The sequence below is a fragment of the Ostrea edulis genome, chromosome 9, assembly GCF_947568905.1.
Source record: "Ostrea edulis chromosome 9, xbOstEdul1.1, whole genome shotgun sequence".
NCBI classification, from domain to species: domain Eukaryota; kingdom Metazoa; phylum Mollusca; class Bivalvia; order Ostreida; family Ostreidae; genus Ostrea; species Ostrea edulis.
Genome location: NC_079172.1, coordinates 2600962 through 2673050, shown reverse-complemented (window position 1 = coordinate 2673050; position 72089 = coordinate 2600962). Strand labels below are relative to the sequence as shown.

At 38.0% G+C, this 72089-nt stretch overlaps 1 long non-coding RNA gene across 1 annotated transcript; it reads left to right on the top strand.

The window, feature by feature from the left end:
* The first annotated feature begins 27569 nt into the window (after nucleotides 1-27569).
* Nucleotides 27570-57926, top strand: LOC130049995 (uncharacterized). Its single transcript, XR_008798340.1, has 11 exons — nucleotides 27570-28041; nucleotides 35381-35531; nucleotides 38686-38836; nucleotides 40736-40886; nucleotides 44085-44235; nucleotides 46133-46283; nucleotides 49481-49631; nucleotides 51534-51684; nucleotides 53582-53732; nucleotides 55634-55784; nucleotides 57685-57926. It is a non-coding gene; the product is annotated as an uncharacterized LOC130049995 (long non-coding RNA).
* The last annotated feature ends 14163 nt before the right edge of the window (nucleotides 57927-72089 follow it).

The following is a 72089-nucleotide window of genomic DNA, read 5'->3' as shown; positions in this document are numbered from 1 at the left end:
TTGTCGAGATCGGTCCATTTCGGCCTATTTTTTCAATATACCTCATTAATTTCTTTCCAATCTCTTTATATATTTTAAAAGCCCTGGTTTCATAGATGTGCGGAAACATTACCGAATGAAAATACACAAAATATTTCAGGAGATAGTGCCAGTTCAACGAGTCTATTCCATCAGTTTTAGAGAAGTAGTTTTGTCGAGATCGGTCCATTGCGGCCAAGTTTTTCAATATACCTCATTAATTTATTACAAATATTTTTATACTTTCCAATAGCCCTGGTTTTACAGATGTGCGTAAACTTTACCGAATGAAAATACTCAAAGTATTTTAGGATATAATGCCAGTTCAACGAGTCTATTCCATCAGTTTTAGAGTAGTATTTTTGTCGAGATCGGTCCATGTCGGCCAGGTTTTTCAATATACCTCATTAATTTATTCCCAATCTTTTTAAAGATTCTAATAGCCCTGGTTTCATAGATGTGTGGAAACATTACCGATTGAAAATACTCAAAATATTTCAGGAGATAGTGCCAGTTCAATGAGTCTATTCCATCAGTTTTAGAGTAGTATTTTTGTCGAGATCGGTCCATTTCGGCCAAGTTTTTCAAATTACCTCATTAATTTATTACAAATATGTTTATGCATTCTAATAGCCCTTGTTTTACAGATGTGCGTAAACTTTACCGAATGAAAATAGTCAAAGAATTTTAGGAGATAGTGCCAGTTCAACGAGTCTATTCCATCAGTTTTAGAGTAGTATTTTTGTCGAGATCGGTCCATTTCGGCCTGGTTTTTCAATATACCTCATTAATTTATTTCCAATCTTTTTATATATTTTAATAGCCCTGGTTTCATAGATGTGCGGAAACATTACCGAATGAAAATACTCAAAATATTTCAGGAGATAGTGCCAGTTCAACGAGTCTATTCCATCAGTTTTAGAGTAGTATTTTTGTCGAGATCGGTCCATTTCGGCCTGGTTTTTCAATATACCTCATTAATTTCTTTCCAATCTTTTTATATATTTTAATAGCCCTGGTTTCATAGATGTGCGGAAACATTACCGAATGAAAATACACAAAATATTTCAGGAGATAGTGCCAGTTCAACGAGTCTATTCCATCAGTTTTAGAGAAGTAGTTTTGTCGAGATCGGTCCATTGCGGCCAAGTTTTTCAATATACCTCATTAATTTATTACAAATATTTTTATACATTCTCATAGCCCTGGTTTTACAGATGTGCGTAAACTTTACCGAATGAAAATACTCAAAGTATTTTAGGATATAATGCCAGTTCAACGAGTCTATTCCATCAGTTTTAGAGTAGTATTTTTGTCGAGATCGGTCCATTTCGGCCAGGTTTTTCAATATACCTCATTAATTTATTTCCAATCTTTTTATATATTTTAATAGACCTGGTTTCATAGATGTGCGGAAACATTACCGAATGAAAATACTCAAAATATTTCAGGAGATAGTGCCAGTTCAACGAGTCTATTCCATCAGTTTTAGAGCAGTATTTTTGTCGAGAACGGTCCATTTCGGCCAGGTTTTTCAATATACCTCATTAACTTATTTCCAATCTTTTTATATATTCTAATAGCCGTTGTTTCATAGACGTGCGGAAACAATACCGAATTAAAATACTGAAAGTATTGTAGGAGATAGTGCCAGTTCAACGAGTCTATTCCATCAGTTTTAGAGCAGTATTTTTGTCGAGATCTGTCCATTTCGGCCAGGTTTTTCAATATACCTCATTAACTTATTTCCAATCTTTTCATATATTCTAATAGCCCTGGTTTCATAGATGTGCGGAAATGGTACCGAATGAAAATACTGAAAGTATTCTAGGAGATAGTGCCAGTTCAACGAGTCTATTGCATCAGTTTTAGAGTAGTATTTTTTTCAAGAGCTGTCCATTTCGGCCAGGTTTTTCAATATACCTCATTAATTTATTTCCAATCTTTTTATATATTCTAATAACCCTGGTTTCATAGATGTGCGGAAACAATACCGAATGAAAATGCTGAAAGTTTTTTAGGAGATAGTGCCAGTTCAACGAGTCTATTCCATCAGATTTAGAGCAGTACTTTTGTCGAGAACGGTCCATTTCGGCCAGGTTTTTCAATATACCTCATTAACTTATTTCCAATCTTTTTATATATTCTAATAACCCTGGTTTCATAGATGTGTGGAAACATTACCGAATGAAAATACTCAAAGTATTTTAGGGGATACTGCCAGTTCAACGAGTCTATTCCATCATTTTTGGAGTAGTGTTTTTTTCGAGATCGTTCAATTTCGGCCAGGTTTTTCAATATACCTTATTTCTTTATTTCCAATCTTTTTATATATTCTAATAACCCTGGTTTCATAGATGTGCGGAAACAATACCGAATGAAAATACTCAAAGTAATTTAGGGGATAGTGCCAGTTCAACGAGTCTATTCCATCAGTTTTATAGTAGTATTTTTGTCGAGATCGGTCCATTTCGACCAGGTTTTTCAATATACCTCATTAATTTATTTCCAATCTTTTTATGTATTCCAATAGAACTGGTTTTAGAGATGTGAGGAAACAGTACCGAATGAAAATACTGAAAGTATTCTAGTTGATAGTGCCAGTTCAAAGAGTCTATTTCATCAGTTTTAGAGCAGTATTTTTGTCGAGAACGGTCCATTTCGATCAGGTTTTTTAATATACCTCATTAACTTATTTCCAATCTTTTTATATATTCTAATAGCCCTGGTTTCATAGATGTGCGGAATCATTAACGAATGAAAATACTCAAAGTATTGTAGGAGATATTGCCAGTTCAACAAGTTTATTCCATCAGTTTTAGAGTAGTATTTTTGTCGAGATCGGTCCATTTCAGCCTGGTTTTTCAATGTACCTTATTCATTTATTACAAATATTTTTATACATTCTAATAGTCCTGGTTTTACAGATGTGCGTAAACTTTACCGAATGAAAATACTTAAAGAATTTTAGGAGATAGTGCCAGTTCAACGAGTCTATTCCATCAGTTTTAGAGTAGTATTTTTGTCGAGATCGGTCCATTTCGGGCAAGTTTTTCAAATTACCTCATTAATTTATTACAAATATTTTTATACATTATAATAGCCCTGGTTTTACAAATGTGTGTTTACTTTACCGAATGAAAATACTCAAAGAGTTTTAGGAGATAGTACCAGTTCAACAAGTCTATTCCATCAGTTTTAGAGTAGTATTTTTGTCGAGATCGGTCCATTTCGGCCTATTTTTTCAATATACCTCATTAATTTCTTTCCAATCTCTTTATATATTTTAAAAGCCCTGGTTTCATAGATGTGCGGAAACATTACCGAATGAAAATACACAAAATATTTCAGGAGATAGTGCCAGTTCAACGAGTCTATTCCATCAGTTTTAGAGAAGTAGTTTTGTCGAGATCGGTCCATTGCGGCCAAGTTTTTCAATATACCTCATTAATTTATTACAAATATTTTTATACTTTCCAATAGCCCTGGTTTTACAGATGTGCGTAAACTTTACCGAATGAAAATACTCAAAGTATTTTAGGATATAATGCCAGTTCAACGAGTCTATTCCATCAGTTTTAGAGTAGTATTTTTGTCGAGATCGGTCCATTTCGGCCAGGTTTTTCAATATACCTCATTAATTTATTCCCAATCTTTTTAAAGATTCTAATAGCCCTGGTTTCATAGATGTGTGGAAACATTACCGATTGAAAATACTCAAAATATTTCAGGAGATAGTGCCAGTTCAATGAGTCTATTCCATCAGTTTTAGAGTAGTATTTTTGTCGAGATCGGTCCATTTCGGCCAAGTTTTTCAAATTACCTCATTAATTTATTACAAATATGTTTATGCATTCTAATAGCCCTTGTTTTACAGATGTGCGTAAACTTTACCGAATGAAAATAGTCAAAGAATTTTAGGAGATAGTGCCAGTTCAACGAGTCTATTCCATCAGTTTTAGAGTAGTATTTTTGTCGAGATCGGTCCATTTCGGCCTGGTTTTTCAATATACCTCATTAATTTATTTCCAATCTTTTTATATATTTTAATAGCCCTGGTTTCATAGATGTGCGGAAACATTACCGAATGAAAATACTCAAAATATTTCAGGAGATAGTGCCAGTTCAACGAGTCTATTCCATCAGTTTTAGAGTAGTATTTTTGTCGAGATCGGTCCATTTCGGCCTGGTTTTTCAATATACCTCATTAATTTCTTTCCAATCTTTTTATATATTTTAATAGCCCTGGTTTCATAGATGTGCGGAAACATTACCGAATGAAAATACACAAAATATTTCAGGAGATAGTGCCAGTTCAACGAGTCTATTCCATCAGTTTTAGAGAAGTAGTTTTGTCGAGATCGGTCCATTGCGGCCAAGTTTTTCAATATACCTCATTAATTTATTACAAATATTTTTATACATTCTCATAGCCCTGGTTTTACAGATGTGCGTAAACTTTACCGAATGAAAATACTCAAAGTATTTTAGGATATAATGCCAGTTCAACGAGTCTATTCCATCAGTTTTAGAGTAGTATTTTTGTCGAGATCGGTCCATTTCGGCCAGGTTTTTCAATATACCTCATTAATTTATTTCCAATCTTTTTATATATTTTAATAGACCTGGTTTCATAGATGTGCGGAAACATTACCGAATGAAAATACTCAAAATATTTCAGGAGATAGTGCCAGTTCAACGAGTCTATTCCATCAGTTTTAGAGAAGTAGTTTTGTCGAGATCGGTCCATTGCGGCCAAGTTTTCAATATACCTCATTAATTTATTACAAATATTTTTATGCATTTTAATAGCCCTGCCTTAACAGATGTGCGTAAACTTTACCGAATGAAAATACTCAAAGTATTTTAGGATATAATGCCAGTTCAACGAGTCTATTCCATCAGTTTTAGAGTAGTATTTTTGTCGAGATCGGTCCATTTCGGCCTGGTTTTTCAATATACCTCATTAATTTATTCCCAATCTTTTTATATATTCTAGTAGTCCTGGTTTCATAGATGTGCGGAATCATTACCGAATAAAAATACTCAAAGTATTGTAGGAGATATTGCCAGTTCAACGAGTTTATTCCATCAGTTTTAGAGTAGTATTTTTGTCGAGATCGGTCCATTTCGGCCAGGTTTTTCAATATACCTCATTAATTTATTCCCAATCTTTTTAAAGATTCTAATAGCCCTGGTTTCATAGATGTGTGGAAACATTACCGATTGAAAATACTCAAAATATTTCAGGAGATAGTGCCAGTTCAATGAGTCTATTCCATCAGTTTTAGAGTAGTAATTTTGTCGAGATCGGTCCATTTCGGCCAAGTTTTTCAAATTACCTCATTAATTTATTACAAATATTTTTATGCATTCTAATAGCCCTTGTTTTACAGATGTGCGTAAACTTTACCGAATGAAAATACTCAAAATATTTCAGGAGATAGTGCCAGTTCAACGAGTCTATTCCATCAGTTTTAGAGTAGTATTTTTGTCGAGATCGGTCCATTTCGGCCTGGTTTTTCAATATACCTCATTAATTTCTTTCCAATCTTTTTATATATTTTAATAGCCCTGGTTTCATAGATGTGCAGAAACATTACCGAATGAAAATACACAAAATATTTCAGGAGATAGTGCCAGTTCAACGAGTCTATTCCATCAGTTTTAGAGAAGTAGTTTTGTCGAGATCGGTCCATTGCGGCCAAGTTTTTCAATATACCTCATTAATTTATTACAAATATTTTTATACATTCTAATAGCCCTGGTTTTACAGATGTGCGTAAACTTTACCGAATGAAAATACTCAAAGTATTGTAGGAGATATTGCCAGTTCAACGAGTTTATTCCATCAGTTTTAGAGTAGTATTTTTGTCAAGATCGGTCCATTTCGGCCAGGTTTTTCAATGTACCTTATTAAATTATTACAAATATTTTTATACATTCTAATAACCCTGGTTTTACAGATGTGCGTAAATTTTACCGAATGAAAATACTTAAAGAATTTTAGTTTATAATGCCAGTTCAACGAGTCTATTCCATCAGTTTTAGAGTAGTATTTTTGTCGAGATCGGTCCATTTCGGCCAGGTTTTTCAATATACCTCATTAATTTATTTCCAATCTCTTTAAATATTCTAATAGCCCTGGTTTCACAGATGTGTGGAAATATTACCAAATGAAAATACTCAAAGTATTTGAGGAGATAGTGCCAGTTCAACGAGTTTATTCCATCAGTTTTAGAGTAGTAGTTTTGACGAGATCTGTCCATTTCGGGCAAGTTTTTCAAATTACCTCATTAATTTATTACAAATATTTTTATACATTATAATAGCCCTGGTTTTACAAATGTGTGTTTACTTTACCGAATGAAAATACTCAAAGAATTTTAGGAGATAGTACCAGTTCAACGAGTCTATTCCATCAGTTTTAGAGTAGTATTTTTGTCGAGATCGGTCCATTTCGGCCTGGTTTTTCAATATACCTCATTAATTTATTCCCAATCTTTTTATATATTCTAATAGCCCTGGTTTCATAGATGTGCGGAATCATTAACGAATGAAAATACTCAAAGTATTGTAGGAGATATTGCCAGTTCAACAAGTTTATTCCATCAGTTTTAGAGTAGTATTTTTGTCGAGATCGGTCCATTTCGGACAAGTTTTTCAATATACCTCATTAATTTATTACAAATATTTTGATGCATTCTAATCGCCCTGGTTTTACAGATGTGCGTAAACTTTACCGAATGAAAATACTCAAAGTTTTTGAGGAGATAGTGCCAGTTCAACGAGTCTATTCCATCAGTTTTAGAGTAGTATTTTTGTCGAGATCGGTCCATTTCGGACTGGTTTTTCAATATACCTCATTAATTTATTTCCAATCTTTTTATATATTTTAATAGACCTGGTTTCTTAGATGTGCGGAAACATTACCGAATGAAAATACACAAAATATTTCAGGAGATAGTGCCAGTTCAACGAGTCTATTCCACAAGTTTTAGAGAAGTAGTTTTGTCGAGATCGGTCCATTGCGGCCAAGTTTTTCAATATACCTCATTAATTTATTACAAATATTTTTATACTTTCCAATAGCCCTGGTTTTACAGATGTGCGTAAACTTTACCGAATGAAAATACTCAAAGTATTTTAGGATATAATGCCAGTTCAACGAGTCTATTCCATCAGTTTTAGAGTAGTATTTTTGTCGAGATCGGTCCATTTCGGCCAGGTTTTTCAATATACCTCATTAATTTATTCCCAATCTTTTTAAAGATTCTAATAGCCCTGGTTTCATAGATGTCTGGAAACATTACCGATTGAAAATACTCAAAATATTTCAGGAGATAGTGCCAGTTCAATGAGTCTATTCCATCAGTTTTAGAGTAGTATTTTTGTCGAGATCGGTCCATTTCAGCCAAGTTTTTCAAATTACCTCATTAATTTATTACAAATATTTTATTGCATTCTAATAGCCTTTGTTTTACAGATGTGCGTAAACTTTACCGAATGAAAATAGTCAAAGAATTTTAGGAGATAGTGCCAGTTCATCGAGTCTATTCCATCAGTTTTAGAGTAGTATTTTTGTCGAGATCGGTCCATTTCGGCCAAGTTTTTCAAATTACCTCATTAATTTATTACAAATATTTTTATGCATTTTAATAGCCCTGGTTTTACAGATGTGCGTAAACTTTACCGAATGAAAATACTCAAAGTATTTTAGGATATAATGCCAGTTCAACGAGTCTATTCCATCAGTTTTAGAGTAGTCTTTTTGTAGAAATCGGTCCATTTCGGCCAAGTTTTTCAAATTACCTCATTAATTTATTACAAATATTTTTATGCATTTTAATAGCCCTGGTTTTACAGATGTGCATAAACTTTACCGAATGGTAATACTCAAAGAATTTTAGGAGATAGTGCCAGTTCAACGAGTCTATTCCAACAGTTTTAGAGTAGTATTTTTGTCGAGATCGGTCCATTTCGGCCTGGTTTTTCAATATACCTCATTAATTTATTCCCAATCTTTTTATATATTCTAATAGCCCTGGTATCATAGATGTGCGGAAACATTACCGATTGAAAAAACTCAAAATATTTCAGGAGATAGTGCCAGTTCAATGAGTCTATTCCATCAGTTTTAGAGTAGTATTTTTGTCGAGATCGGTCCATTTCGGGCAAGTTTTTCAAATTACCTCATTAATTTATTTCAAATATTTTTATACATTTTAATAGCCCTGGTTTTACAGATGTGCGTAAACTTTATCGAATGAAAATACTCAAAGTATTTTAGGATATTAAGCCAGTTCAATGAGTCTATACCATCAGTTTTAGAGTAGTATTTTTGTCGAGATCGGTCCATTTCGGCCAGGTTTTTCAATATACTTCATTAATTTATTTCTAATCTGTTTAAATATTCTAATAGCCTTTGTTTCACAGATGTGCGGAAACATTACCGAATGAAAATACTCAAAGTATTTGAGGAGATAGTGCCAGTTCCACGAGTCTATTCCATCAGTTTTAGAGTAGTATTTTTGTTGAGATCGGACCATTTCGGCCAGGTTTTTCAATATACCTCATTAATTTATTCCCAATCTTTTTATATATTCTAATAGCCCTGGTTTCACAGATGTGCGGAAACATTACCGAATGAAAATACTCAAAGTATTTGAGGAGATAGTGCCAGTTCAACGAGTCTATTCCATCAGTTTTAGAGTAGTATTTTTGTCGATATCGGTCCATTTCGGCCAAGTTTTTCAATGTACCTTATTAATTTATTCCCAATCTTTTTATATATTCTAATAGCCCTGATTTTATAGATGTGGAGAAACATTACCGAATGAATATACTCAAAGTATTTGAGGAGATAGTGCCAGTTCAACGAGTCCATTCCATCACTTTTAGAGTAGTAGTTTTGACGAGAGCGGTCCATTTCGGGCAAGTTTTTCAATATACCTCATTAATTTATTCCCAATCTTTTTATAAATTCTAATAGCCCTGGTTTCATAGATGTGCGGAATCATTACCGAATGAAAATACTCAAAGTATTGTAGGAGATAGTACCAGTTCAACGAGTCTATTCCATCACTTTTAGCGTAGTATTTTTGTCGAGATCGGTCCATTTCGGCCTGGTTTTTCAATATACTTCATTAATTTATTTCTAATCTGTTTAAATATTCTAACAGCCTTGGTTTCACAGATGTGCGGAAACATTACCGAATGAAAATACACAAAATATATCAGGAGATAGTGCCAGTTCAACGAGTCTATTCCACAGTTTTAGAGAAGTAGTTTTGTCGAGATCGGTCCATTGCGGCCAAGTTTTTCAATATACCTCATTAATTTATTACAAATATTTTTATGCATTCTAATAGCCCTGGTTTTACAGATGTGCATAAACTTTACCGAATGGTAATACTCAAAGAATTTTAGGAGACAGTGCGAGTTCAACGAGTCTATTCCATCAGTTTTAGAGTAGTATTTTTGTTGAGATCGGTCCATTTCGGCCAGGTTTTTCAATATACCTCATTAATTTATTCCCAATCTTTTTATATATTCTAATAGCCCTGGTTTCATAGATGAGCGGAAACATTACCGAATGAAAATACTCAAAATATTTCAGGAGATAGTGCCAGTTCAACGAGTCTATTCCATCAGTTTTAGAGAAGTAGTTTTGTCGAGATCGGTCCATTGCGGCCAAGTTTTCAATATACCTCATTAATTTATAACAAATATTTTTAGACATTCTAATAGCCCTGGTTTTACAGATGTGCGTAAACTTTACCGAATGAAAATACTTAAAGAATTTTAGGAGATAGTGCCAGTTCAAGGAGTCTATTCCATCAGTTTTAGAGTAGTATTTTTGTCGAGATCGGTCCATTTCGGCCTGGTTTTTCAATATACCTCATTAATTTCTTTCCAATCTTTTTATATATTTTGATAGCCCTGGTTTCATAGATGTGCGGAAACATTACCGAATGAAAATACACAAAATATTTCAGGAGATAGTGCCAGTTCAACGAGTCTATTCCATCAGTTTTAGAGAAGTAGTTTTGTCGAGATCGGTCCATTGCGGCCAAGTTTTTCAATATACCTCATTAATTTATTACAAATATTTTTATACATTCTAATAGCCTTGGTTTTACAGATGTGCGTAAACTTTACAGAATGAAAATACTCAAAGTATTTTAGGATATAATGCCAGTTCAACGAGTCTATTCCATCAGTTTTAGAGTAGTATTTTTGTCGAGATCGGTCCATTTCGGCCAGGTTTTTCAATATACCTCATTAATTTATTCCCAATCTTTTTAGAGATTCTAATAGCCCTGGTTTCATAGATGTGTGGAAAGATTACCGATTGAAAATACTCAAAATATTTCAGGAGATAGTGCCAGTTCAATGAGTCTATTCCATCAGTTTTAGAGTAGTATTTTTGTCGAGATCGGTCCATTTCGGACAAGTTTTTCAATATACCTCATTAATTTATTACAAATATTTTGATGCATTCTAATAGCCCTGGTTTTACAGATGTGCATAAACTTTACCGAATGGTAATACTCAAAGAATTTTAGGAGACAGTGCCAGTTCAACGAGTCTATTCCATCAGTTTTAGAGTAGTATTTTTGTTGAGATCGGTCCATTTCGGCCAGGTTTTTCAATATACCTCATTGATTTATTCCCAATCTTTTTATATATTCTAATAGCCCTGGTTTCATAGATGAGCGGAAACATTACCGAATGAAAATACTCAAAATATTTCAGGAGATAGTGCCAGTTCAACGAGTCTATTCCATCAGTTTTAGAGAAGTAGTTTTGTCGAGATCGGTCCATTGCGGCCAAGTTTTCAATATACCTCATTAATTTATTACAAATATTTTTAGACATTCTAATAGCCCTGGTTTCACAGATGTGCGGAAACATTACAGAATGAAAATACTCAAAGTATTTCAGGAGATAGTGCCAGTTCAACGAGTCTATTCCATCAGTTTTAGAGTAGTATTTTTGTCGAGATCGATCCATTTCGGCCAAGTTTTTCAATGTACCTTATTAATTTATTCCCAATCTTTTTATATATTCTAATAGCCCTGATTTTATAGATGTGCAGAAACATTACCGAATGAATATACTCAAAGTATTTGAGGAGATAGTGCCAGTTCAACGAGTCCATTCCATCACTTTTAGAGTAGTAGTTTTGACGAGAGCGGTCCATTTCGGGCAAGTTTTTCAATATACCTCATTAATTTATTCCCAATCTTTTTATATATTCTAATAGCCCTGGTTTCATAGATGTGCGGAATCATTACCGAATGAAAATACTCAAAGTATTGTAGGAGATAGTACCAGTTCAACGAGTTTATTCCATCAGTTTTAGCGTAGTATTTTTGTCGAGATCGGTCCATTTCGGCCTGGTTTTTCAATATACTTCATTAATTTATTTCTAATCTGTTTAAATATTCTAACAGCCTTGGTTTCACAGATGTGCGGAAACATTACCGAATGAAAATACACAAAATATATCAGGAGATAGTGCCAGTTCAACGAGTCTATTCCACAGTTTTAGAGAAGTAGTTTTGTCGAGATCGGTCCATTGCGGCCAAGTTTTTCAATATACCTCATTAATTTATTACAAATATTTTTATGCATTCTAATAGCCTTGGTTTTACAGATGTGCGTAAACTTTACCGAATGAAAATACTCAAAGTAATTTAGGATATAATGCCAGTTCAACGAGTCTATTCCATCAGTTTTAGAGTAGTATTTTTGTCGAGATCGGTCCATTTCGGCCTGGTTTTTCAATATACTTCATTAATTTATTTCTAATCTGTTTAAATATTCTAACAGCCTTGGTTTCACAGATGTGCGGAAACATTACCGAATGAAAATACTCAAAGTATTTGAGGAGATAGTGCCAGTTCAACGAGTCTATTTTATGCATTCTAATAGCCCTGGTTTTACAGATGTGCATAAACTTTACCGAATGGTAATACTCAAAGAATTTTAGGAGACAGTGCCAGTTCAACGAGTCTATTCCATCAGTTTTAGAGTAGTATTTTTGTCGAGATCGGTCCATTTCGGCCAGGTTTTTCAAATTACCTCATTAATTTATTACAAATATTTTTATGCATTTTAATAGCCCTGGTTTTACAGATGTGCTTAAACTTTACCGAATGAAAATACTCAAAGTATTTTAGGATATACTGCCAGTTCAACGAGTCTATTCCATAAGTTTTAGAGTAGTATTTTTGTCGAAATCGGTCCATTTCGGCCAAGTTTTTCAAATTACCTCATTAATTTATTACAAATATTTTTATGCATTTTAATAGCCCTGGTTTTACAGATGTGCGTAAACTTTACCGAATGAAAATATTCAAAGTATTTTAGGATATAATGCCAGTTCAACGAGTCTATTCCATCAGTTTTAGAGTAGTATTTTTGTCGAGATCGGTCCATTTCGGCCAGGTTTTTCAATATACCTCATTAATTTATTTCCAATCTCTTTAAATATTCTAATAGCCCTGGTTTCACAGATGTGTGGAAACATTACCGAATGAAAATACTCAAAGTATTTGAGGAGATAGTGCCAGTTCAACTGGTCTATTCCATCACTTTTAGAGTAGTATTTTTGTTGAGATCGGTCCATTTCAGCCAAGTTTTTCAATGGACCTCATTAATTTATTACAATAATTTTTATGCATTCTAATAGCCCTGGTTTTACAGATGTGCATAAACTTTACCGAATGGTAATACTCAAAGAATTTTAGGAGACAGTGCCAGTTCAACGAGTCTATTCCATCAGTTTTAGAGTAGTATTTTTGTCGAGATCGGTCCATTTCGGCCAGGTTTTTCAAATTACCTCATTAATTTATTACAAATATTTTTATGCATTTTAATAGCCCTGGTTTTACAGATGTGCGTAAACTTTACCGAATGAAAATATTCAAAGTATTTTAGGATATAATGCCAGTTCAACGAGTCTATTCCATCAGTTTTAGAGTAGTATTTTTGTCGAGATCGGTCCATTTCGGCCAGGTTTTTCAATATACCTCATTAATTTATTTCCAATCTCTTTAAATATTCTAATAGCCCTGGTTTCACAGATGTGTGGAAACATTACCGAATGAAAATACTCAAAGTATTTGAGGAGATACTGCCAGTTCAACTGGTCTATTCCATCACTTTTAGAGTAGTATTTTTGTTGAGATCGGTCCATTTCGGCCAAGTTTTTCAATGGACCTCATTAATTTATTACAAATATTTTTATGCATTCTAATAGCCCTGGTTTTACAGATGTGCGTAAACTTTACCGAATGAAAATACTCAAAGTATTTTAGGATATAATGCCAGTTCAACGAGTCTATTCCATCAGTTTTAGAGTAGTATTTTTGTCGAGATCGGTCCATTTCGGCCAGGTTTTTCAATATACCTCATTAATTTATTTCTAATCTGTTTAAATATTCTAATAGCCTTTGTTTCACAGATGTGCGGAAACATTACCGAATGAAAATACTCAAAGTATTTGAGGAGATAGTGCCAGTTCAACGAATCTATTCCATCAGTTTTAGCGTAGTATTTTTGTCGAGATCGGTCCATTTCGGCCAGGTTTTTCAATGTACCTTATTAATTTATTACAAATATTTTTATGCATTTTAATAGCCCTGGTTTTACAGATGTGCGTAAACTTTACCGAATGGTAATACTCAAAGAATTTTAGGAGACAGTGCCAGTTCAACGAGTCTATTCCATCAGTTTTAGAGTAGTATTTTTGTCGAGATCGGTCCATTTCGGCCAAGTTTTTCAAATTACCTCATTAATTTATTACAAATATTTTTATGCATTTTAATAGCCCTGGTTTTACAGATGTGCGTAAACTTTACCGAATGAAAATACTCAAAGTATTTTAGGATATAATGCCAGTTCAACGAGTCTATTCCATCAGTTTTAGAGTAGTATTTTTGTCGAAATCGGTCCATTTCGGCCAAGTTTTTCAAATTACCTCATTAATTTATTACAAATATTTTTATGCATTTTAATAGCCCTGGTTTTACAGATGTGCATAAACTTTACCGAATGAAAATACTCAAAGTATTTTAGGATATAATGCCAGTTCAACGAGTCTATTCCATCAGTTTTAGAGTAGTATTTTTGTCGAGATCGGTCCATTTCGGCCAGGTTTTTCAATATACCTCATTAATTTATTTCTAATCTCTTTAAATATTCTAATAGCCTTGGTTTCACAGATGTGCGGACACATTACCGAATGAAAATACTCAAAGTATTTGAGGAGATAGTGCCAGTTCAACGTGTCTATTCCATCAGTTTTAGAGTAGTATTTTTGTCGAGATCGGTCCATTTCGGCCAGGTTTTTCAATGTACCTTATTAATATATTACAAATATTTGTATGCATTCTAATAGCCCTGGTTTTACAGATGTGCATAAACTTTACCGAATGGTAATACTCAAAGAATTTTAGGAGACAGTGCCAGTTCAACGAGTCTATTCCATCAGTTTTAGAGTAGTATTTTTGTCGAGATCGGTCCATTTCGGCCAAGTTTTTCAAATTACCTCATTAATTTATTACAAATATTTTTATGCATTTTAATAGCCCTGGTTTTACAGATGTGCGTAAACTTTACCGAATGGTAATACTCATAGAATTTTAGGAGACAGTGCCAGTTCAACGAGTCTATTCCATCAGTTTTAGAGTAGTATTTTTGTCGAGATCGGTCCATTTCGGCCAAGTTTTTCAAATTATCTCATTAATTTATTACAAATATTTTTATGCATTTTAATACCCCTGGTTTTACAGATGTGTGTAAACTTTACCGAATGAAAATACTCAAAGTATTTTAGGATATAATGCCAGTTCAATGAGTCTATTCCATCAGTTTTAGAGTAGTATTTTTGTCGAGATCGGTCCATTTCGGCCAGGTTTATCAATATACCTCATTAATTTATTTCCAATCTCTTTAAATATTCTAATAGCCCTGGTTTGAGAGATGTGCAGAAACATTACCGAATGAAAATACTCAAAGTATTTGAGGAGATAGTGCCGGTTCAACGAAAGAGAGTATAAAAAGTGCCATTTTCTGGTCTTTTGGGATGACCTTGACCTTTGACCTTGACCTGATTTTCAAGGTCAAAGGTCAAGTATTCCATTCCAGTTGGTTCCGTCTTTCTACGACTTCTATTTTAGGAGTTTTGAATTTTTCCGTAAAAATCGTAAACTTTCGGGGCCATTAACTCCCTTTAGGGATCACCGAAAACTTAAAAGTAAACACTGCAACGCTTCAGCTTGATGGACTAAAGAATTTAGTGAAAGTTTCATGCTCTTATCATTTGCGGTTATCGAGGTGATCCGATAACAAGGGTTTTTTGCGTAAAGTCCCATAAGTTCGTTAGGGGTCAAAGATCAAATACGCAGGGTGAGATCTGAGCATGTTTCGAGATGTCAAATATGATGGTCTACATTGTTTTTCGATAAGTCTTAAAACGTCAAGAGCTTCTCGCGGCGGAAAGAAAAGAAGACAAATAATAATAATAACTAGTAATCCTAATTGTTCGCGAACAATTAGAGGTCTTTCCACCTTTTCAGACATTCAAACAATGTCTTTGAATACAAAAAAATGTGTACTTTATATGCTTTAGACGGTATAAAAATTGCTTATTTTCAAATTTTCTAGATGACCTTGACCTTTGACCTTGACCTAATTTTCAAGGTCAAAGGTCAGGGATGTCACTTCAGTTGGTCCTGTCTTCCTACAACAAATACTTTAGTTGTAAATTTCTACGCTAAATTTAAAATTTTTAAGGGCATTAATTCCCGTTAGGGATCAACCAATCATCAAAAACAGGAAGTCATCTTTTACAATTGATCAGGCAATAAGTGTAGTGAACATTTCGTGTTCGTCCCATTTACGGTTTCAATACTGTAGTGATAACAATGGTTTTTACGCAAGTCGCTGTAAATCGAAGAAAGGTCAAAGTTCAGAGTCGTAATGCAATGCATTGACTTAAGTTGGTTCTTGACTTATTGTGCATATTTTACCTAATCTGTACTTTATATGCTTTAGACGGTGTGAAAATTGCTTATTTTCAAAGTTTCTAGATGACCTTGACCTTTGACCTTGACCTAATTTTCAAGGTCAAAGGTCAGGGATGTCACTTCAGTTGGTCCTGTCTTCCTACGACAAATACTTTAGGAGTTGTAAATTTCTACGCTAAATTTAAAATTTTTAAGGGCATTAATTCCCGTTAGGGATCAACCAATCATCAAAAACAGGAAGTCATCTTTTACAATTGGTCAGGCAATAAGTGTAGTGAAAATTTCGTGTTCGTCCCATTTACGGTTTCAATACTGTAGTGATAACAATGGTGTTTACGCAAGTCGCTGTAAATCGAAGAATGGTCAAAGTTCAGAGTCGTAATGCAATGGATTGACTTAAGTTGGTTCTTGACTTATTGTGCATATTATACCTAATCTGTACTTTATATGCTTTAGACGGTGTGAAAATTGCTTATTTTCAAAGTTTCTAGATGACCTTGACCTTTGACCTTGACCTAATTTTCAAGGTCAAAGGTCAGGGATGTCACTTCAGTTGGTCCTGTCTTCCTACGACAAATACTTTAGGAGTTGTAAATTTCTACGCGAAATCGAAAACTTTCAAGGGCATTAATTCCCGTTACGGATTGAGAAACCATCAAAAACAGGAAGTCATCTTTTACAATTGATCAGGCAATAAGTTTAGTGAACATTTCGTGTTCGTACAATTTACGGTTTCCATACTGTAGTGATAACAATGGTGTTTACGCAAGTCGCTGTAAATTGAAGAAAGGTCAAAGTTCAGAGTCGTAATGCAATGCGTTGGAATAAGTTGGTTTGTGACTACTTGTGCATACAACACTTTATCTGTACTATCTATGCTTTAGACTGTATGAAAAGTGCTTATTTTTAAAGTTTCCAGATGACCTTGACCTTTGACCTTGACCTGATTTTCAAGGTCAAAGGTCAAGTATTCCATTCCAGTTGGTTCCGTCATTATACGACTTATATTTTAGGAGTTTTGAATTTTTCGTAAAAATCGTAAACTTTCGGGGCCATTAACTCCCTTTAGGGATCACCGAAAACTTAAAAGTAAACACTACAACGCTTCAACTTGATGGACTAAAGAATTTAGTGAAAGTTTCATGCTCTTATCATTTGCGGTTATCGAGGTGATCCGATAACAAGGGTTTTTTTGTGTAAAGTCCCATAAGTTCGTTAGGTGTCAAAGATCAAATACGCAGGGTGAGATCTGAGCATGTTTCGAGATGTCAAATATGATGGTCTACATTGTTTTTCGATAAGTCTTAAAACGTCAAGAGCTTCTCGCGGCGGAAAGAAAAGAAGACAAATAATAATAATAACTAGTAATCCTAATTGTTCGCGAACAATTAGAGGTCTTTCCACCTTTTCAGACATTCAAACAATGTCTCTGAATACAAAAAAATGTGTACTTTATATGCTTTAGACGGTATAGAAATTGCTTATTTTCAAAATTTCTAGATGACCTTGACCTTTGACCTTGACCTAATTTTCAAGGTCAAAGGTCAGGGATGTCACTTCAGTTGGTCCTGTCTTCCTACGACAAATACTTTAGGAGTTGTAAATTTCTACGTGAAATAGAAAACTTTCAAGGGCATTAATTCCAGTTACGGATCGAGAAACCATCAAAAACGGAAGTCATCTTTTACAATTGGTCAGGCAATGAGTTTAGTGAACATTTCGTGTTCGTCCCATTTACGGTTTCCATACTGTAGTGATAACAATGGTTTTTACGCAAGTCACTGTAAATCGAACAAAGGTCAAAGTTCAGAATGGTAATGATATGCGTTGACTTAAGTTGGTTCTTGACTACTTGTGCATAGTATACCTTATCTGTACTTTATATGCTTTAGACGGTATGAAAATTGCTTATTTTCAAAGTTTCTAGATGACCTTGACCTTTGACCTTGACCTAATTTTCAAGGTCAAAAGTCAGGGATGTCACTTCAGTTGGTCCTGTCTTCCTACGACAAATACTGTAGGAGTTGTAAATTTCTACGCGAAAGCGAAAACTTTCAAGGGCATTAATTCCCGTTACGGATCGAGAAACCATCAAAAACGGAAGTCATCTTTTACAATTGGTCAGGCAAAAAGTTTAGTGAACATTTCGTGTTCGTACCATTTACGGTTTCCATACTGTAGTGATAACAATGGTTTTTACGCAAGTCGCTGTAAATTGAAGAAAGGTCAAAGTTCAGAGTCGTAATGCAATGCGTTGGAATAAGTTGGTTTGTGACTACTTGTGCACGCAACACTTTTTCTGTACTTTCTATGCTTTTAACTGTATGAAAAGTGCTTATTTTTAAAGTTTCCAGATGACCTTGACCTTTGACCTTGACCTGATTTTCAAGGTCAAAGGTCAAGTATTCCATTCCAGTTGGTTCCGTCTTTCTACGACTAATATTTTAGGAGTTTTGAATTTTTCCGTAAAAATCGTAAACTTTCAGGGCCATTAACTCCCTTTAGGGATCACCGAAAACTTAAAAGTAAACATTACGACACTTCAGCTTGATGGACTAAAGAATTTAGTGAAAGTTTCATGCTCTTATCATTTACGGTTTTCGAGGTGATCCGATAACAAGGGTTTTTTGCGTAAAGTCCCATAACTTCGTTAGGGGTCAAAGATCAAATACGCAGGGTGAGATCTGAGCATGTTTCGAGATTTCAAATATGATGGTCTAAATTGTTTTTCGATAAGTCTTAAAACGTCAAATGCTTCTCGCGGCGGAAAGAAAAGAAGACAAATAATAATAATAATAATAATAATAATAATAATAATAAACAGAACAATAACAAAAGGTCTTTCCACAGAAGGGTGGAAAGACCTAATAATAACTAGTAATCCTAATTGTTCGCGAACAATTAGAGGACTTTCCACCTTTTCAGTGCTTTTTCTTGAAAATTAATTTTCAAATCATTTTCAACTTCAATACTTTTTCACTTTTATCGCCTAACCGTACAACGCCTAAATCCTAAAAAAAAAAAACCAAAAAAAAAACCACTTCCGACGGTCACCCATCCAACTACTCGTCGCGATGAATGTTGCTTAACTTCCATCATGGCGACAGACTCTCTACCACTACACCAGACTGACTTGCTTAATGACAAAGAAGTCCAAGTGACTTATAAAGTGTTTAGGGCCACGAAAGCCATTGTTTAAAGGCCGTAACATCCAAAGACCATAAACAAAGGAATTTTAAGGGTTTTCTTGTTGTTTTGATGTGTGTTTGAACGTAGGACAGGCGTCAATGTGCATGGATATAGTGTGCTTTTAGGAGGACGTGCCGAGAGACCGCAAGTCCTGTTGTGTTGTATTGTGGACCACCACGGACGCGCACCGGGAGGTGTGTGACCTTGACCTTTGACCTTGACCTCCTTTTGAAGGTCAAGGTCATCGGTCTTCTGGAAAGTGCTCCCGTGTCTCTAGGTCTATTCCTGTCCAAGTTAGAAGCTGAAATAACGATATCGGAGATTTGCAGGGGCAATAACTCTGCTCAAGGGGTTCCGGTTCCCTTCGGTTGACTTCTCACTGCAAGGGAGTTTCACTGGGAACTCCTCAGCGAAAGTTTCGTGTCTCTACGACTTTCGGTTCTGGAGGAGTAGCGATAACAAGGTTTTCAACGCGCGTCGCCACGGTTCGCAGAGGGGTCCAAATTGAGAGTTGTCATTCATGAAACGGAGACCCGTCCAGAATTCCATGCTGACCCCTATGGTATTTCACTGCTATCTGAAGCGGGAAAGAGAGTATAAAAAGTGCCATTTTCTGGTCTTTGGGGATGACCTTGACCTTTGACCTTGACCTGATTTTCAAGGTCAAAGGTCAAGTATTCCATTCCAGTTGGTTCCGTCTTTCTACGACTTATATTTTAGGAGTTTTGAATTTTTCCGTAAAAATCGGAAACTTTCAGGGCCATTAACTCCCTTTAGGGATCACCGAAAACTTAAAAGTAAACACTACAACGCTTCAGCTTGATTGACTAAAGAATTTAGTGAAAGTTTCATGCTCTTATCATTTACGGTTTTCGAGGTGATCCGATAACAAGGGTTTTTTGCGTAAAGTCCCATAAGTTCGTTAGGGGTCAAAGATCAAATACGCAGGGTGAGATCTGAGCATGTTTCGAGATTTCAATTATGATGGTCTAAATTGTTTTTCGATAAGTCTCAAAACGTCAAGAGCTTCTCGCGGCGGAAAGAAAAGAAGACAAATAATAATAATAAGAATAACTAGTAATCCTAATTGTTCGCGAACAATTAGAGGTCTTTCCACCTTTTCAGACATTCAAACAATGGCTCTGAATACAAAAAAATGTGTACTTTATATGCTTTAGATGGTATAAAAATTGCTTATTTTCAAAGTTTCTAGATGACCTTGACCTTTGACCTTGACCTAATCTTCAAGGTCAAAGGTCAGGGATGTCACTCCAGTTTGTCCTGTCTTCCTACAACAAATACTTTAGGAGTTGTAAATTTCTACGCTAAATTTAAAATTTTTAAGGGTATTAATTCCCGTTATCGATCAACGAATCATCAAAAACAGGAAGTCATCTTTTACAATTGATCAGGCAATAAGTTTAGTGAACATTTCGTGTTTGTCCCATTTACGGTTTCCATACTGTAGTGATAACAATGGTTTTTACGCAAGTCGCTGTAAATCGAAGAAAGGTCAAAGTTCAGAGTCGTAATGCAATGCATTGACTTAAGTTGGTTCTTGACTTATTGTGCATATTATACCTAATCTGTACTTTATATGCTTTAGACGGTGTGAAAATTGCTTATTTTCAAAGTTTCCAGATGACCTTGACCTTTGACCTTGACCTAATTTTCAAGGTCAAAGGTCAGGGCTGTCACTTCAGTTGGTCCTGTCTTCTTACAACAAATACTTTAGGAGTTGTAAATTTCTACGCGAAAGCGAAAACTTTCAAGGGCATTAATTCCCGTTACGGATCGAGAAACCATCAAAAACGGAAGTCATCTTTTACAATTGATCAGGCAATAAGTTTAGTGAACATTTCGTGTTCGTACCATTTACGGTTTCCATACTGTAGTGATAACAATGGTTTTTACGCAAGTCGCTGTAAATCGAACAAAGGTCAAAGTTCAGAATGGTAATGATATGCGTTGACTTCAGTTGGTTCTTGACTACTTGTGCATAGTATACCTTATCTGTACTTTATATGCTTTAGACGGTGTGAAAATTGCTTATTTTCAAAGTTTCTAGATGACCTTGACCTTTGACCTTGACCTAATTTTCAAGGTCAAAGGTCAGGGATATCACTTCAGTTGGTCCTGTCTTCCTACGACAAATACTTTAGGAGTTGTAAATTTCTACGCGAAAGCGAAAACTTTCAAGGGCATTAATTCCCGTTACGGATCGAGAAACCATCAAAAACCGGAAGTCATCTTTTACAATTGATCAGGCAATAAGTTTAGTGAACATTTCGTGTTTGTACAATTTACGGTTTCCATACTGTAGTGATAACAATGGTTTTTACGCAAGTCGCTGTAAATTGAAGAAAGTTCAAAGTTCAGAGTCGTAATGCAATGCGTTGGAATAAGTTGGTTTGTGACTACTTGTGCATACAACACTTTTTCTGTACTTTCAATGCTTTTAACTGTATGAAAAGTGCTTATTTTTAAAGTTTCCAGATGACCTTGACCTTTGACCTTGACCTGATTTTCAAGGTCAAAGGTCAAGTATTCCATTCCAGTTGGTTCCGTCTTTCTACGACTTATATTTTAGGAGTTTTGAATTTTTCCGTAAAAATCGTAAACTTTCGGGGCCATTAACTCCCTTTAGGGATCACCGAAAACTTAAAAGTAAACACTACAACGCTTCAGCTTGATGGACTAAAGAATTTAGTGAAAGTTTCATGCTTTTATCATTTACGGTTTTCGAGGTGATCCGATAACAAGGGTTTTTTGCGTAAAGTCCCATAAGTTCGTTAGGGGTCAAAGATCAAATACGCAGGGTGAGATCTGAGCATGTTTTGAGATGTCAAATATGATGGTCTACATTGTTTTTCGATAAGTCTTAAAACGTCAAAAGCTTCTCGCGGCGGAAAGAAAAGAAGACAAATAATAATAATAATAATAATAATAACTAGTAATCCTAATTGTTCGCGAACAATTAGAGGTCTTTCCACCTTTTCAGACATTCAAACAATGTCTCTGAATACAAAAAAATGTGTACTTTATATGCTTTAGACGGTATAAAAATTGCTTATTTTCAAAGTTTCTAGATGACCTTGACCTTTGACCTTGACCTAATTTTCAAGGTCAAAGGTCAGGAATGTCACTTCAGTTGGTCCTGTCTTCCTACAACAAATACTTTAGGAGTTGTAAATTTCTACGCTAAATTTAAAATTTTTAAGGGCATTAATTCCCGTTAGGGATCAACGAATCATCAAAAACAGGAAGTCATCTTTTACAATTGATCAGGCAATGAGTTTAGTGAACATTTCGTGTTCATCCCATTTACGGTTTCCATACTGTAGTGATAACAATGGTTTTTACGCAAGTCGCTGTAAATCGAACAAAGGTCAAAGTTCAGAATGGTAATGATATGCGTTGACTTAAGTTAGTTCTTGACTACTTCTGTATAATATACCTTATCTGTACTTTATATGCTTTAAACGGTGTGAAAATTGCTTATTTTCAAAGTTTCTAAATGACCTTGACCTTTGACCTTGACCTAATTTTCAAGGTCAAAGGTCAGGGATGTCACTTCAGTTGGTCCTATCTTCCTACGACAAATACTTTAGGAGTTGTAAATTTCTACGTGAAATCGAAAACTTTCAAGGGCATTAATTCCCGTTACGGATCGAGAAACCATCAAAAACGGAAGTCATCTTTTACAATTGGTCAGGCAATAAGTTTAGTGAACATTTCATGTTCGTCCCATTTACGGTTTCCATACTGTAGTGATAACAATGGTTTTTACGCAAGTCACTGTAAATCGAACAAAGGTCAAAGATCAGAATGGTAATGATATGCGTTGACTTAAGTTGGTTCTTGACTACTTGTGCATAGTATACCTTATCTGTACTTTATATGCTTTAGACGGTATGAAAATTGCTAATTTTCAAAGTTTCTAGATGACCTTGACCTTTGACCTTGACCTGATTTTCAAGGTCAAAGGTCAGGGATGTCACTTCAGTTGGTCCTGTCTTCCTACGACATATACTTTAGGAGTTGTATATTTCTACGCGAAAACGAAAACTTTCAAGGGCATTAATTCCTGTTACGGATCGAGAAACCATCAAAAACGGAAGTCATCTTTTACAATTGGTCAGGCAATAAGTTTAGTGAACATTTCGTGTTCGTACCATTTACGGTTTCCATACTGTAGTGATAACAATGGTTTTTACGCAAGTCGCTATAAATCGAAGAAAGGTCAAAGTTCAGAATGGTAATGCAATGCATTGACTTAAGTTGGTTCTTGGCTTATTGTGCATATTATACCTAATCTGTACTTTATATGCTTTAGATGGTATGAAAATTGCTTATTTTCAAAGTTTCTAGATGACCTTGACCTTTGACCTTGACCTAATTTTCAAGGTCAAAAGTCAGGGATGTCACTTCAGTTGGTCCTGTCTTCCTACGACAAATACTGTAGGAGTTGTAAATTTCTACGCGAAAGCGAAAACTTTCAAGGGCATTAATTCCCGTTACGGATCGAGAAACCATCAAAAACGGAAGTCATCTTTTACAATTGGTCAGGCAAAAAGTTTAGTGAACATTTCGTGTTCGTACCATTTACGGTTTCCATACTGTAGTGATAACAATGGTTTTTACGCAAGTCGCTGTAAATTGAAGAAAGGTCAAAGTTCAGAGTCGTAATGCAATGCGTTGGAATAAGTTGGTTTGTGACTACTTGTGCACACAACACTTTTTCTGTACTTTCTATGCTTTTAACTGTATGAAAAGTGCTTATTTTTAAAGTTTCTAGATGACCTTGACCTTTGACCTTGACCTAATTTTCAAGGTCAAAAGTCAGGGATGTCACTTCAGTTGGTCCTGTCTTCCTACGACAAATACTTTAGGAGTTGTAAATTTCTACGCGAAAGCGAAAACTTTCAAGGGCATTAATTCCCGTTACGGATCGAGAAACCATCAAAAACCGGAAGTCATCTTTTACAATTGATCAGGCAATAAGTTTAGTGAACATTTCGTGTTTGTACAATTTACGGTTTCCATACTGTAGTGATAACAATGGTTTTTACGCAAGTCGCTGTAAATTGAAGAAAGGTCAAAGTTCAGAGTCGTAATGCAATGCGTTGGAATAAGTTGGTTTGTGACTACTTGTGCATACAACACTTTTTCTGTACTTTCAATGCTTTTAACTGTATGAAAAGTGCTTATTTTTAAAGTTTCCAGATGACCTTGACCTTTGACCTTGACCTGATTTTCAAGGTCAAAGGTCAAGTATTCCATTCCAGTTGGTTCCGTCTTTCTACGACTTATATTTTAGGAGTTTTGAATTTTTCCGTAAAAATCGTAAACTTTCGGGGCCATTAACTCCCTTTAGGGATCACCGAAAACTTAAAAGTAAACACTACAACGCTTCAGCTTGATGGACTAAAGAATTTAGTGAAAGTTTCATGCTTTTATCATTTACGGTTTTCGAGGTGATCCGATAACAAGGGTTTTTTGCGTAAAGTCCCATAAGTTCGTTAGGGGTCAAAGATCAAATACGCAGGGTGAGATCTGAGCATGTTTTGAGATGTCAAATATGATGGTCTACATTGTTTTTCGATAAGTCTTAAAACGTCAAAAGCTTCTCGCGGCGGAAAGAAAAGAAGACAAATAATAATAATAACAATAATAATAACTAGTAATCCTAATTGTTCGCGAACAATTAGAGGTCTTTCCACCTTTTCAGACATTCAAACAATGTCTCTGAATACAAAAAAATGTGTACTTTATATGCTTTAGACGGTATAAAAATTGCTTATTTTCAAAGTTTCTAGATGACCTTGACCTTTGACCTTGACCTAATTTTCAAGGTCAAAGGTCAGGAATGTCACTTCAGTTGGTCCTGTCTTCCTACAACAAATACTTTAGGAGTTGTAAATTTCTACGCTAAATTTAAAATTTTTAAGGGCATTAATTCCCGTTAGGGATCAACGAATCATCAAAAACAGGAAGTCATCTTTTACAATTGATCAGGCAATGAGTTTAGTGAACATTTCGTGTTCATCCCATTTACGGTTTCCATACTGTAGTGATAACAATGGTTTTTACGCAAGTCGCTGTAAATCGAACAAAGGTCAAAGTTCAGAATGGTAATGATATGCGTTGACTTAAGTTAGTTCTTGACTACTTCTGTATAATATACCTTATCTGTACTTTATATGCTTTAAACGGTGTGAAAATTGCTTATTTTCAAAGTTTCTAAATGACCTTGACCTTTGACCTTGACCTAATTTTCAAGGTCAAAGGTCAGGGATGTCACTTCAGTTGGTCCTATCTTCCTACGACAAATACTTTAGGAGTTGTAAATTTCTACGTGAAATCGAAAACTTTCAAGGGCATTAATTCCCGTTACGGATCGAGAAACCATCAAAAACGGAAGTCATCTTTTACAATTGGTCAGGCAATAAGTTTAGTGAACATTTCATGTTCGTCCCATTTACGGTTTCCATACTGTAGTGATAACAATGGTTTTTACGCAAGTCACTGTAAATCGAACAAAGGTCAAAGATCAGAATGGTAATGATATGCGTTGACTTAAGTTGGTTCTTGACTACTTGTGCATAGTATACCTTATCTGTACTTTATATGCTTTAGACGGTATGAAAATTGCTAATTTTCAAAGTTTCTAGATGACCTTGACCTTTGACCTTGACCTGATTTTCAAGGTCAAAGGTCAGGGATGTCACTTCAGTTGGTCCTGTCTTCCTACGACATATACTTTAGGAGTTGTATATTTCTACGCGAAAACGAAAACTTTCAAGGGCATTAATTCCTGTTACGGATCGAGAAACCATCAAAAACGGAAGTCATCTTTTACAATTGGTCAGGCAATAAGTTTAGTGAACATTTCGTGTTCGTACCATTTACGGTTTCCATACTGTAGTGATAACAATGGTTTTTACGCAAGTCGCTATAAATCGAAGAAAGGTCAAAGTTCAGAATGGTAATGCAATGCATTGACTTAAGTTGGTTCTTGGCTTATTGTGCATATTATACCTAATCTGTACTTTATATGCTTTAGATGGTATGAAAATTGCTTATTTTCAAAGTTTCTAGATGACCTTGACCTTTGACCTTGACCTAATTTTCAAGGTCAAAAGTCAGGGATGTCACTTCAGTTGGTCCTGTCTTCCTACGACAAATACTGTAGGAGTTGTAAATTTCTACGCGAAAGCGAAAACTTTCAAGGGCATTAATTCCCGTTACGGATCGAGAAACCATCAAAAACGGAAGTCATCTTTTACAATTGGTCAGGCAAAAAGTTTAGTGAACATTTCGTGTTCGTACCATTTACGGTTTCCATACTGTAGTGATAACAATGGTTTTTACGCAAGTCGCTGTAAATTGAAGAAAGGTCAAAGTTCAGAGTCGTAATGCAATGCGTTGGAATAAGTTGGTTTGTGACTACTTGTGCACACAACACTTTTTCTGTACTTTCTATGCTTTTAACTGTATGAAAAGTGCTTATTTTTAAAGTTTCTAGATGACCTTGACCTTTGACCTTGACCTAATTTTCAAGGTCAAAAGTCAGGGATGTCACTTCAGTTGGTCCTGTCTTCCTACGACAAATACTTTAGGAGTTGTAAATTTCTACGCGAAAGCGAAAACTTTCAAGGGCATTAACTCCCTTTAGGGATCACCGAAAACTTAAAAGTAAACATTACGACACTTCAGCTTGATGGACTAAAGAATTTAGTGAAAGTTTCATGCTCTTATCATTTACGGTTTTCGAGGTGATCCGATAACAAGGGTTTTTTGCGTAAAGTCCCATAAGTTCGTTAGGGGTCAAAGATCAAATACGCAGGGTGAGATCTGAGCATGTTTCGAGATGTCAAATATGATGGTCTAAATTGTTTTTCGATAAGTCTTAAAACGTCAAGAGCTTCTCGCGGCGGAAAGAAAAGAAGACAAATAATAATAATAATAATAATAATAATAATAATAATAAAAAACAGAACAATAACAAAAGGTCTTTCCACAGAAAGGTGGAAAGACCTAATAATAATAAAAAACAGAACAATAACAAAAGGTCTTTCCACAGAAAGGTGGAAAGACCTAATAATAATAATAACTAGTAATCCTAATTGTTCGCGAACAATTAGAGGTCTTTCCACCTTTTCTGGATTTGTTTCTTGACCTTTGATCTTGATCCATTCTTCGATAAGGTCAAATGACCACCCCCCCCCCAAAAAAAATAATTGATATGGCTAGAAAAGAAATTCAAATTTGCCGCCTTGAGTGTTGTAGTGTTGGAGATTAAGGCCTTGGTTTCGCACGATAGTACCGGTCAAATATTTGAAAAAAAGGGGTGCGAGTGTTTCATAACCGGCACATATCAGGTAAAAGTGTAATGGGACTTGTGCAGGTGTTTGGGGTGACTTTGGGCCTGTTAGATATGATATTTGGAGGTGCAAAGAAACCGGATGTAACATTTTCCTAGATTGTAACTGCTCGTGCATGCTGGGAGTCTACAAGCCTCATGTTGATGTTGTGAAGATGCACTGGATTTGACCGTGTGTGTTGTGGATTGTGGAATTGAATATACAGTTTGTAATTGCTCATCCTATGTGTTCTAATTACGGAGACAATGTCTTTCAGTCATTTCACCCAAGGAGGCATGCATATACGGATTTATAGGCTTTGATAACAAACAACCAAAATGGCGGCCGGACTGAATTAGAAAGTGTCTGAGTGCATGTAGGATATCTGAACGGAGAATAGGAGTACTGCATCCCATCTGATCCTGCAGGTAAGTGTTTATTTGTTTACAATGACAGTCGGGATGGAATGTCAATGAGTTCAACTGTCAAGTAAAGTTGCATCATCATTATCAAAAAAAAAACCTTAGTCTTTATGTTAATGCAGGCAGACAATTGAATCTGGCCTATGTCTTTTCATGAATGTAAATGGAATTCATGTTTGATTGACAAGACAGTCAAGAAATGGAAGAAATTGGTGTAGGTCAGATGTGTAGGTGTAGGTCAGATATAAGCTAGAATCCTGTAATTGTTGCATGGCATGAGACCGGTCAAAATAGTGTATTTAAACAGCTGATCACAGACAGATCACTTGAAGGGTGGGGGATTTCTTCCTTGGGGACGACAGGCGTGATGGGTGAGTTGGCCTTACTCATGGAGACTGGCCCCTGGATGCGTGACCTTGACCTTTGACCTTGACCCACTTTCAAGGTCAAACTTAAAAAAACTATGGGAGAGAAAGTGTGACCTTTACCTTTGACCTTGACCCCATTTTGAAGGTCAGAGAGGTCACGGGGCTTCGTTTAAGTGGTCTTGCGTCTCTATCTACATCCGTGAAGAAGTTGTGGGCTCGAACGACGACGTCGGTGACTTTCGGGGGCGAGAACCGTGCTTCAGGGTTCTCGGTTTCCCTCGGTCAACTTCTCTGTGCGAGAGTGTTTTATCTTGAATTCGTCGGTCAAGGTCTCGGGTCTCCACGACTTGCGGTCTAGCAGGAGTAGCGATAACGGGGTTTTCGACCTTAAGTTGCCGCCATTCGCAGAGTGGTCAAAGTTCAGAGTTGACATTCATGATACCGAGACCAGTCTAGAATTCCATGCTGACCCATGTGATATTTCGATGCTATCTGAAGCGTGAAAGAGCGTATAAAAAGTGCCATTTTCTGGCCTTTCTGGATGACCTTGACCTTTGACCTTGACCTATTTTTCAAGGTCTAGGTCACCCAACCCGTTCCAGTGGGTTCGGTGTCTCTACGACGAATACTTTAGGAGTCGACAATTTCTTACGCAGAAACCGTAAAACACGAGGGGTACTAACTTCCTGAAAGGGTCCTCGAATCCTTTGGTTGAATTCCCATGTCAATTGGACCAAGTCACCTCTATGTTCTGGAAAAGGTCGGATGCTCCTATCATTCACGGTTTTCGAGAAGAACCGATAACAAGGGTTTTTCGCGTAAAGTCCTCCAAGTTCGTTAAAGGTCAAAGTTCAGTTACGCAGGGTCAAATCTGAGCATGTTTTGAGATGTCGAAAAGGATGGTCTACATTGATTTTCGATAAGTCTTAAGACGTCAAAAGCTTCTCGCGGCGGAAAGAAAAGAAGACAAATAATAATAATAACTAGTAATCCTAATTGTTCGCGAACAATTAGAGGACTTTCCACCTTTTCAGTGCTTTTTCTTGAAAATTAATCTTCAAATCATTTTCAACTTCAATACTTCTTCACTTTTATCGCCTAACCGGACAACGCCTAAATCCTATATTAAAAAAAAACAAAAAACAAACCACTTCCGACGGTCACCCATCCAACTACTCGTCGCGATGAATGTTGCTTAACTTCCATCATGGCGACAGACTCTCTACCACTACACCAGACTGACTTGCTTAATGACAAAGAAGTCCAAGTGAATTATAAACTGTTTAGGGCCACGAAAGCCATTGTTTAAAGGCCGTAACATCCAAAGACCATAAATAAAGGAATTTTAAGGGTTTTCTTGTTGTTTTGATGTGTGTTTGAACGTAGGACAGGCGTCAATGTGCATGGATATAGTGTGCTTTTAGGAGGACGTGCCGAGAGACCGCAAGTCCTGTTGTGTTGTATTGTGGACCACCACGGACGCGCACCGGGAGGTGTGTGACCTTGACCTTTGACCTTGACCTCATTTTGAAGGTCAAGGTCATCGGTCTTCTGGCAAGTGCTCCCGTGTCTCTAGGTCTATTCCTGTCCAAGTTAGAAGCTGAAATAACGATATCGGAGATTTGCAGGGACAATAACTCTGCTCAAGGGGTTCCGGTTCCCTTCGGTTGACTTCTCACTGCAAGGGAGTTTCACTGGGAACTCCTCAGCGAAAGTTTCGTGTCTCTACGACTTTCGGTTCTGGAGGAGTAGCGATAACAAGGTTTTCAACGCGCGTCGCCACGGTTCGCAGAGGGGTCCAAATTGAGAGTTGTCATTCATGATACGGAGACCCATCCAGAATTCCATGCTGACCCCTATGGTATTTCACTGCTATCTGAAGCGGGAAAGAGGGTATAAAAAGTGCCATTTTCTGGTCTTTTGGGATGACCTTGACCTTTGACCTTGACCTGATTTTCAAGGTCAAAGGTCAAGTATTCCATTCCAGTTGGTTTCGTCTTTCTACGACTTATATTTTAGGAATTTTGAATTTTTCCGTAAAAATCGTAAACTTTCAGGACCATTAACTCCCTTTAGGGATCACCGAAAACTTAAAAGTAAACACTACCACGTTTCAGCTTGATCGACTAAACAATTTAGTGAAAGTTTCATGCTCTTATCATTTACGGTTTTCGAGGTGAACCGATAACAAGGGTTTTTTGCGTAAAGTCCCATAAGTTCGTTAGGGGTCAAAGATCAAATACGCAGGGTGAGATCTGAGCATGTTTCGAGATGTCAAATATGATGGTCTAAATTGTTTTTCGATAAGTCTTAAAACGTCAAGAGCTTCTCGCGGCGGAAAGAAAAGAAGACAAATAATAATAATAATAATAATAATAATAATAAACAGAACAATAACAAAAGGTCTTTCCACAGAAAGGTGGAAAGCCCTAATAATAATAAAAAACAGAACAATATCAAAAGGTCTTTCCACAGAAAGGTGGAACGACCTAATAATAATAACTAGTAATCCTAATTGTTCGTGAACAATTAGAGGTCTTTCCACCTTTTCTGGATTTGTTTCTTGACCTTCAATCTTGATCCATTCTTCAGTAGGTCAAATGAGGCCAAAAATCTTTCAAGTCAATGTAAACTTGGAAAACTTTCAGGGGCCATAACTATTTAAAGGGGTTGGTGAATCTTTTCGCACTGGATAGATTGAAGAGTCTACTAAATCAGTACAAAACATTAATGATTAAGGTTTGGTATCTCCAGGGTTAACGGTTTCGAAGGACTAGTGACAACAAGCTTTATTTGTAAGATGGGCAATAATTTTTAAAGGAGCCCGGCTTAAGGGCCAAGAAAGATGTTTTAATTGGTTTTAAAAGAACATACTAATGATGCAATGAAAAATGATGTATGTCGAAAGACAAAAGAGATATAAAAAGAGCTAAATTCTCAATATTTGAAGTAACTTTGACCTTTGACCTTTACCTAATATTCAGGGTGAAAGGTCAATGATCATATTGCAGTTGGTCCCATGTTTCTATGATTATCCGTTTAAAGGTTAACGATTAGCACAAACACATAAAAGGGCAATAACTCATATAAGGGGTCAGCGGATCATTTCACACTGAATATGTTGAAGTTGTGCTTTGAGAAACCGGAGACATTGGTGAAGGTTTGGTGTCTCTATGGTCTATGGTTTCAAAGGGGTAGCGATAACAAGGTTAATAATGTAAGGGGCAATAACTTTTAAAGGGGTCAGTCTTAGGGTACAGGTATCAAATCTTTAAAATGGATTTAAAAGGACATACTAAAGATTCAATTATATGTAGTATATGTTGAAAGACAAAAGAGATCTAAAAAGAGCTAAATTTCTCATATTTTGAATGACCTTGACCTTTGACCTTGACATAAATTAAAAGGTCAAAGAATGGAGAGTATAATGCAGTTGGTCCCATGTTTCTAGGATAAATTGTTTTATTTTTTTTTAATTATTTGTAAAAATCAAAAACTTTCAGGGGCAATAACTCATAAAAGGGGTCGAAGAATATTTTCGCAATGAATAGATTGAAGAGTTTCCTTGAATAGTTGAAGACATTGGTGAAGGTTTGTTGTGTCTACGGTGTATGGTTTCAGAGGAGTAGCGATAACAAGGTTAATACTGTAAAGGGCAATGACTTTTAAAGGGGTCAATCTTAGGGTACAGGAATTAAATCTTTAAAATAGATTTAAAAGGACATACTAAAGATGCAATGATATGTAGTATATGTTGAAAGACAAAAGAGATATAAAAAGAGCTAAATTTCTCATATTTTGAATGACCTTGACCTTTGACCTTGACATAAATCAAAAGGTCAAACGATGAAGATTCTAATGCAGTTGGTCCCATGTCTCTAGGATAAATGGTTTTAAATTTTTTCAATTATTTGTAAAAATCAAAAACTTTCAGGGGCAATAACTCATAAAAGGGGTCGAAGAATCATTTCGCAATGAATAGATTGAAGAGTCTCCTTGACTAGTCGGAGACATTGGTGAAGGTTTGGTATCTTTACGGTGTACGGTTTCGGAGGAGTAGCGATAACAAGCTTTTATTGCAAAAGGGGCAATAACTCCTTGAGGGGTCAAAGTTCATATACGCAGGGTGAACTGCCAAAATCTTTTAAGGAGTACATTCTTATGGACTATAAATCTTTTCGATAAATCTTGAAACTCAAAATCACGGGGAGGAAAAATAATAATAATAATAATAATAATAATAAACAGAAGAATATCAATAGGTCTTTCCACAGAAAGGTGGAAAGACCTAATAACTAGTAATCCTAATTGTTCGCGAACAATTAGAGGTCTTTCCACCTTTACTGGATTTGTTTCTTGACCTTCAATCTTGATCCATTCTTCAGTAGGTCAAATGAGGCCAAAAAACTTTCAAGTTAATGTAAACTTTCAGGGGCCATAACTATTTAAAGGGGTTGGTGAATCTTTTCACACTGAATAGATTGAAGAGTCTACTAAATCAGTACAAAACGTTAATGATTAAGGTTTGGTATTTCCAGGGTTAACGGTTTCGAAGGACTAATGATAACAAGCTTTATTTGTAAGATGGGCAATAATTTTTAAAGGAGACCGGCTTAAGGGCCAAGAAAGAAGTTTTAATTGGTTTTAAAAGAACATACTAATGATGTAATGGAAAATGATGTATGTTGACAGACAAAAGAGATATAAAAAGAGCTAAATTCTCAATATTTGAAGTGACCATGACCTTTGACCTTTACCTAATATTCAAGGTCAAAGGTCAATGATCACATTGCAGTTGGTCCCATGTTTCTATGATTATCCATTTAAAAGTTAACGATTAGCACAAACACATAAAAGGGCAATAACTCACATAAGGGGTCAGCGGATCCTTTCACACTGAATAGGTTGAAGTTCTGCTTTGAGAAACCGAAGACATTGGTGAAGGTTTGGTGTCTCTATGGTCTATGGTTTCAAAGGAGTAGCGATAACATGGTTAATACTGTAAGGGGCAATAACTTTTAAAGGGGTCAGTTTTAAGGTACAGGTATTAAATCTTTAAAATGCATTTAAAAGGACATACTAAAGATGCAATTATATGTAGTATATGTTGAAAGACAAAAGAGATATTAAAAAAAAGCTAAAATTCTCATATTTTGAATGACCTTGACCTTTGACCTTGACATAAATTAAAAGGTCAAAGGATGAAGATTATATTGCAGTTAGTCCCATGTCTCTAGGATAAATGGTTTTAAAAAAATTTAATTATTTGTAAAAATCAAAAATTTTCAGGGGCAATAACTCATAAAAGGGGTCGAAGAATCTTTTCGCAATGAATAAATTGAAGAGTCTCCTTGACTAGTCGAAAACATTGGTGAAGGTTTGGTGTCTCTACGGTCTATGGTTTCAGAGGAGTAGCGATAACAAGGTTAATTCTGTAAGGGGCAATAACTTTTAAAGGGGTCAGTCTTAAGGTACAGGAATTTAATCTTTATAATGGATTTAAAAGGACATACTAAAGATGCAATTATATTTAGTATATGTTGAAAGACAAAAGAGATATAAAAAGAGCTAAATTTCTCATATTTTGAATGACCTTGACCTTTGACCTTGACATAAATTAAAAGGTCAAAGGATGAAGATTCTAATGCAGTTAGTCCCATGTCTCTAGGATAAATGGTTTTAATTTTTTTCAATTATTTGCAAAAATCAAAAATTTTCAGGGGCAATAACTCATAAAAGGGGTCGAAGAATCTTTTTGCAATGAATAGATTGAAGAGTCTCCTTGAATAGTTGAAGACATTGGTGAAGGTTTGGTGTCTCTACGGTCTATGGTTTCAGAGGAGTAGCGATAACAAGGTTAATACTGTAAAGGGCAATAACTTTTAAAAGGGTCAATCTTAGGGTACCGGAATTAAATCTTTATAATAGATTTAAAAGGACATACTAAAGATGCAATGATATGTAGTATATGTTGAAAGACAAAAGAGATATAAAAAGAGCTAAATTTCTCATATTTTGAATGACCTTGACCTTTGACCTTGACATAAATTAAAAGGTCAAAGGATGAAGATTCTAATGCAGTTGGTCTCATGTCTCTAAGATAAATGGTTTTAAATTTTTTCAATTATTTGTAAAAATCAAAAACCTTCAGGGGCAATAACTCATAAAAGGGGTCGAAGAATCATTACGCAATGAATAGATTGAAGAGTCTCCTTGACTAGTCAAAGACATTAGTGAAGGTTTGGTATCTTTACGGTGTACGGTTTCGGAGGAGTAGCGATAACAAGCTTTTATTGCAAAAGGGGAAATAACTCCTTGAGGGGTCAAAGTTCATATACGCAGGGTGAACTGCCAAAATCTTTTAAGGAGTACATTCTTATGGACTATAAATCTTTTCGATAAATCTTGAAACACAAAATCACGGGGAGGAAAAATAATAATAATAACTAGTGATCCTAATTGTTCGCGAACAATTAGAGGGCTTCCCACCTTCTAGCGGTTTTTCAGTAGTGTTGAAATGCTAAAAGCCCCCCCCCCTACCCCACCCCACCCTCACCAAAAAAAAAATGGATTTGGCTTGAAAAGAAATTCAAATTTGCCGCCTTGAGTGTTGTAGTGTTGGAGATTAAGGCCTTGGTTTCGCACGATAGTACCGGTCAAATATTTGAAAAAAAAGGGTGCGAGTGTTGCATAGCCGGCACATATCAGGTAAAAGTGTAATGGGACTTGTGCAGGTGTTTGGGGTGACTTTAGACCTGTTAGATGTGATATTTGGAGGTGCAAAGAAACCGGATGTGCCATTTTCCTAGATTGTAGTAACTGCTGGTGCATGCTGGGAGTCTATACAAGCCTCATGTTGTCAGATGTTGTGAAGATGCACTGGATTTGACCGTGTGTGTTGTGGATTGTGGAATTGAATATACAGTTTGTAATGGCTCATCCTATGTGTTCTAATTCACGGAGACAATGTCTTTCAGTCATTTCACCCAAGGAGGCATGCATATACGGATTGATAGGCTTTGACAACAAACAACCAAAATGGCGGCCGGTGACCATTAGAAAGTGTCTGAGTGCATGTAGGATATCTGAACGGAGAATAGGAGTACTGCATCCCATCTGATCCTGCAGGTAAGTGTTTATTTGTTTACAATGACAGTCGGGATGGAATGTCAATGAGTTCAACTGTCAAGTAAAGTTGCATCATCATTATAAAAAAAAACAACTTAGTCTTTATGTTGATGCAGGCAGACAATTGAATCTGGCCTATGTCTTTTCATGAATGTAAATGGAATTCATGTTTGATTGACAAGACAGTCAAGAAATGGAAGAAGTGGGTGTAGGTCAGATGTGTAGGTGTAGGTCAGATTAGCTAGAATCCTGTAATTGTTGCATGGCATGAGACCGGTCAAAATAGTGTATTGAAACAGCTGATCACAATCAGATCACTTGAAGGGTGGGGGATTTCTTCCTTGGGGACGACAGGCGTGATGGGTGGGTTGGCCTTACTCGTGGAGACTGGCCCCTGGATGCGTGACCTTGACCTTTGACCTTGACCCACTTTCAAGGTCAAACCTCAAAAACACATGGGGAGAAAGTGTGACCTTGACCTTTGACCTTGACCTCATTTTGAAGGTCAGAGAGGTCACGGGGCTTCGTTTAAGTGGTCCCGCGTCTCTATCTACATCCGTGAAGAAGTTGTGGGCTCGAACGACAACGTCGGAGACTTTCGGGGGCGAGAACCGTGCTTCGGGGTTCTCGGTTTCCCTCGGTCAACTTCTCTGTGCGAGAGCGTTTCATCTGGAATTCGTCGGCGAAGGTCTCGCCTCTCCACGACTTGCGGTCTAGTGGGAGTAGCGATAACGGGGTTTTCGACGTTAAGTCGCCGCCTTTCGCAGAGCGGTCAAAGTTCAGAGTTGTAATTCAGGATTCCGAGACCGGTCCAGAATTCCATGCTGACCCATGTGATATTTCGATGCTATCTAAAGCGGGAAAGAGCGTATAAAAAGTGCCATTTTCTGGCCATTCTGGATGACCTTGACCTTTGACCTTGACCTACTTTTTCAAGGTCAAGGTCACCCAACCCGTCCCAGTGGGTTCCGTCTCTCTACGACGAAGACTTTAGGAGTCGTCAATTTGTAGGGGACAAATCGCAAAACATGAGGGGGCATTAACTCCCTTTAGGGGACACCGAATCCCTTCATTTGAAATTCTTCGCATCTACTAATTGACCTCTATGCTTCAGCAAAGGTTTCATCCTCCTATCCTTTACGGTTAAAAAGGAGTAGTGATAACAATGATTTCTGCTAACAGGTCCGATAACTCTGTAAGGGGTCAAAGTTCCATGACGCAGGGTGAAATGTATTCGTTTATCAAGAAGTGCTCTAGGATGGACTCTAAAGTTTTTCGATAAGTCTTAAGACGAACATTTTTTTTGACGGCAGGAAAATAATAATAATAATAATAACTAGTGATCCTAATTGTTCGCGAACAATTAGAGGGCTTTCCACCTACAATGATTTAAAAAAAGATATTTAAAAATATCTAAGATGATGTACGAATCTCAAAATGACCAAGAAAATTTAAATTAATAATTTTCACGTTTACCTTGACCTTTGACCTTGACCTCATTTTGAAGGTCAAAGGTCCTTGCTCTTAATGCAGGTGATCCCATGTCTCTATCTATATTAATGTAATAGCTATAAGCTTAAAAAATGGTAATCAAGACATTCAGGGGCAATAATTTGTTTAGTGGTTTTCGGTTACTTTCGGTTAGCTTATCAATGCTAAAACTACTTTGAAAGACCTTGAAAATGGAAAAAAAATAATTTTGATGATGACCTTGACCTTTGACCTTGACCTCATTTTGAAGGTCAAAGGTCATCGGTTCTAATGCAAGTGGTCCCATGTCTCTATCTATATTAATATAAAAGTTATAGGCTTAGATAATGATATTGGAGACTTTCAGGGGCAATAACTATGCTTAAGGGTTTTTGTATCCCTTTGATTATTTTTTCTTTGCAAGAAGGTTTTACTGTGAATTCATTAGCGAAGGTTTCGTGTCTCTATGACTTTCCGTTAAGTAGGAGTAGCGATAACAAGGTTTTCGACGCGAGTCTCCGAAATTCACAGACGGGTCAGAGTTCAAAGTTGTAATGCATACTATCAAAACCAATCAAGAAGTCAATACTTACCCATATAATATTTCAACGCTATCTTAAGCAGGAAAAAGAGTATAAAAATTGCTATTTTTTCCTCTTTTCTGATGACCTTGACCTTTGACCTTGACCTAATTTTCAAGGTCAAAGGTCACCGATCCTATTCCAGTTGGTACCATGTCTCTACGATAAACTGTGCTCAAGCTCGACATGTTTTACGAATAAATCGCAAAACATAGAGAGGCATTAACTCCCCTTAGGGGACACCGAATCCCTTCATTTTAAATTCTTCGCTTCTACTAATTACCCTCTATGTTTTAGAAAAGGTTTCATCCTCCTATCATTTATGGTTACAAAGTAGAAGTGCTAACAATGATTTCTGCGAAAGGTCAAATAACTCCGTAAGGGGTCAAAGTTCAATTACGCAGGGTGAACTGTATTCGTTTCTCAAAAAGTACTATATGATGGACTATAAAGTTTTTCGATAAGTCTTAAGACGAAAAATTTTTTTGACGGCAGGAAAATAATAATAATAAACAGAACAATAACAATAGGACTTTCCACTGAAAGGTGGAAAGCCCTAATAACTAGTGATCCTAATTGTTCGCGAACAATTAGAGGGCTTCCCACCTTCTAGCGGTTTTTCAGTAGTGTTGAAATGCTAAAAGCCCCCCCCCCACCCCATCCCACCCTCACCCAAAAAAAAAAATTGATTTGGCTAGAAAAGAAATTCAAATTTGCCGCCTAAATTTGAGTGTTGAGGTGTGTTCAATGCTTGGTTTCGCATTAAGTACCCGTCAAATTTGAGGGAGAAAAGGGGTGTGGGTGTTGGGTAGCCAGCACATATGCACATATCAGGTAAAAGTGTAATGGGACTTGTGCAGGTGTTTGGGGTGACTTTAGACCTGTTAGATGTGATATTTGGAGGTGCAAAGAAACCGGATGTGCCATTTTCCTAGATTGTAGTAACTGCTGGTGCATGCTGGGAGTCTATACAAGCCTCATGTTGTCAGATGTTGTGAAGATGCACTGGATTTGACCGTGTGTGTTGTGGATTGTGGAATTGAATATACAGTTTGTAATGGCTCATCCTATGTGTTCTAATTCACGGAGACAATGTCTTTCAGTCATTTCACCCAAGGAGGCATGCATATACGGATTGATAGGCTTTGACAACAAACAACCAAAATGGCGGCCGGTGACCATTAGAAAGTGTCTGAGTGCATGTAGGATATCTGAACGGAGAATAGGAGTACTGCATCCCATCTGATCCTGCAGGTAAGTGTTTATTTGTTTACAATGACAGTCGGGATGGAATGTCAATGAGTTCAACTGTCAAGTAAAGTTGCATCATCATTATAAAAAAAAACAACTTAGTCTTTATGTTGATGCAGGCAGACAATTGAATCTGGCCTATGTCTTTTCATGAATGTAAATGGAATTCATGTTTGATTGACAAGACAGTCAAGAAATGGAAGAAGTGGGTGTAGGTCAGATGTGTAGGTGTAGGTCAGATTAGCTAGAATCCTGTAATTGTTGCATGGCATGAGACCGGTCAAAATAGTGTATTGAAACAGCTGATCACAATCAGATCACTTGAAGGGTGGGGGATTTCTTCCTTGGGGACGACAGGCGTGATGGGTGGGTTGGCCTTACTCGTGGAGACTGGCCCCTGGATGCGTGACCTTGACCTTTGACCTTGACCCACTTTCAAGGTCAAACCTCAAAAACACATGGGGGAGAAAGTGTGACCTTGACCTTTGACCTTGACCTCATTTTGAAGGTCAGAGAGGTCACGGGGCTTCGTTTAAGTGGTCCCGCATCCCTATCTACATCCGTGAAGAAGTTGTGGGCTCGAACGACGACGTCGGAGACTTTCGGGGGCGAGAACCGTGCTTCGGGGTTCTCGGTTTCCCTCGGTCAACTTTTCTGTGAGAGAGCGTTTCATCTGGAATTCGTCGGCGAAGGTCTCGCCTCTCCAATACTTGCGGTCTAGTGGGAGTAGCGATAACGGGGTTTTCGACGTTAAGTCGCCGCCTTTCGCAGAGCGGTCAAAGTTCAGAGTTGTAATTCAGGATTCCGAGACCGGTCCAGAATTCCATGCTGACCCATGTGATATTTCGATGCTATCTGAAGCGTGAAAGAGCGTATAAAAAGTGCCATTTTCTGGCCATTCTGGATGACCTTGACCTTTGACCTTGACCTACTTTTTCAAGGTCAAGGTCACCCAACCCGTCCCAGTGGGTTCCGTCTCTCTACGACGAAGACTTTAGGAGTCGTCAATTTGTAGGGGACAAATCGCAAAACATGAGGGGGCATTAACTCCCTTTAGGGGACACTGAATCCCTTCATTTGAAATTCTTCGCTTCTACTAATTACCCTCTATGTTTTAGAAAAGGTTTCATCCTCCTATCATTTACGGTTACAAAGTAGAAGTGCTAACAATGATTTCTGCAAAAGGTCAAATAACTCCGTAAGGGGTCAAAGTTCAATTACGCAGGGTGAACTGTATTCGTTTTTCAAGAAGTACTATATGATGGACTATAAAGTTTTTCGATAAGTCTTAAGACGAAGATTTTTTTTGACGGCAGGAAAATAATAATAATAATAATAATAATAATAATAATAACTAGTGATCCTAATTGTTCGCGAACAATTAGAGGGCTTCCCACCTTCTAGTGGTTTTTCAGTAGTGTTGAAATGCTAAAAGCCCCCCCCCCCCTACCCCATCCCACCCTCACCCAAAAAAAAAAAAAAAATTGATTTGGCTAGAAAAGAAATTCAAATTTGCCGCCTAAATTTGAGTGTTGAGGTGTGTTCAATGCTTGGTTTCGCATTAAGTACCCCTCAAATTTGAGGGAGAAAAGGGGTGTGGGTGTTGGGTAGCCAGCACATATGCACATATCAGGTAAAAGTGTAATGGGACTTGTGCAGGTGTTTGGGGTGACTTTAGACCTGTTAGATGTGATATTTGGAGGTGCAAAGAAACCGGATGTGCCATTTTCCTAGATTGTAGTAACTGCTGGTGCATGCTGGGAGTCTATACAAGCCTCATGTTGTCAGATGTTGTGAAGATGCACTGGATTTGACCGTGTGTGTTGTGGATTGTGGAATTGAATATACAGTTTGTAATGGCTCATCCTATGTGTTCTAATTCACGGAGACAATGTCTTTCAGTCATTTCACCCAAGGAGGCATGCATATACGGATTGATAGGCTTTGACAACAAACAACCAAAATGGCGGCCGGTGACCATTAGAAAGTGTCTGAGTGCATGTAGGATATCTGAACGGAGAATAGGAGTACTGCATCCCATCTGATCCTGCAGGTAAGTGTTTATTTGTTTACAATGACAGTCGGGATGGAATGTCAATGAGTTCAACTGTCAAGTAAAGTTGCATCATCATTATAAAAAAAAACAACTTAGTCTTTATGTTGATGCAGGCAGACAATTGAATCTGGCCTATGTCTTTTCATGAATGTAAATGGAATTCATGTTTGATTGACAAGACAGTCAAGAAATGGAAGAAGTGGGTGTAGGTCAGATGTGTAGGTGTAGGTCAGATTAGCTAGAATCCTGTAATTGTTGCATGGCATGAGACCGGTCAAAATAGTGTATTGAAACAGCTGATCACAATCAGATCACTTGAAGGGTGGGGGATTTCTTCCTTGGGGACGACAGGCGTGATGGGTGGGTTGGCCTTACTCGTGGAGACTGGCCCCTGGATGCGTGACCTTGACCTTTGACCTTGACCCACTTTCAAGGTCAAACCTCAAAAACACATGGGGGAGAAAGTGTGACCTTGACCTTTGACCTTGACCTCATTTTGAAGGTCAGAGAGGTCACGGGGCTTCGTTTAAGTGGTCCCGCATCCCTATCTACATCCGTGAAGAAGTTGTGGGCTCGAACGACGACGTCGGAGACTTTCGGGGGCGAGAACCGTGCTTCGGGGTTCTCGGTTTCCCTCGGTCAACTTTTCTGTGAGAGAGCGTTTCATCTGGAATTCGTCGGCGAAGGTCTCGCCTCTCCAATACTTGCGGTCTAGTGGGAGTAGCGATAACGGGGTTTTCGACGTTAAGTCGCCGCCTTTCGCAGAGCGGTCAAAGTTCAGAGTTGTAATTCAGGATTCCGAGACCGGTCCAGAATTCCATGCTGACCCATGTGATATTTCGATGCTATCTGAAGCGTGAAAGAGCGTATAAAAAGTGCCATTTTCTGGCCATTCTGGATGACCTTGACCTTTGACCTTGACCTACTTTTTCAAGGTCAAGGTCACCCAACCCGTCCCAGTGGGTTCCGTCTCTCTACGACGAAGACTTTAGGAGTCGTCAATTTGTAGGGGACAAATCGCAAAACATGAGGGGGCATTAACTCCCTTTAGGGGACACTGAATCCCTTCATTTGAAATTCTTCGCTTCTACTAATTACCCTCTATGTTTTAGAAAAGGTTTCATCCTCCTATCATTTACGGTTACAAAGTAGAAGTGCTAACAATGATTTCTGCAAAAGGTCAAATAACTCCGTAAGGGGTCAAAGTTCAATTACGCAGGGTGAACTGTATTCGTTTTTCAAGAAGTACTATATGATGGACTATAAAGTTTTTCGATAAGTCTTAAGACGAAGATTTTTTTTGACGGCAGGAAAATAATAATAATAATAATAATAATAATAATAACTAGTGATCCTAATTGTTCGCGAACAATTAGAGGGCTTTCCACCTACAATGATTTAAAGATAGATATTTAAGAATATTTAGGATGATGTACGAAACTCAAAACGACTTAGAAAATTTAATAATTTTCTCAATGATCTTGACCTTTGACCTTGACCTCATTTTGAAGGTCAAAGGTCATCGGTCTTAATCCAAGTGATTCCATGTCTCTATCTATATTAATGTAAAAGCTATAAGCTTAAAAAATGTTAATCAAGACATTCAGGGTCAATAATTTGTTTAGGGGTTTTCGGTTACTTTCGGTTAACTTCTCAATGCTAAAAATACTTTGAAAGACCTTGAAAATGGAAAAAAATTAATTTTGATGATGACCTTGACCTTTGACCTTGACCTCATTTTGAAGGTCAAAGATCATCGGTCTTAATGCAAGTGGTCTTATGTCTCTATCTCTATTAATACAAAAGTTATAGGCTTAGATAATGATATTGGAGACTTTCAGGGGCAATAACTATGCTTAAGGGTTTTCGTATCCCTTTGATTATTTTTTCTTTGCAAGAGGGTTTTACTGTGAATTCATTAGCGAAGGTTTCGTGTCTCTATGACTTTCCGTTAAGTAGGAGTAGCGATAACAAGGTTTTCGACGCGAGTCTCCGAAATTCACAGAAGGGTCAAAGTTCAAAGTTGTAATGCATACTATCAAAACCAATCAAGAAGTCAATACTTACCCATATAATATTTCAACGCTATCTTAAGCAGGAAAGAGAGTATAAAAAGTGCTATTTTTTCCTCTTTTCTGATGACCTTGACCTTTGACCTTGACCTAATTTTCAAGGTCAAAGGTCACCGATCCTATTCCAGTTGGTCCCATGTCTCTACGACAAACCGTTCTCAAGCTCGACATATTTTACGAATAAATTGCAAAACATAAAGAGGCATTAACTCCCTTTAGGGGACACCGAATCCCTTCATTTTAAATTCTTCCCTTCTACTAATTACCCTCTATGTTTTAGAAAAGGTTTCATCCTTCTATCATTTACGGTTACAAAGTAGAAGTGCTAACAATGATTTCTGCGAAAGGTCCAATAACTCCGTAAGGGGTCAAAGGTCAATTAGGCAGGGTGAACTGTATTCGTTTCTCAGGGAGTACTATATGATGGACTATAAAGTTTTTCGAAAAGTCTTAAGACGAAGATTTTTTTTGACGGCAGGAAAATAATAATAATAATAATAATAATAATAATAATAATAAACAGAACAATAACAATAGGACTTTCCACTGAAAGGTGGAAAGCCCTAATAACTAGTGATCCTAATTGTTCGCGAACAATTAGAGGGCTTCCCACCTTCTAGTGGTTTTTCAGTAGTGTTGAAATGCTAAAAGCCCCCCCCCCCCTACCCCATCCCACCCTCACCCAAAAAAAAAAAAAAAAAAAAATTGATTTGGCTAGAAAAGAAATTCAAATTTGCCGCCTAAATTTGAGTGTTGAGGTGTGTTCAATGCTTGGTTTCGCATTAAGTACCCCTCAAATTTGAGGGAGAAAAGGGGTGTGGGTGTTGGGTAGCCAGCACATATGCACATATCAGGTAAAAGTGTAATGGGACTTGTGCAGGTGTTTGGGGTGACTTTAGACCTGTTAGATGTGATATTTGGAGGTGCAAAGAAACCGGATGTGCCATTTTCCTAGATTGTAGTAACTGCTGGTGCATGCTGGGAGTCTATACAAGCCTCATGTTGTCAGATGTTGTGAAGATGCACTGGATTTGACCGTGTGTGTTGTGGATTGTGGAATTGAATATACAGTTTGTAATGGCTCATCCTATGTGTTCTAATTCACGGAGACAATGTCTTTCAGTCATTTCACCCAAGGAGGCATGCATATACGGATTGATAGGCTTTGACAACAAACAACCAAAATGGCGGCCGGTGACCATTAGAAAGTGTCTGAGTGCATGTAGGATATCTGAACGGAGAATAGGAGTACTGCATCCCATCTGATCCTGCAGGTAAGTGTTTATTTGTTTACAATGACAGTCGGGATGGAATGTCAATGAGTTCAACTGTCAAGTAAAGTTGCATCATCATTATAAAAAAAAACAACTTAGTCTTTATGTTGATGCAGGCAGACAATTGAATCTGGCCTATGTCTTTTCATGAATGTAAATGGAATTCATGTTTGATTGACAAGACAGTCAAGAAATGGAAGAAGTGGGTGTAGGTCAGATGTGTAGGTGTAGGTCAGATTAGCTAGAATCCTGTAATTGTTGCATGGCATGAGACCGGTCAAAATAGTGTATTGAAACAGCTGATCACAATCAGATCACTTGAAGGGTGGGGGATTTCTTCCTTGGGGACGACAGGCGTGATGGGTGGGTTGGCCTTACTCGTGGAGACTGGCCCCTGGATGCGTGACCTTGACCTTTGACCTTGACCCACTTTCAAGGTCAAACCTCAAAAACACATGGGGGAGAAAGTGTGACCTTGACCTTTGACCTTGACCTCATTTTGAAGGTCAGAGAGGTCACGGGGCTTCGTTTAAGTGGTCCCGCATCCCTATCTACATCCGTGAAGAAGTTGTGGGCTCGAACGACGACGTCGGAGACTTTCGGGGGCGAGAACCGTGCTTCGGGGTTCTCGGTTTCCCTCGGTCAACTTTTCTGTGAGAGAGCGTTTCATCTGGAATTCGTCGGCGAAGGTCTCGCCTCTCCAATACTTGCGGTCTAGTGGGAGTAGCGATAACGGGGTTTTCGACGTTAAGTCGCCGCCTTTCGCAGAGCGGTCAAAGTTCAGAGTTGTAATTCAGGATTCCGAGACCGGTCCAGAATTCCATGCTGACCCATGTGATATTTCGATGCTATCTGAAGCGTGAAAGAGCGTATAAAAAGTGCCATTTTCTGGCCATTCTGGATGACCTTGACCTTTGACCTTGACCTACTTTTTCAAGGTCAAGGTCACCCAACCCGTCCCAGTGGGTTCCGTCTCTCTACGACGAAGACTTTAGGAGTCGTCAATTTGTAGGGGACAAATCGCAAAACATGAGGGGGCATTAACTCCCTTTAGGGGACACTGAATCCCTTCATTTGAAATTCTTCGCTTCTACTAATTACCCTCTATGTTTTAGAAAAGGTTTCATCCTCCTATCATTTACGGTTACAAAGTAGAAGTGCTAACAATGATTTCTGCAAAAGGTCAAATAACTCCGTAAGGGGTCAAAGTTCAATTACGCAGGGTGAACTGTATTCGTTTTTCAAGAAGTACTATATGATGGACTATAAAGTTTTTCGATAAGTCTTAAGACGAAGATTTTTTTTGACGGCAGGAAAATAATAATAATAATAATAATAATAATAATAATAACTAGTGATCCTAATTGTTCGCGAACAATTAGAGGGCTTCCCACCTTCTAGTGGTTTTTCAGTAGTGTTGAAATGCTAAAAGCCCCCCCCCCCCTACCCCATCCCACCCTCACCCAAAAAAAAAAAAAATTGATTTGGCTAGAAAAGAAATTCAAATTTGCCGCCTAAATTTGAGTGTTGAGGTGTGTTCAATGCTTGGTTTCGCATTAAGTACCCCTCAAATTTGAGGGAGAAAAGGGGTGTGGGTGTTGGGTAGCCAGCACATATGCACATATCAGGTAAAAGTGTAATGGGACTTGTGCAGGTGTTTGGGGTGACTTTAGACCTGTTAGATGTGATATTTGGAGGTGCAAAGAAACCGGATGTGCCATTTTCCTAGATTGTAGTAACTGCTGGTGCATGCTGGGAGTCTATACAAGCCTCATGTTGTCAGATGTTGTGAAGATGCACTGGATTTGACCGTGTGTGTTGTGGATTGTGGAATTGAATATACAGTTTGTAATGGCTCATCCTATGTGTTCTAATTCACGGAGACAATGTCTTTCAGTCATTTCACCCAAGGAGGCATGCATATACGGATTGATAGGCTTTGACAACAAACAACCAAAATGGCGGCCGGTGACCATTAGAAAGTGTCTGAGTGCATGTAGGATATCTGAACGGAGAATAGGAGTACTGCATCCCATCTGATCCTGCAGGTAAGTGTTTATTTGTTTACAATGACAGTCGGGATGGAATGTCAATGAGTTCAACTGTCAAGTAAAGTTGCATCATCATTATAAAAAAAAACAACTTAGTCTTTATGTTGATGCAGGCAGACAATTGAATCTGGCCTATGTCTTTTCATGAATGTAAATGGAATTCATGTTTGATTGACAAGACAGTCAAGAAATGGAAGAAGTGGGTGTAGGTCAGATGTGTAGGTGTAGGTCAGATTAGCTAGAATCCTGTAATTGTTGCATGGCATGAGACCGGTCAAAATAGTGTATTGAAACAGCTGATCACAATCAGATCACTTGAAGGGTGGGGGATTTCTTCCTTGGGGACGACAGGCGTGATGGGTGGGTTGGCCTTACTCGTGGAGACTGGCCCCTGGATGCGTGACCTTGACCTTTGACCTTGACCCACTTTCAAGGTCAAACCTCAAAAACACATGGGGGAGAAAGTGTGACCTTGACCTTTGACCTTGACCTCATTTTGAAGGTCAGAGAGGTCACGGGGCTTCGTTTAAGTGGTCCCGCATCCCTATCTACATCCGTGAAGAAGTTGTGGGCTCGAACGACGACGTCGGAGACTTTCGGGGGCGAGAACCGTGCTTCGGGGTTCTCGGTTTCCCTCGGTCAACTTTTCTGTGAGAGAGCGTTTCATCTGGAATTCGTCGGCGAAGGTCTCGCCTCTCCAATACTTGCGGTCTAGTGGGAGTAGCGATAACGGGGTTTTCGACGTTAAGTCGCCGCCTTTCGCAGAGCGGTCAAAGTTCAGAGTTGTAATTCAGGATTCCGAGACCGGTCCAGAATTCCATGCTGACCCATGTGATATTTCGATGCTATCTGAAGCGTGAAAGAGCGTATAAAAAGTGCCATTTTCTGGCCATTCTGGATGACCTTGACCTTTGACCTTGACCTACTTTTTCAAGGTCAAGGTCACCCAACCCGTCCCAGTGGGTTCCGTCTCTCTACGACGAAGACTTTAGGAGTCGTCAATTTGTAGGGGACAAATCGCAAAACATGAGGGGGCATTAACTCCCTTTAGGGGACACTGAATCCCTTCATTTGAAATTCTTCGCTTCTACTAATTACCCTCTATGTTTTAGAAAAGGTTTCATCCTCCTATCATTTACGGTTACAAAGTAGAAGTGCTAACAATGATTTCTGCAAAAGGTCAAATAACTCCGTAAGGGGTCAAAGTTCAATTACGCAGGGTGAACTGTATTCGTTTTTCAAGAAGTACTATATGATGGACTATAAAGTTTTTCGATAAGTCTTAAGACGAAGATTTTTTTTGACGGCAGGAAAATAATAATAATAATAATAATAATAATAATAACTAGTGATCCTAATTGTTCGCGAACAATTAGAGGGCTTTCCACCTACAATGATTTAAAGATAGATATTTAAGAATATTTAGGATGATGTACGAAACTCAAAACGACTTAGAAAATTTAATAATTTTCTCAATGATCTTGACCTTTGACCTTGACCTCATTTTGAAGGTCAAAGGTCATCGGTCTTAATCCAAGTGATTCCATGTCTCTATCTATATTAATGTAAAAGCTATAAGCTTAAAAAATGTTAATCAAGACATTCAGGGTCAATAATTTGTTTAGGGGTTTTCGGTTACTTTCGGTTAACTTCTCAATGCTAAAAATACTTTGAAAGACCTTGAAAATGGAAAAAAATTAATTTTGATGATGACCTTGACCTTTGACCTTGACCTCATTTTGAAGGTCAAAGATCATCGGTCTTAATGCAAGTGGTCTTATGTCTCTATCTCTATTAATACAAAAGTTATAGGCTTAGATAATGATATTGGAGACTTTCAGGGGCAATAACTATGCTTAAGGGTTTTCGTATCCCTTTGATTATTTTTTCTTTGCAAGAGGGTTTTACTGTGAATTCATTAGCGAAGGTTTCGTGTCTCTATGACTTTCCGTTAAGTAGGAGTAGCGATAACAAGGTTTTCGACGCGAGTCTCCGAAATTCACAGAAGGGTCAAAGTTCAAAGTTGTAATGCATACTATCAAAACCAATCAAGAAGTCAATACTTACCCATATAATATTTCAACGCTATCTTAAGCAGGAAAGAGAGTATAAAAAGTGCTATTTTTTCCTCTTTTCTGATGACCTTGACCTTTGACCTTGACCTAATTTTCAAGGTCAAAGGTCACCGATCCTATTCCAGTTGGTCCCATGTCTCTACGACAAACCGTTCTCAAGCTCGACATATTTTACGAATAAATTGCAAAACATAAAGAGGCATTAACTCCCTTTAGGGGACACCGAATCCCTTCATTTTAAATTCTTCCCTTCTACTAATTACCCTCTATGTTTTAGAAAAGGTTTCATCCTTCTATCATTTACGGTTACAAAGTAGAAGTGCTAACAATGATTTCTGCGAAAGGTCCAATAACTCCGTAAGGGGTCAAAGGTCAATTAGGCAGGGTGAACTGTATTCGTTTCTCAGGGAGTACTATATGATGGACTATAAAGTTTTTCGAAAAGTCTTAAGACGAAGATTTTTTTTGACGGCAGGAAAATAATAATAATAATAATAATAATAATAATAATAATAAACAGAACAATAACAATAGGACTTTCCACTGAAAGGTGGAAAGCCCTAATAACTAGTGATCCTAATTGTTCGCGAACAATTAGAGGGCTTCCCACCTTCTAGTGGTTTTTCAGTAGTGTTGAAATGCTAAAAGCCCCCCCCCCCTACCCCATCCCACCCTCACCCAAAAAAAAAAAAAAAAAAAAATTGATTTGGCTAGAAAAGAAATTCAAATTTGCCGCCTAAATTTGAGTGTTGAGGTGTGTTCAATGCTTGGTTTCGCATTAAGTACCCCTCAAATTTGAGGGAGAAAAGGGGTGTGGGTGTTGGGTAGCCAGCACATATGCACATATCAGGTAAAAGTGTAATGGGACTTGTGCAGGTGTTTGGGGTGACTTTAGACCTGTTAGATGTGATATTTGGAGGTGCAAAGAAACCGGATGTGCCATTTTCCTAGATTGTAGTAACTGCTGGTGCATGCTGGGAGTCTATACAAGCCTCATGTTGTCAGATGTTGTGAAGATGCACTGGATTTGACCGTGTGTGTTGTGGATTGTGGAATTGAATATACAGTTTGTAATGGCTCATCCTATGTGTTCTAATTCACGGAGACAATGTCTTTCAGTCATTTCACCCAAGGAGGCATGCATATACGGATTGATAGGCTTTGACAACAAACAACCAAACTGGCGGCCGGTGACCATTAGAAAGTGTCTGAGTGCATGTAGGATATCTGAACGGAGAATAGGAGTACTGCATCCCATCTGATCCTGCAGGTAAGTGTTTATTTGTTTACAATGACAGTCGGGATGGAATGTCAATGAGTTCAACTGTCAAGTAAAGTTGCATCATCATTATAAAAAAAAACAACTTAGTCTTTATGTTGATGCAGGCAGACAATTGAATCTGGCCTATGTCTTTTCATGAATGTAAATGGAATTCATGTTTGATTGACAAGACAGTCAAGAAATGGAAGAAGTGGGTGTAGGTCAGATGTGTAGGTGTAGGTCAGATTAGCTAGAATCCTGTAATTGTTGCATGGCATGAGACCGGTCAAAATAGTGTATTGAAACAGCTGATCACAATCAGATCACTTGAAGGGTGGGGGATTTCTTCCTTGGGGACGACAGGCGTGATGGGTGGGTTGGCCTTACTCGTGGAGACTGGCCCCTGGATGCGTGACCTTGACCTTTGACCTTGACCCACTTTCAAGGTCAAACCTCAAAAACACATGGGGGAGAAAGTGTGACCTTGACCTTTGACCTTGACCTCATTTTGAAGGTCAGAGAGGTCACGGGGCTTCGTTTAAGTGGTCCCGCATCCCTATCTACATCCGTGAAGAAGTTGTGGGCTCGAACGACGACGTCGGAGACTTTCGGGGGCGAGAACCGTGCTTCGGGGTTCTCGGTTTCCCTCGGTCAACTTTTCTGTGAGAGAGCGTTTCATCTGGAATTCGTCGGCGAAGGTCTCGCCTCTCCAATACTTGCGGTCTAGTGGGAGTAGCGATAACGGGGTTTTCGACGTTAAGTCGCCGCCTTTCGCAGAGCGGTCAAAGTTCAGAGTTGTAATTCAGGATTCCGAGACCGGTCCAGAATTCCATGCTGACCCATGTGATATTTCGATGCTATCTGAAGCGTGAAAGAGCGTATAAAAAGTGCCATTTTCTGGCCATTCTGGATGACCTTGACCTTTGACCTTGACCTACTTTTTCAAGGTCAAGGTCACCCAACCCGTCCCAGTGGGTTCCGTCTCTCTACGACGAAGACTTTAGGAGTCGTCAATTTGTAGGGGACAAATCGCAAAACATGAGGGGGCATTAACTCCCTTTAGGGGACACTGAATCCCTTCATTTGAAATTCTTCGCTTCTACTAATTACCCTCTATGTTTTAGAAAAGGTTTCATCCTCCTATCATTTACGGTTACAAAGTAGAAGTGCTAACAATGATTTCTGCAAAAGGTCAAATAACTCCGTAAGGGGTCAAAGTTCAATTACGCAGGGTGAACTGTATTCGTTTTTCAAGAAGTACTATATGATGGACTATAAAGTTTTTCGATAAGTCTTAAGACGAAGATTTTTTTTGACGGCAGGAAAATAATAATAATAATAATAATAATAATAATAATAACTAGTGATCCTAATTGTTCGCGAACAATTAGAGGGCTTCCCACCTTCTAGTGGTTTTTCAGTAGTGTTGAAATGCTAAAAGCCCCCCCCCCCTACCCCATCCCACCCTCACCCAAAAAAAAAAAAAAAAAAAATTGATTTGGCTAGAAAAGAAATTCAAATTTGCCGCCTAAATTTGAGTGTTGAGGTGTGTTCAATGCTTGGTTTCGCATTAAGTACCCCTCAAATTTGAGGGAGAAAAGGGGTGTGGGTGTTGGGTAGCCAGCACATATGCACATATCAGGTAAAAGTGTAATGGGACTTGTGCAGGTGTTTGGGGTGACTTTAGACCTGTTAGATGTGATATTTGGAGGTGCAAAGAAACCGGATGTGCCATTTTCCTAGATTGTAGTAACTGCTGGTGCATGCTGGGAGTCTATACAAGCCTCATGTTGTCAGATGTTGTGAAGATGCACTGGATTTGACCGTGTGTGTTGTGGATTGTGGAATTGAATATACAGTTTGTAATGGCTCATCCTATGTGTTCTAATTCACGGAGACAATGTCTTTCAGTCATTTCACCCAAGGAGGCATGCATATACGGATTGATAGGCTTTGACAACAAACAACCAAAATGGCGGCCGGTGACCATTAGAAAGTGTCTGAGTGCATGTAGGATATCTGAACGGAGAATAGGAGTACTGCATCCCATCTGATCCTGCAGGTAAGTGTTTATTTGTTTACAATGACAGTCGGGATGGAATGTCAATGAGTTCAACTGTCAAGTAAAGTTGCATCATCATTATAAAAAAAAACAACTTAGTCTTTATGTTGATGCAGGCAGACAATTGAATCTGGCCTATGTCTTTTCATGAATGTAAATGGAATTCATGTTTGATTGACAAGACAGTCAAGAAATGGAAGAAGTGGGTGTAGGTCAGATGTGTAGGTGTAGGTCAGATTAGCTAGAATCCTGTAATTGTTGCATGGCATGAGACCGGTCAAAATAGTGTATTGAAACAGCTGATCACAATCAGATCACTTGAAGGGTGGGGGATTTCTTCCTTGGGGACGACAGGCGTGATGGGTGGGTTGGCCTTACTCGTGGAGACTGGCCCCTGGATGCGTGACCTTGACCTTTGACCTTGACCCACTTTCAAGGTCAAACCTCAAAAACACATGGGGGAGAAAGTGTGACCTTGACCTTTGACCTTGACCTCATTTTGAAGGTCAGAGAGGTCACGGGGCTTCGTTTAAGTGGTCCCGCATCCCTATCTACATCCGTGAAGAAGTTGTGGGCTCGAACGACGACGTCGGAGACTTTCGGGGGCGAGAACCGTGCTTCGGGGTTCTCGGTTTCCCTCGGTCAACTTTTCTGTGAGAGAGCGTTTCATCTGGAATTCGTCGGCGAAGGTCTCGCCTCTCCAATACTTGCGGTCTAGTGGGAGTAGCGATAACGGGGTTTTCGACGTTAAGTCGCCGCCTTTCGCAGAGCGGTCAAAGTTCAGAGTTGTAATTCAGGATTCCGAGACCGGTCCAGAATTCCATGCTGACCCATGTGATATTTCGATGCTATCTGAAGCGTGAAAGAGCGTATAAAAAGTGCCATTTTCTGGCCATTCTGGATGACCTTGACCTTTGACCTTGACCTACTTTTTCAAGGTCAAGGTCACCCAACCCGTCCCAGTGGGTTCCGTCTCTCTACGACGAAGACTTTAGGAGTCGTCAATTTGTAGGGGACAAATCGCAAAACATGAGGGGGCATTAACTCCCTTTAGGGGACACTGAATCCCTTCATTTGAAATTCTTCGCTTCTACTAATTACCCTCTATGTTTTAGAAAAGGTTTCATCCTCCTATCATTTACGGTTACAAAGTAGAAGTGCTAACAATGATTTCTGCAAAAGGTCAAATAACTCCGTAAGGGGTCAAAGTTCAATTACGCAGGGTGAACTGTATTCGTTTTTCAAGAAGTACTATATGATGGACTATAAAGTTTTTCGATAAGTCTTAAGACGAAGATTTTTTTTGACGGCAGGAAAATAATAATAATAATAATAATAATAATAATAATAACTAGTGATCCTAATTGTTCGCGAACAATTAGAGGGCTTCCCACCTTCTAGTGGTTTTTCAGTAGTGTTGAAATGCTAAAAGCCCCCCCCCCTACCCCATCCCACCCTCACCCAAAAAAAAAAAAAAAATTGATTTGGCTAGAAAAGAAATTCAAATTTGCCGCCTAAATTTGAGTGTTGAGGTGTGTTCAATGCTTGGTTTCGCATTAAGTACCCCTCAAATTTGAGGGAGAAAAGGGGTGTGGGTGTTGGGTAGCCAGCACATATGCACATATCAGGTAAAAGTGTAATGGGACTTGTGCAGGTGTTTGGGGTGACTTTAGACCTGTTAGATGTGATATTTGGAGGTGCAAAGAAACCGGATGTGCCATTTTCCTAGATTGTAGTAACTGCTGGTGCATGCTGGGAGTCTATACAAGCCTCATGTTGTCAGATGTTGTGAAGATGCACTGGATTTGACCGTGTGTGTTGTGGATTGTGGAATTGAATATACAGTTTGTAATGGCTCATCCTATGTGTTCTAATTCACGGAGACAATGTCTTTCAGTCATTTCACCCAAGGAGGCATGCATATACGGATTGATAGGCTTTGACAACAAACAACCAAAATGGCGGCCGGTGACCATTAGAAAGTGTCTGAGTGCATGTAGGATATCTGAACGGAGAATAGGAGTACTGCATCCCATCTGATCCTGCAGGTAAGTGTTTATTTGTTTACAATGACAGTCGGGATGGAATGTCAATGAGTTCAACTGTCAAGTAAAGTTGCATCATCATTATAAAAAAAAACAACTTAGTCTTTATGTTGATGCAGGCAGACAATTGAATCTGGCCTATGTCTTTTCATGAATGTAAATGGAATTCATGTTTGATTGACAAGACAGTCAAGAAATGGAAGAAGTGGGTGTAGGTCAGATGTGTAGGTGTAGGTCAGATTAGCTAGAATCCTGTAATTGTTGCATGGCATGAGACCGGTCAAAATAGTGTATTGAAACAGCTGATCACAATCAGATCACTTGAAGGGTGGGGGATTTCTTCCTTGGGGACGACAGGCGTGATGGGTGGGTTGGCCTTACTCGTGGAGACTGGCCCCTGGATGCGTGACCTTGACCTTTGACCTTGACCCACTTTCAAGGTCAAACCTCAAAAACACATGGGGGAGAAAGTGTGACCTTGACCTTTGACCTTGACCTCATTTTGAAGGTCAGAGAGGTCACGGGGCTTCGTTTAAGTGGTCCCGCATCCCTATCTACATCCGTGAAGAAGTTGTGGGCTCGAACGACGACGTCGGAGACTTTCGGGGGCGAGAACCGTGCTTCGGGGTTCTCGGTTTCCCTCGGTCAACTTTTCTGTGAGAGAGCGTTTCATCTGGAATTCGTCGGCGAAGGTCTCGCCTCTCCAATACTTGCGGTCTAGTGGGAGTAGCGATAACGGGGTTTTCGACGTTAAGTCGCCGCCTTTCGCAGAGCGGTCAAAGTTCAGAGTTGTAATTCAGGATTCCGAGACCGGTCCAGAATTCCATGCTGACCCATGTGATATTTCGATGCTATCTGAAGCGTGAAAGAGCGTATAAAAAGTGCCATTTTCTGGCCATTCTGGATGACCTTGACCTTTGACCTTGACCTACTTTTTCAAGGTCAAGGTCACCCAACCCGTCCCAGTGGGTTCCGTCTCTCTACGACGAAGACTTTAGGAGTCGTCAATTTGTAGGGGACAAATCGCAAAACATGAGGGGGCATTAACTCCCTTTAGGGGACACTGAATCCCTTCATTTGAAATTATTCGCTTCTACTAATTACCCTCTATGTTTTAGAAAAGGTTTCATCCTCCTATCATTTACGGTTACAAAGTAGAAGTGCTAACAATGATTTCTGCAAAAGGTCAAATAACTCCGTAAGGGGTCAAAGTTCAATTACGCAGGGTGAACTGTATTCGTTTTTCAAGAAGTACTATATGATGGACTATAAAGTTTTTCGATAAGTCTTAAGACGAAGATTTTTTTTGACGGCAGGAAAATAATAATAATAATAATAATAATAATAATAATAACTAGTGATCCTAATTGTTCGCGAACAATTAGAGGGCTTCCCACCTTCTAGTGGTTTTTCAGTAGTGTTGAAATGCTAAAAGCCCCCCCCCCCTACCCCATCCCACCCTCACCCAAAAAAAAAAAAAAAAAAATTGATTTGGCTAGAAAAGAAATTCAAATTTGCCGCCTAAATTTGAGTGTTGAGGTGTGTTCAATGCTTGGTTTCGCATTAAGTACCCCTCAAATTTGAGGGAGAAAAGGGGTGTGGGTGTTGGGTAGCCAGCACATATGCACATATCAGGTAAAAGTGTAATGGGACTTGTGCAGGTGTTTGGGGTGACTTTAGACCTGTTAGATGTGATATTTGGAGGTGCAAAGAAACCGGATGTGCCATTTTCCTAGATTGTAGTAACTGCTGGTGCATGCTGGGAGTCTATACAAGCCTCATGTTGTCAGATGTTGTGAAGATGCACTGGATTTGACCGTGTGTGTTGTGGATTGTGGAATTGAATATACAGTTTGTAATGGCTCATCCTATGTGTTCTAATTCACGGAGACAATGTCTTTCAGTCATTTCACCCAAGGAGGCATGCATATACGGATTGATAGGCTTTGACAACAAACAACCAAAATGGCGGCCGGTGACCATTAGAAAGTGTCTGAGTGCATGTAGGATATCTGAACGGAGAATAGGAGTACTGCATCCCATCTGATCCTGCAGGTAAGTGTTTATTTGTTTACAATGACAGTCGGGATGGAATGTCAATGAGTTCAACTGTCAAGTAAAGTTGCATCATCATTATAAAAAAAAACAACTTAGTCTTTATGTTGATGCAGGCAGACAATTGAATCTGGCCTATGTCTTTCCATGAATGTAAATGGAATTCATGTTTGATTGACAAGACAGTCAAGAAATGGAAGAAGTGGGTGTAGGTCAGATGTGTAGGTGTAGGTCAGATTAGCTAGAATCCTGTAATTGTTGCATGGCATGAGACCGGTCAAAATAGTGTATTGAAACAGCTGATCACAATCAGATCACTTGAAGGGTGGGGGATTTCTTCCTTGGGGACGACAGGCGTGATGGGTGGGTTGGCCTTACTCGTGGAGACTGGCCCCTGGATGCGTGACCTTGACCTTTGACCTTGACCCACTTTCAAGGTCAAACCTCAAAAACACATGGGGGAGAAAGTGTGACCTTGACCTTTGACCTTGACCTCATTTTGAAGGTCAGAGAGGTCACGGGGCTTCGTTTAAGTGGTCCCGCATCCCTATCTACATCCGTGAAGAAGTTGTGGGCTCGAACGACGACGTCGGAGACTTTCGGGGGCGAGAACCGTGCTTCGGGGTTCTCGGTTTCCCTCGGTCAACTTTTCTGTGCGAGAGCGTTTCATCTGGAATTCGTCGGCGAAGGTCTCGCCTCTCCAATACTTGCGGTCTAGTGGGAGTAGCGATAACGGGGTTTTCGACGTTAAGTCGCCGCCTTTCGCAGAGCGGTCAAAGTTCAGAGTTGTAATTCAGGATTCCGAGACCGGTCCAGAATTCCATGCTGACCCATGTGATATTTCGATGCTATCTGAAGCGTGAAAGAGCGTATAAAAAGTGCCATTTTCTGGCCATTCTGGATGACCTTGACCTTTGACCTTGACCTACTTTTTCAAGGTCAAGGTCACCCAACCCGTCCCAGTGGGTTCCGTCTCTCTACGACGAAGACTTTAGGAGTCGTCAATTTGTAGGGGACAAATCGCAAAACATGAGGGGGCATTAACTCCCTTTAGGGGACACTGAATCCCTTCATTTGAAATTCTTCGCTTCTACTAATTACCCTCTATGTTTTAGAAAAGGTTTCATCCTCCTATCATTTACGGTTACAAAGTAGAAGTGCTAACAATGATTTCTGCAAAAGGTCAAATAACTCCGTAAGGGGTCAAAGTTCAATTACGCAGGGTGAACTGTATTCGTTTTTCAAGAAGTACTATATGATGGACTATAAAGTTTTTCGATAAGTCTTAAGACGAAGATTTTTTTTGACGGCAGGAAAATAATAATAATAATAATAATAATAATAATAATAACTAGTGATCCTAATTGTTCGCGAACAATTAGAGGGCTTCCCACCTTCTAGTGGTTTTTCAGTAGTGTTGAAATGCTAAAAGCCCCCCCCCCTACCCCATCCCACCCTCACCCAAAAAAAAAAAAAAAAAAATTGATTTGGCTAGAAAAGAAATTCAAATTTGCCGCCTAAATTTGAGTGTTGAGGTGTGTTCAATGCTTGGTTTCGCATTAAGTACCCCTCAAATTTGAGGGAGAAAAGGGGTGTGGGTGTTGGGTAGCCAGCACATATGCACATATCAGGTAAAAGTGTAATGGGACTTGTGCAGGTGTTTGGGGTGACTTTAGACCTGTTAGATGTGATATTTGGAGGTGCAAAGAAACCGGATGTGCCATTTTCCTAGATTGTAGTAACTGCTGGTGCATGCTGGGAGTCTATACAAGCCTCATGTTGTCAGATGTTGTGAAGATGCACTGGATTTGACCGTGTGTGTTGTGGATTGTGGAATTGAATATACAGTTTGTAATGGCTCATCCTATGTGTTCTAATTCACGGAGACAATGTCTTTCAGTCATTTCACCCAAGGAGGCATGCATATACGGATTGATAGGCTTTGACAACAAACAACCAAAATGGCGGCCGGTGACCATTAGAAAGTGTCTGAGTGCATGTAGGATATCTGAACGGAGAATAGGAGTACTGCATCCCATCTGATCCTGCAGGTAAGTGTTTATTTGTTTACAATGACAGTCGGGATGGAATGTCAATGAGTTCAACTGTCAAGTAAAGTTGCATCATCATTATAAAAAAAAACAACTTAGTCTTTATGTTGATGCAGGCAGACAATTGAATCTGGCCTATGTCTTTTCATGAATGTAAATGGAATTCATGTTTGATTGACAAGACAGTCAAGAAATGGAAGAAGTGGGTGTAGGTCAGATGTGTAGGTGTAGGTCAGATTAGCTAGAATCCTGTAATTGTTGCATGGCATGAGACCGGTCAAAATAGTGTATTGAAACAGCTGATCACAATCAGATCACTTGAAGGGTGGGGGATTTCTTCCTTGGGGACGACAGGCGTGATGGGTGGGTTGGCCTTACTCGTGGAGACTGGCCCCTGGATGCGTGACCTTGACCTTTGACCTTGACCCACTTTCAAGGTCAAACCTCAAAAATCCTGTTGTTGGGCATGAAACCGGTCAAAATAGTGTATTATAAACAGCTGATGACAGACAGATCACTTGAAGGGTGGGGGGTTTCTTCCTTGGGGACGACAGGCGTGATGGGTGGGTTGGCCTTACTCGTGGAGACTGGCCCCTGGATGCGTGACCTTGACCTTTGACCTTGACCCACTTTCAAGGTCAAACCTCAAAAACCCATGGAGGAGAAAGTGTGACCTTGACCTTTGACCTTGACCTCATTTTGAAGGTCAGAGAGGTCACGGGGCTTCGTTTAAGTGGTCCCGCATCCCTATCTACATCCGTGAAGAAGTTGTGGGCTCGAACGACGACGTCGGAGACTTTCGGGGGCGAGAACCGTGCTTCGGGGTTCTCGGTTTCCCTCGGTCAACTTTTCTGTGCGAGAGCGTTTCATCTGGAATTCGTCGGCGAAGGTCTCGCCTCTCCATGACTTGCGGTCTAGTGAGAGTAGCGATAACGGGGTTTTCGACGTTAAGTCGCCGCCATTCGCAGAGTGGTCAAAGTTCAGAGTTGACATTCGTGATGCCGAGACTGGTCCAAAATTCCTTGCTGACCCATGTGATATTTCGATGCTATCTGAAGCGTGAAAGAGCGTATAAAAAGTGCCATTTTCTGGCCATTCTGGATGACCTTGACCTCTGACCTTGACCTACTTTTTCAAGGTCAAGGTCACCCAACCCGTCCCAGTGGGTTCCGTCTCTCTACGACGAAGACTTTAGGAGTCGTCAATTTGTAGGGGACAAATCGCAAAACATGAGGGGGCATTAACTCCCTTTAGGGGACACCGAATCCCTTCATTTGAAATTCTTCGCTTCTACTAATTGACCTCTATGCTTCAGCAAAGGTTTCATCCTCTTATCCTTTACGGTTGAAAAGGAGTAGCGATAACAATGATTTCTGCTAAAAGGTCCGATAACTCTGTAAGGGGTCAAAGTTCCATGACGCAGGGTGAAATGTATTCGTTTCTCAAGAAGTGCTATAGGATGGACTCTAAAGTTTTTCGATAAGTCTTAAGACGAACATTTTTTTGGACGGCAGGAAAATAATAATAATAATAATAACTAGTGATCCTAATTGTTCGCGAACAATTAGAGGGCTTTCCACCTACAATGATTTAAAAAAAGATATTTAAAAATATCTAAGATGATGTACGAATCTCAAAATGACCAAGAAAATTTAAATTAATAATTTTCACGTTTACCTTGACCTTTGACCTTGACCTCATTTTGAAGGTCAAAGGTCCTTGCTCTTAATGCAGGTGATCCCATGTCTCTATCTATATTAATGTAATAGCTATAAGCTTAAAAAATGGTAATCAAGACATTCAGGGGCAATAATTTGTTTAGTGGTTTTCGGTTACTTTCGGTTAGCTTATCAATGCTAAAACTACTTTGAAAGACCTTGAAAATGGAAAAAAAATAATTTTGATGATGACCTTGACCTTTGACCTTGACCTCATTTTGAAGGTCAAAGGTCATCGGTTCTAATGCAAGTGGTCCCATGTCTCTATCTATATTAATATAAAAGTTATAGGCTTAGATAATGATATTGGAGACTTTCAGGGGCAATAACTATGCTTAAGGGTTTTTGTATCCCTTTGATTATTTTTTCTTTGCAAGAAGGTTTTACTGTGAATTCATTAGCGAAGGTTTCGTGTCTCTATGACTTTCCGTTAAGTAGGAGTAGCGATAACAAGGTTTTCGACGCGAGTCTCCGAAATTCACAGACGGGTCAGAGTTCAAAGTTGTAATGCATACTATCAAAACCAATCAAGAAGTCAATACTTACCCATATAATATTTCAACGCTATCTTAAGCAGGAAAAAGAGTATAAAAATTGCTATTTTTTCCTCTTTTCTGATGACCTTGACCTTTGACCTTGACCTAATTTTCAAGGTCAAAGGTCACCGATCCTATTCCAGTTGGTACCATGTCTCTACGACAAACTGTGCTCAAGCTCGACATGTTTTACGAATAAATCGCAAAACATAGAGAGGCATTAACTCCCCTTAGGGGACACCGAATCCCTTCATTTTAAATTCTTCGCTTCTACTAATTACCCTCTATGTTTTAGAAAAGGTTTCATCCTCCTATCATTTATGGTTACAAAGTAGAAGTGCTAACAATGATTTCTGCGAAAGGTCAAATAACTCCGTAAGGGGTCAAAGTTCAATTACGCAGGGTGAACTGTATTCGTTTCTCAAAAAGTACTATATGATGGACTATAAAGTTTTTCGATAAGTCTTAAGACGAAAATTTTTTTTGACGGCAGGAAAATAATAATAATAAACAGAACAATAACAATAGGACTTTCCACTGAAAGGTGGAAAGCCCTAATAAACAGAACAATAACAATAGGACTTTCCACTGAAAGGTGGAAAGCCCTAATAAACAGAACAATAACAATAAGACTTTCCACTGAAAGGTGGAAAGCCCTAATAATTATAATAAACAGAAGAATATCAATAGGTCTTTCCACAGAAAGATGGAAAGACCTAATAAACAGAAGAATATCAATAGGTCTTTCCACAGAAAGATGGAAAGACCTAATAATAATAATAAACAGAACAATAACAAAAGGTCTTTCCACAGAAAGGTGGAAAGCCCTAATAATGGAGACGAAAGTGCCACGTATTGAATACATTTGGCAATCCTAGGTCAGAATGGGAATCCTTGATGATTTAACGTCCAAAATGCGCGGTCGCATCCATTCCGAATTCTCGTATACTGTTGATTTCTACATTTCAAGATTTGCAACTGACCAGGTGTAAAGGTGCACATTTTCCGTTCTCGGATGGAAAAAGGGGTGGGTTCGATTCCCTTGGTCAGTTTACCAGGAAATGTGGAGTCATCGCACGTACGGAGAGTTCGATATTCGCAATACATTATCCCTTATTTCTTGGAGAAAACAGGGTTTGTTTGGGTAAATCAGCTTGATACTGGTCCAATATAGAGAAACAAATTATCAGACAGTAAAAAATACCACCGCGACACACTTTCGACCCAAATAAAGGCCAAAAAGTACGTGCAACATGTCGCATTCCCTTTTTCGCATTTAATGAAGTTGCGATTTATTTTTTCCACAAACGAAGTGTTACAAACATTACGACTTAACCCAAATTGATTGTTTTAAGCATCAATTTCATGTTCAATTCAATTTTCGCATTTGCTAAGGCATAAAACAGTGCAAGGTGGCAGTTGGGTAGAACACTAGTAATCCTAATTGTTCGCGAACAATTAGAGGACTTTCCACCTTTTCAGTGCTTTTTCTTGAAAATTAATTTTCAAATCATTTTCAACTTCAATACTTTTTCACTTTTATCGCCTAACCGTACAACGCCTAAATCCTAAAAAAAAAAAAAAAAAAAAAAAAACCACTTCCGACGGTCACCCATCCAACTACTCGTCGCGATGAATGTTGCTTAACTTCCATCATGGCGACAGACTCTCTACCACTACACCAGACTGACTTGCTTAATGACAAAGAAGTCCAAGTGACTTATAAAGTGTTTAGGGCCACGAAAGCCATTGTTTAAAGGCCGTAACATCCAAAGACCATAAACAAAGGAATTTTAAGGGTTTTCTTGTTGTTTTGATGTGTGTTTGAACGTAGGACAGGCGTCAATGTGCATGGATATAGTGTGCTTTTAGGAGGACGTGCGGAGAGACCGCAAGTCCTGTTGTGTTGTATTGTGGACCACCACGGACGCGCACCGGGAGGTGTGTGACCTTGACCTTTGACCTTGACCTCCTTTTGAAGGTCAAGGTCATCGGTCTTCTGGCAAGTGCTCCCGTGTCTCTAGGTCTATTCCTGTCCAAGTTAGAAGCTGAAATAACGATATCGGAGATTTGCAGGGGCAATAACTCTGCTCAAGGGGTTCCGGTTCCCTTCGGTTGACTTCTCACTGCAAGGGAGTTTCTCTGGGAACTCCTCAGCGAAAGTTTCGTGTCTCTACGACTTTCGGTTCTGGAGGAGTAGCGATAACAAGGTTTTCAACGCGCGTCGCCACGGTTCGCAGAGGGGTCCAAATTGAGAGTTGTCATTCATGATACGGAGACCCGTCCAGAATTCCATGCTGACCCCTATGGTATTTCACTGCTATCTGAAGCGGGAAAGAGAGTATAAAAAGTGCCATTTTCTGGTCTTTGGGGATGACCTTGACCTTTGACCTTGACCTGATTTTCAAGGTCAAAGGTCAAGTATTCAATTCCAGTTGGTTCCGTCTTTCTACGACTTATATTTTAGGAGTTTTGAATTTTTCCGTAAAAATCGTAAACTTTCAGGGCCATTAACTCCCTTTAGGGATCACCGAAAACTTAAAAGTAAACACTACAACGCTTCAGCTTGATTGACTAAAGAATTTAGTGAAAGTTTCATGCTCTTATCATTTACGGTTTTCGAGGTGATCCGATAACAAGGGTTTTTTGCGTAAAGTCCCATAAGTTCGTTAGGGGACAAAGATCAAATACGCAGGGTGAGATCTGAGCATGTTTCGAGATTTCAATTATGATGGTCTAAATTGTTTTTCGATAAGTCTTAAAACGTCAAGAGCTTCTCGCGGCGGAAAGAAAAGAAGACAAATAATAATAATAAGAATAATAATAATAACTAGTAATCCTAATTGTTTGCGAACAATTAGAGGTCCTCCCACCTTTTCAGACATTCAAACAATGTCTTTGAATACAAAAAAATGTGTATTTTATATGCTTTAGACGGTATAAAAATTGCTTATTTTCAAAGTTTCTAGATGACCTTGACCTTTGACCTTGACCTAATTTTCAAGGTCAAAGGTCAGGGATGTCACTTCAGTTGGTCCTGTCTTCCTACAACAAATACTTTAGGAGTTGTAAATTTCTACGCTAAATTTAAAATTTTTAACGGCATTAATTCCCGTTAGGGATCAACGAATCATCAAAAACCGGAAGTCATCTTTTACAATTGATCAGGCAATGAGTTTAGTGAACATTTCGTGTTCGTCCCATTTACGGTTTCCATACTGTAGTGATAACAATGGTTTTTACGCAAGTCGCTGTAAATCGAAGAAAGGCCAAAGTTCAGAGTCGTAATGCAATGCATTGACTTAAGTTGGTTCTTGACTTATTGTGCATATTATACCTAATCTGTACTTTATATGCTTTAGATGGTGTGAAAATTGTTTATTTTCAAAGTTTCTAGATGACCTTGACCTTTGACCTTGGCCTAATTTTCAAGGTCAAAGGTCAGGGATGTCACTTCAGTTGGTCCTGTCTTCCTACGACAAATACTTTAGGAGTTGTAAATTTCTACGCAAAATCGAAAACTTTCAAGGGCATTAATTCCCGTTACGGATCGAGAAACCATCAAAAACCGGAAGTCATCTTTTACAATTGATCAGGCAATAAGTTTAGTGAACATTTCGTGTTCGTACAATTTACGGTTTCCATACTGTAGTGATAACAATGGTTTTTACGCAAGTCGCTGTAAATTGAAGAAAGGTCAAAGTTCAGAGTCGTAATGCAATGCGTTGGAATAAGTTGGTTTGTGACTACTTGTGCATACAACACTTTATCTGTACTATCTATGCTTTAGACTGTATGAAAAGTGCTTATTTTTAAAGTTTCCAGATGACCTTGACCTTTGACCTTGACCTGATTTTCAAGGTCAAAGGTCAAGTATTCCATTCCAGTTGGTTCCGTCTTTCTACGACTTATATTTTAGGAGTTTTGAATTTTTCCGTAAAAATCGTAAACTTTCAGGGCCATTAACTCCCTTTAGGGATCACCGAAAACTTAAAAGTAAACACTACAACGCTTCAGCTTGATGGACTAAAGAATTTAGTGAAAGTTTCATGCTCTTATCATTTGCGGTTATCGAGGTGATCCGATAACAAGGGTTTTTTTGTGTAAAGTCCCATAAGTTCGTTAGGGGTCAAAGATCAAATACGCAGGGTGAGATCTGAGCATGTTTCGAGATGTTAAATATGATGGTCTACATTGTTTTTCGATAAGTCTTAAAACGTCAAGAGCTTCTCGCGGCGGAAAGAAAAGAAGACAAATAATAATAATAACTAGTAATCCTAATTGTTCGCGAACAATTAGAGGTCTTTCCACCTTTTCAGACATTCAAACAATGTCTCTGAATACAAAAAAATGTGTACTTTATATGCTTTAGACGGTATAAAAATTGCTTATTTTCAAAGTTTCTAGATGACCTTGACCTTTGACCTTGACCTAATTTTCAAGGTCAAAGGTCAGGGATGTCACTTCAGTTGGTCCTGTCTTCCTACAACAAATACTTTAGGAGTTGTAAATTTCTACGCTAAATTTAAAATTTTTAACGGCATTAATTCCCGTTAGGGATCAACGAATCATCAAAAACCGGAAGTCATCTTTTACAATTGATCAGGCAATGAGTTTAGTGAACATTTCGTGTTCGTCCCATTTACGGTTTCCATACTGTAGTGATAACAATGGTTTTTACGCAAGTCGCTGTAAATCGAAGAAAGGCCAAAGTTCAGAGTCGTAATGCAATGCATTGACTTAAGTTGGTTCTTGACTTATTGTGCATATTATACCTAATCTGTACTTTATATGCTTTAGACGGTGTGAAAATTGTTTATTTTCAAAGTTTCTAGATGACCTTGACCTTTGACCTTGGCCTAATTTTCAAGGTCAAAGGTCAGGGATGTCACTTCAGTTGGTCCTGTCTTCCTACGACAAATACTTTAGGAGTTGTAAATTTCTACGCAAAATCGAAAACTTTCAAGGGCATTAATTCCCGTTACGGATCGATAAACCATCAAAAACCGGAAGTCATCTTTTACAATTGATCAGGCAATAAGTTTAGTGAACATTTCGTGTTCGTACAATTTACGGTTTCCATACTGTAGTGATAACAATGGTTTTTACGCAAGTCGCTGTAAATTGAAGAAAGGTCAAAGTTCAGAGTCGTAATGCAATGCGTTGGAATAAGTTGGTTTGTGACTACTTGTGCATACAACACTTTATCTGTACTATCTATGCTTTAGACTGTATGAAAAGTGCTTATTTTTAAAGTTTCCAGATGACCTTGACCTTTGACCTTGACCTGATTTTCAAGGTCAAAGGTCAAGTATTCCATTCCAGTTGGTTCCGTCTTTCTACGACTTATATTTTAGGAGTTTTGAATTTTTCCGTAAAAATCGTAAACTTTCAGGGCCATTAACTCCCTTTAGGGATCACCGAAAACTTAAAAGTAAACACTACAACGCTTCAGCTTGATGGACTAAAGAATTTAGTGAAAGTTTCATGCTCTTATCATTTACGGTTTTCGAGGTGATCCGATAACAAGGGTTTTTTGCGTAAAGTCCCATAAGTTCGTTAGGGGTCAAAGATCAAATACGCAGGGTGAGATCTGAGCATGTTTCGAGATTTCAATTATGATGGTCTAAATTGTTTTTCGATAAGTCTTAAAACGTCAAGAGCTTCTCGCGGCGGAAAGAAAAGAAGACAAATAATAATAATAAGAATAATAATAATAACTAGTAATCCTAATTGTTTGCGAACAATTAGAGGTCCTCCCACCTTTTCAGACATTCAAACAATGTCTTTGAATACAAAAAAATGTGTATTTTATATGCTTTAGACGGTATAAAAATTGCTTATTTTCAAAGTTTCTAGATGACCTTGACCTTTGACCTTGACCTAATTTTCAAGGTCAAAGGTCAGGGATGTCACTTCAGTTGGTCCTGTCTTCCTACAACAAATACTTTAGGAGTTGTAAATTTCTACGCTAAATTTAAAATTTTTAACGGCATTAATTCCCGTTAGGGATCAACGAATCATCAAAAACAGGAAGTCATCTTTTACAATTGATCAGGCAATGAGTTTAGTGAACATTTCGTGTTCGTCCCATTTACGGTTTCCATACTGTAGTGATAACAATGGTTTTTACGCAAGTCGCTGTAAATCGAAGAAAGGCCAAAGTTCAGAGTCGTAATGCAATGCATTGACTTAAGTTGGTTCTTGACTTATTGTGCATATTATACCTAATCTGTACTTTATATGCTTTAGACGGTGTGAAAATTGTTTATTTTCAAAGTTTCTAGATGACCTTGACCTTTGACCTTGGCCTAATTTTCAAGGTCAAAGGTCAGGGATGTCACTTCAGTTGGTCCTGTCTTCCTACGACAAATACTTTAGGAGTTGTAAATTTCTACGCAAAATCGAAAACTTTCAAGGGCATTAATTCCCGTTACGGATCGAGAAACCATCAAAAACCGGAAGTCATCTTTTACAATTGATCAGGCAATAAGTTTAGTGAACATTTCGTGTTCGTACAATTTACGGTTTCCATACTGTAGTGATAACAATGGTTTTTACGCAAGTCGCTGTAAATTGAAGAAAGGTCAAAGTTCAGAGTCGTAATGCAATGCGTTGGAATAAGTTGGTTTGTGACTACTTGTGCATACAACACTTTATCTGTACTATCTATGCTTTAGACTGTATGAAAAGTGCTTATTTTTAAAGTTTCCAGATGACCTTGACCTTTGACCTTGACCTGATTTTCAAGGTCAAAGGTCAAGTATTCCATTCCAGTTGGTTCTGTCTTTCTACGACTTATATTTTAGGAGTTTTGAATTTTTCCGTAAAAATCGTAAACTTTCAGGGCCATTAACTCCCTTTAGGGATCACCGAAAACTTAAAAGTAAACACTACAACGCTTCAGCTTGATGGACTAAAGAATTTAGTGAAAGTTTCATGCTCTTATCATTTGCGGTTATCGAGGTGATCCGATAACAAGGGTTTTTTTGTGTAAAGTCCCATAAGTTCGTTAGGGGTCAAAGATCAAATACGCAGGGTGAGATCTGAGCATGTTTCGAGATGTTAAATATGATGGTCTACATTGTTTTTCGATAAGTCTTAAAACGTCAAGAGCTTCTCGCGGCGGAAAGAAAAGAAGACAAATAATAATAATAACTAGTAATCCTAATTGTTCGCGAACAATTAGAGGTCTTTCCACCTTTTCAGACATTCAAACAATGTCTCTGAATACAAAAAAATGTGTACTTTATATGCTTTAGACGGTATAAAAATTGCTTATTTTCAAAGTTTCTAGATGACCTTGACCTTTGACCTTTACCTAATTTTCAAGGTCAAAGGTCAGGGATGTCACTTCAGTTGGTCCTGTCTTCCTACAACAAATACTTTAGGAGTTGTAAATTTCTACGCTAAATTTAAAATTTTTAAGGGCATTAATTCCTGTTAGGGATCAACGAATCATCAAAAACAGGAAGTCATCTTTTACAATTGATCAGGCAATGAGTTTAGTGAACATTTCGTGTTCGTCCCATTTACGGTTTCCATACTGTAGTGATAACAATGGTTTTTACGCAAGTCGCTGTAAATCGAAGAAAGGTCAAAGTTCAGAGTCGTAATGCAATGCATTGACTTAAGTTGGTTATTGACATATTGTGCATATTATACCTAATCTGTACTTTATATGCTTTAGACGGTGTGAAAATTGCTTATTTTCAAAGTTTCTAGATGACCTTGACCTTTGACCTTGACCTAATTTTCAAGGTCAAAGGTCAGGGATGTCACTTCAGTTGGTCCTGTCTTCCTACGTCAAATACTTTAGGAGTTGTAAATTTCTACGCGAAATCGAAAACTTTCAAGGGCATTAATTCCCGTTAGGGATCAACGAATCATCAAAAACAGGAAGTCATCTTTTACAATTGATCAGGCAATAAGTTTAGTGAACATTTCGTGTTCGTACCATTTACGGTTTCCATACTGTAGTGATAACAATGGTTTTTACGCAAGTCGCTGTAAATCGAACAAAGGTCAAAGTTCAGAATGGTAATGATATGCGTTGACTTAAGTTGGTTCTTGACTACTTGTGCATAGTATACCTTATCTGTACTTTATATGCTTTAGACTGTATGAAAATTGCTTATTTTCAAAGTTTCTAGATGACCTTGACCTTTGACCTTGACCTGATTTTCAAGGTCAAAGGTCAAATATTCCATTCCAGTTGGTTCCGTCTTTCTACGACTTATATTTTAGGAGTTTTGAATTTTTCCGTAAAAATCGGAAACTTTCAGGGCCATTAACTCCCTTTAGGGATCACTGAAAACTTAAAAGTAAACACTACAACGCTTCAGCTTGATCGACTTAAGAATTTAGTGAAAGTTTCATGCTCTTATCATTTACGGTTTTCGAGGTGAACCGATAACAAGGGTTTTTGCCGTAAAGTCCCATAAGTTCGTTAGGGGTCAAAGATCAAATACGCAGGGTGAGATCTGAGCATGTTTCGAGATGTCAAATATGATGGTCTAAATTGTTTTTCGATAAGTCTTAAAACGTCAAGAGCTTCTCGCGGCGGAAAGAAAAGAAGACAAATAATAATAATAATAATAATAATAATAATAAAAAACAGAACAATAACAAAAGGTCTTTACACAGAAAGGTGGAAAGACCTAATAATAATACTAACTAGTAATCCTAATTGTTCGTGAACAATTAGAGGTCTTCCACCTTTCCTGGATTTGTTTCTTGACCTCCAATCTTGATCCATTCTTCAGTAGGTCAAATGAGGCCAAAAAACTTTCAAGTCAATGTAAACTTGGAAAACTTTCAGGGGCCATAACTATTTAAAGGGGTTGGTGAATCTTTTCGCACTGAATAGATTGAAGAGTCTACTAAATCAATACAAAACATTAATGATTAAGGTTTGGTATCTCCGGGGTTAACGGTTTCGAAGGACTAGTGATAGCAAGCTTTATTTGTAAGATGGGCAATAATTTTTAAAGGAGCCCGGCTTAAGGGCCAAGAAAGATGTTTCAATTGGTTTTAAAAGAACATACTAATGATGCAATGAAAAATGATGTATGTTGAAAGACAAAAGAGATATAAAAAGAGCTAAATTCTCAATATTTGAAGGAACTTTGACCTTTGACCTTTACCTAATATTCAGGGTCAAAGGTCAATGATTACATTGCAGTTGGTCCCATGTTTCTATGATTATCGGTTTAAAAGTTAACGATTAGCACAAACACATAAAAGGGCAATAACTCATATAAGGGGTCAGCGGATCCTTTCACACTGAATAGGTTGAAGTTGTGCTTTGAGAAACCGAAGACATTGGTGAAGTTTTGGTGTCTCTATGGTCTATGGTTTCAAAGGGGTAGCGATAACAAGGTTAATAATGTAAGGGGCAATAACTTTTAAAGGGGTCAGTCTTAGGGTACAGGTATCAAATCTTTAAAATGGATTTAAAAGGACATACTAAAGATTCAATTATATATAGTATATGTTGAAAGACAAAAGAGATCTACAAAGAGCTAAATTTCTCATATTTTGAATGACCTTGACCTTTGACCTTGACATAAATTAAAAGGTCAAAGAATGGAGATTCTAATGCAGTTGATCCCATGTCTCTAGGATAAATGGTTTTAATTTTTTTTAATTATTTGTAAAAATGAAAAACTTTCAGGGGCAATAACTCATAAAAGGGGTCGACGAATATTTTCGCAATGAATAGATTGAAGAGTCTCCTTGAATAGTTGAAGACATTGGTGAAGGTTTGGTGTCTCTACGGTCTATGGTTTCAGAGGAGTAGCGATAACAAGGTTAATACTGTAAGGGGCAATAACTTTTAAAGGGGTCAATCTTAGGGTACAGGAATTAAATCTTTAAAATATATTTAAAACGACATACTAAAGATGCAATGATATGTAGTATATGTTGAAAGACAAAAGATATATAAAAAGAGCTAAATTTCTCATATTTTGAATGACCTTGACCTTTGACCTTGACATAAATTAAAAGGTCAAAGGATGAAGATTCTAATGCAGTTGGTCCCATGTCTCTAGGATAAATGGTTTTAATTTTTTTCAATTATTTCTAAAAATGAAAAACTTTCAGGGGCAATAACTCATAAAAGGGGTCGACGAATATTTTCGCAATGACTAGATTGAAGAGTCTCCTTGAATAGTTGAAGACATTGGTGAAGGTTTGGTGTCTCTACGTTCTATGGTTTCAGAGGAGTAGCGATAACAAGGTTAATACTGTAAAGGGCAATAACTTTTAAAGGGGTCAATCTTAGGGTACAGGAATTAAATCTTTAAAATAGATTTAAAACGACATACTAAAGATGCAATGATATGTAGTATATGTTGAAAGACAAAAGAGATATCAAAATAGCTAAATTTCTCATATTTTGAATGACCTTGACCTTTGACCTTGACATAGATTAAAAGGTCAAAGGATGAAGATCCTAATGCAGTTGGTCCCATGTCTCTAGGATAAATGGTTTTAATTTTTTTCAATTATTTGTAAAAATCAAAAATTTTCATGGGCAATAACTCATAAAAGGGGTCAAAGAATATTTTTGCAATGAATAGATTGAAGAGTCTCCTTGAATAGTTGAAGACATTGGTGAAGATTTGGTGTCTCTACGGTATATGGTTTCAGAGGAGTAGCGATAACAAGGTTAATACTCTAAAGGGCAATAACTTTTAAAGGGGTCAATCTTAGGGTATAGGAATTAAATCTTTAAAATAGATTTAAAAGGACATACTAAAGATGCAATGATATGTAGTATATGTTGAAAGACAAAAGAGATATAAAAAGAGCTAAATTTCTCATATTTTGAATGACCTTGACCTTTGACCTTGACATAAATTAAAAGGTCAAAGGATGAAGATTCTAATGCAGTTAGTCCCATGTCTCTAGGATAAATGGTTTTAAAATTTTTCAATTATTTGTAAAAATGAAAAACTTTCAGGGGCAATAACTCATAAAAGGGGTCGAAGAATCATTTCTCAATGAATAGATTGAAGAGTCTCCTTGACTAGTCGAAGACATTAGTGAAGGTTTGGTATCTTTACGGTGTACGGTTTCGGAGGAGTAACGATAACAAGCTTTTATTGCAAAAGGGGCAATAACTCCTTGAGGGGTCAAAGTTCATATACGCAGGGTGAACTGCCAAAATCTTTTAAGGAGTACATTCTTATGGACTATAAATCTTTTCGATAAATCTTGAAACTCAAAATCACAGGGAGGAAAAATAATAATAATAACTAGTAATCCTAATTGTTCTCGAACAATTAGAGGTCTTTCCACCTTTTCTGGATTTGTTTCTTGACCTTCAATCTTGATCCATTCTTCAGTAGGTCAAATGAGGCCAAAAAACTTTCAAGTCAATGTAAACTTGGAAAACTTTCAGGGGCCATAACTATTTAAAGGGGTTGGTGAATCTTTTCGCACTGAATAGATTGAAGAGTCTACTAAATCAGTACAAAACATTTAATGATTAAGGTTTGGTATCTCCAGGGTTAACGGTTTTGAAGGACTAGTGATAACAAGCTTTATTTGTAAGATGGGCAATAATTTTTAAAGGAGCCCGGCTTAAGGGCCAAGAAAGATGTTTTAATTGGTTTTAAAAGAACATACTAATGATGCAATGAAAAATGATGTATGTTGAAAGACAAAAGAGATATAAAAAGAACTAAATTCTCAATATTTGAAGTAACTTTGACCTTTGACCTTTACCTAATATTCAGGCTCAAAGGTCAATGATCACATTGCAGTTGGTCCCATGTTTCTATGATTATCCGTTTAAAAGTTAACGATTAGCACAAACACATAAAAGGGCAATAACTCATATAAGGGGTCAGCGGATCCTTTCACACTGAAGATGTTGAAGTTGTGCTTTGAGAAACCGAAGACATTGGTAAAGGTTTGGTGTTTCTATGGTCTATGGTTTCAAAGGGGTAGCGATAACAAGGTTAATAATGTAAGGGGCAATAACTTTTA